The sequence below is a fragment of the Rhinichthys klamathensis genome, unplaced genomic scaffold (genome assembly GCF_029890125.1).
Source record: "Rhinichthys klamathensis goyatoka isolate OS25496 unplaced genomic scaffold, OSU_Roscu_1.1 h1tg000263l_1, whole genome shotgun sequence".
Lineage (NCBI taxonomy): Eukaryota > Metazoa > Chordata > Actinopteri > Cypriniformes > Leuciscidae > Rhinichthys > Rhinichthys klamathensis.
This window is the reverse complement of record NW_026606784.1, coordinates 439,432-509,076: the sequence shown is the minus strand read 5'-3', so window position 1 is coordinate 509,076 and position 69,645 is coordinate 439,432. Positions and strand designations below refer to the sequence as shown.

At 40.5% G+C, this 69,645-nt stretch overlaps 2 protein-coding genes across 2 annotated transcripts; both read left to right on the top strand.

Moving 5' to 3' along the window:
• The first annotated feature begins 15,108 nt into the window (after positions 1 to 15,108).
• On the top strand, positions 15,109 to 30,198 carry gabrg2 (gamma-aminobutyric acid type A receptor subunit gamma2). The gene is made up of 4 exons (XM_056267839.1): positions 15,109 to 15,201; positions 21,572 to 21,913; positions 23,929 to 23,952; positions 29,794 to 30,198. The coding sequence occupies exons 1-4, from the start codon at positions 15,109 to 15,111 to the stop codon at positions 30,073 to 30,075; spliced, it is 741 nt and encodes a 246-aa protein (XP_056123814.1). The 3' UTR covers positions 30,076 to 30,198.
• A 13,717-nt stretch (positions 30,199 to 43,915) lies between these two features.
• endou2 (endonuclease, polyU-specific 2) lies at positions 43,916 to 56,396 on the top strand. The gene is made up of 7 exons (XM_056267843.1): positions 43,916 to 44,045; positions 44,318 to 44,450; positions 45,024 to 45,129; positions 53,799 to 53,920; positions 54,144 to 54,256; positions 55,436 to 55,589; positions 56,047 to 56,396. The coding sequence occupies exons 2-7, from the start codon at positions 44,349 to 44,351 to the stop codon at positions 56,296 to 56,298; spliced, it is 849 nt and encodes a 282-aa protein (XP_056123818.1). The 5' UTR covers positions 43,916 to 44,045; positions 44,318 to 44,348; the 3' UTR covers positions 56,299 to 56,396.
• The last annotated feature ends 13,249 nt before the right edge of the window (positions 56,397 to 69,645 follow it).

The following is a 69,645-nucleotide window of genomic DNA, read 5'->3' as shown; positions in this document are numbered from 1 at the left end:
GGTCTCTTTTATTTTACAAAAAAATATTTTCCTTCATATACAAATATTACAATCTAAAATAATTTTTTTTTTATTATTATTATTATTATTATTCTTTTTTGTATTTTTTTTTTCTTCATAAAAACAGAAATATCAATATTCCATAGACATAAATAACAATATAGCATAGGCAAAAAAACAACAACAATTTTTTCATCTTAAACATTAACTTGCAGATTACCATCAATGTCAACTTCACACACACATTGATTAATTCCCCATTTACCTTTAAAAGTCTCAAGATTGTCAACTAGCTTGTAATAGGCAAACTCTATTTTAACACGTGTTTTTATCAATCCTTTCAAAATTGATAAAACATCAGTTGACCCTGTGTCATTTAATTTTCCTTTTCGTGACAACCATATTGCCATTTTTACCTGTCCAAATAAAAAATTTATTAAAACAAGTGCTTCTTTTTTGCTTCTACTATATCTTGGCCCATAAATAAAGACCATTGGGGTAAAAACGATGCCCAACGTTTGGCACCACCTCTCTAATTCAGCAAAAAGCATCTGCAATCTCCCACAATTAAAAAACAAATGGAAAACGGTTTCCTGTACCCCGCAAAAAGGGCAACCATCCCCTACCTCTGGATCAAGATGTGCTCTGTGTCTGTTTGTCAAGTCAAGTCAAGTCACCTTTATTTATATAGCGCTTTTTACAATACAGATTGTATCAAAGCGCTTCACAGTGATAACATGAAAACAATATAACAAAAAACAATATAACAATATAACAAAGTTTGTTTCTAAAAGAAATTGCGTCAACGTCCACCTTAAGTAAGGCAGATCAATAATATTATTGAATATTAAATGTTAAATGTCCCCAACTAAGCAAGCCAAAAGCCAAGGCAACAGTGGCAAGGAACCAAAACTCCATCAGATGACAGAATGGAGAAAAAAACCTTGGGAGAAACCAGACTCAGTCGGGGGGCCAGTTTCTCCTCTGGCCAACGGAAGAACAGTGCATGATTCGGGCAGCATTACAAGTCAGATTGGATCGGAACATTTAGAGTATTTTTTGGAAGTCCAAGTATGCACGCCGGTTTTAAGACGAGTTGTTGAGGATCAGTGCCGTCCACCATAGAGAGTCCCATATCGCCCGTGTTGAGTCGTCACTTCATAGGCTTTGTGATTGGAGCATCTGAAGTCTCCGTGAGAGGCTGGATACAAACTGGAGCTGACGAACGCCATTTTCTCGGACTCGCGTCCCGAGATAACAGCAGAAAAGCAAAGGGGAAAATAATTAGCGTAGCTGCTGTTCATAATGATGATTTCATAACACAGGCGTAAAAGACAAAACATGAAGACAGTGACTCTTGCGTCCCAAAATCACCCCCCCTCCGTCCCCCACTCAACTCAGCCCAGCTTACTGACCTCTACGTCCCTCCTGCTGCTGAGACCTAACCACAATCTCACAATCTCTCCGCAACCCAACCATACGCGCCAACCCGTTGACTAAGGCTGTCGAGCCCCACTTAGTGCTGCGTTTGACACTATCGATCATAAAATACTCTTGGATCGACTACAAAACTACACTGGTGTTCAGGGACAGGCATTAAGCTGGTTCAGATCGTATTTATCAGACCGTTACCATTTTGTTTGTTTAAATGGGGAAAAATCGAAGATAACGTCAGTAGACTATGGAGTGCTGCTAGGATCGGTGTTAGGCCCTCTGCTATTCTCAATATATATGCTGCCACTTGGTAATATTATAAGAAAACATGGAATTAATTTCCACTGTTATGCTGATGACACTCAATTATATATTTCATCACGGCCAGATGAAAACACTAACTCATCAAAATTGACAGAGTGTCTTAAAGATATAAAATGCTGGATGACGCATAATTTCCTGCTACTAAATCCAGATAAAACCGAGGTATTACTTGTTGGTCCAAAAAACTATCCACAAAACCACTTACAATACAACTTTAATATAGAAGGATGTCCTGTTACTTTATCCTCTACGGTAAAAGACCTGGGAGTTATACTAGACCACAACTTGTCTTTCGAAAATCATATTTCATATGTTACAAGAACGGCCTTTTTCCATCTTAGAAACATTGCTAAATTACGTAACATGCTATCTGTTTCCGATGCAGAAAAGTTAGTTCATGCATTCATGACCTCGAGACTAGATTACTGTAATGCTTTATTAGCCGGTTGTCCTGCATCCTCAATAAACAAGCTACAGTTAGTGCAAAATGCAGCCGCTAGAGTTCTTACTAGGTCAAGAAAATATGATCATATAACACCGATTCTATCATCTCTGCACTGGTTACCTATCAAGTTCCGTATCAATTACAAAGTACTATTACTGACCTATAAAGCCCTAAATGGTTTAGCTCCTGTGTATTTAATGGACCTTCTATCGCCCTACAATCCATCGCGTTCTTTAAGATCACTAAATTCGAGGCTTCTAGTCATTCCTAGGATATCTAAGTCCACTAAAGGAGGGAGGGCGTTCTCACATTTAGCTCCTAAACTCTGGAATAGCCTTCCTGATATTGTTCGAGGCTCTGACTCGCTGTCCCAGTTTAAAACTAGATTAAAGACGCATCTTTTTAGCCAAGCATTTACATAATGCTTACCTTTTATTATACTGCTGAATCAGATCAAATGCATTTAATACTATAAAACTTGAAGAGACTGTAGGTTATCTGTATAGGTTGCATAGTATTTGCAGTCATTACGTTCCTGTGTATATTGCGTGAATGACGGGTGGTTGGGCAGATATTGTGTTGCGATAGGTAGTATGCCATACGGAACCGTTGTCCACTGTTTGTAGCTATTATACCATGCACAGTCCTCCACTGAAGATCTCCAGTCCTCTTCTCAGTAGGAGGCTTGTACAGGGACCTCCAGCTACCTTTAGGGGAAGAGTCCACTCCAAACACCTCCTGCCATTTAGACTCCTTTACACCGTCCAACGTTTGAAGGTATAAGACTTTCACACACAGTACATACAGAGCTTTTTTCCCAACATTACTTAAAAATCCAAGTTGGGGTGTCTCAAAAGACAGCAGTTCACCCTCCGATTCAGTCCATAATCCAGTCTCTGCAGAAATAGACAACTCTGGGAAGGAAAAAACTTCTTCATCATCATGCGTTTCTAGAGACAGTCTGTAATCCACAGGTAGAGCTTTACTTAACTGAGTCAGTATGTTCTGGGCGAGCCGAGTTGATCTTATGCCCAGTTTTCCAGCCAAAACGTCCGCAGATATCCATCCTTCCTCAGATAAAAATTGTCCAACTTTTAAAAAAAGTGCAGTCTTTAGAGTATTTCTTAGAGATATTGACTTTAAAATATTCAAGTCCAATGCAGGATTGAAAAGAATCGGTTCTTCTTTCAGCCACATTCTCTGCACACCATTTTGTTCTCGAGAAACTCTGCAAACTGTCCAAGATGTTAAAATGGACCTGTAGAAAACTGTTAATCCAGACAGGTCTATCTTGTTAATGTCCATGAGGAATAAATGGCGGTCTAGTCCCATGTTACCGGCTTTCCTCAATAGGGTACAGGCGACTTCAGCCCAGCTCACATCTTCCCCATACAGGAGTTTTTTCACGGTCTGGAGTCTGAAGGCTTTGATTCTGGATCTTATGTCTACTAGTCCTTGTCCTCCTTCTTGTATAGGTAGATACAGCACCGATGCCTTCAACCAGTGTTGCCCCGACCAGAAGAAATCTACTAGGCACCTTTGTAGTCTTCGTACTAAATCTTCTGGAGGTTCCAGAATCCTCATTCTGTGCCACAAAGATGCTGCAGCCAAATTGTTACAGACAAGCACTCTTCCCCTGTAGGACAACTGGGGCAGCACCCATTTCCAGTGAGACAACCTCGCACACACTTTTTCCACTAAACCCTCCCAATTTTTCTCCCTAAATTCTTCTGTCCCTAAAAAGACCCCTAAATATTTAAAACCTGCCCTCCCCCATTTTAATTCACCCGGGAGTAATGGACTTTGAGGTTCTTGACCACACCACAGAGCATCGCTTTTGCCCCAATTGACCTTAGCCACGCCTTTTCTAACAATTTGACATCATTTTGATCTCTAATTAAAACCGTGACATCATCTGCATAAGCAGAAAGTTTAATAGGTTGCTGAAAAAAGGAAGCATTAACATTCAACCCTTTTAACTCTCTTCTCAGTCTGCACAACAGAGGCTCTATTGCTATACTATAAAGAAGACCAGACAGAGGACAACCTTGCCTAATTCCCCTCTGTACTTTTATCGGAAAACTGAGGCCACCAGCCATTTTTACCATACATTTTGCTTCAGTGTATAACATTTTTACTGTAGAAATAAAATTGTCCCCAAAACCAAAAGCTTTTAATGTCTTAAAAAGATAAATGTGATCAACCCTATCAAAGGCCTTTTCCTGATCTAAGGACAAAAAACCAACATTAGTTCCATTTTGGACAGCAAAATCTATAACGTCCCGCACTAAATGTAGATTATCAGATATACATCTATTTTTGATACAATAAGACTGATCTTTGTGGACAATTCCATGCAATACACCATTTAACCTATTTGCTAAAACTTTAGAGAAAATTTTATAATCCGAGCACAAAATTGCCACCGGCCTCCAGTTCCCTTTCGAGGGAACTCTCGATGCGTCACTTGACGCCTTGGGAACGCCCCCAGCGTGCATGCGTCTGAGCATCAATGTCAACTAGTCCAATGGAAAGAATGAGCGTCACGGGCGGGTGACGTCATGACCAGGAAGGGATAAAGGCTCACCCGGTGAAACGCGGCATTAGCTTCTGCGTCTCAGCAAGCGATCTGTGTCATTTTGTCTCTGTCTATTTACTGTTGTCTGTTGCGGAAAAGGATGGAAACTAAACAAGTGTACAAACAGTGTGCTTCTCCCTGCCCGCGTTATTTAACGGGTGGGGATACACACGAGCTTTGTGTCGTTTGTTTGGGAGTGGAGCATGCGGTCTCAGCCTTCGAGGGGGCTGAGTGCCAGCATTGTGAGATGTTACCGCTTCGCATGCTCCGCTCTCGCCTGTCACTCTTTGATAAAGAGAGTGGGCAGGCTCGCGATCCACAGGGATCAGGACCCGCGTCTGCTGAGGCAGCGCGGAGAATGCATTCCTGGGGATCGCAAAAGGATCTTTCGGAGGGGTTGGAGACGGGTCCGAGGGCTCTTTCTCCTTCCTTACCCGAGAGATCCAGTGCTCTCTCCCCGGTGTCGGAAGCACGCTCTGCGGTTTCTTCTGCCCGGGGAGAGAGCCCTCCATTACTTTATTGCTCTTCCTCCGAGGAGGTTGATGCGATGAGTGTGGAGAGTGTAAGCACACACATGGGGGAAAGAGATTCACAATTTATTTCCCCAGCATATGATGAGCTGGTGGATGTTATGTCGCGGGCTGTAGAGAAATTAAATATTGAATGGCCATCTGAGAAGAAGGGCGCTCGTCCTAAAAGCAAATTAGATGAGCGCTTTTTATCTTCCACCACATTATCTCCACCACGAGGGCTTCCATTTTTTCCCGATTTGCACAATGAAATTTCTAAATCGTGGAATAAACCATATTCATCACGTCTTTTCAGCCCTCATGTTAACACTTATTCGAGAATAAGAGGGCTGAAAGAGTATGGTTATGAGGCGATGCCCCAGGCGGAAGAGAATTTAGCCAGTTATCTTTCCCCTGGTCCCGCATCGTCTCTGAAAGCCTCGGCTTTGCCCACTAGACCGCTTAAAGCCACTTCGGTGTTAGTGGGCAAAGCTTATACGGCAGCAGGTCAAGCTGGAGCATGTCTGCATACTATGGCAGTGCTCCAGGCTTATCAAGCTGACCTGCTGGGGGATCTGGATAGTAGTGAGGGAGTCAGTCATGACGATATTCGTGAACTTCGTCGGGCTACCGATCTTTCTCTCAGGGCTACTAAGGAGACCGCCAGAGCAATTGGGCGGTCTATGGCAGCCTTGGTAGCTACTGAGAGACATTTATGGTTAAATCTGTCTGAAATTAAAGAAAAAGATCGAGCTTTTTTATTAGATGCTCCGCTTGAACCTTCTGGTCTCTTCGGCGACGCAGTCCACGCGGTCGTCGAGAGATTTCAGGAGTCAAAGAAACAAGCGGACGTTTTTAAAAAGTTTATCCCTCGCCGGGTCCAGCCCCCTGGGACTGCTGGGCGTGAGCAGCCCCAGCCGTCGAGCTCATCATATCGTGTGCATCAGAAAGAGAGTGTTGCGTCTCGTGCACCTCCACGTAGAGACTGGAGACGGACGCAACCCTCTCAACCGAAGTCTTCTAAGTCGAAGCCGGATCTGAGGACCGTTCTTCAGGCGAAGAAGACATCAAAAAAAAAAAAAAAAAAGGTCCTGATGTTCAGGCATCAGGCCTGTGAGGACAGCCCCGACCGAAGTGGAGCGGTGTACACCTCATTATACGGTGCCCGTTCCATTTCGGGGTCCTCACGAGACCGTTCTGCCAACCCTGCCACCCTTGGTGCTTCAGGGCGCAGCGGTCTCCAGCGAGTCGCTGATGCTATGCTGCGGCACAGCATCGGTTTCGCGCCCTCTGAGGGGGGCCTTAGAGCGGCCAGTTCAGGTAGTTCCTGCCATTATGTTTCAGGCTCCGGAATTGGCTGTCTCGATAACACCAGAGACCAGCCTCGAGAGGCTGGTTCCCTTAGTAAATTTTCTGGCAGCGTGGAAGCTTCTGCCGAATATTTCTCATTGGGTCCTGCAGATTGTAGAGAAAGGATACAGAATCCAGTTTGGTTCTCGTCCTCCTCGTTACAACGGGGTGCTGCCCACAGTGGTGCATCCCGAGCAGGCTCTGGTAATGGAGCAAGAGGTAAAGGCCCTGTTAGCAAAGGAAGCTATAGAACAGGTGTACTCACCCGACAGAGAGTCGGGTTTTTACAGCCGTTATTTCATTGTTCCAAAAAAGGATGGGGGGTTGCGTCCCATTTTAGATCTTCGTCTGTTGAATCGTTCAGTACAGAAACTCAAGTTCAAGATGCTGACACTCAAACAGATCGTGACTCAAATCAGATCCGAGGACTGGTTTGTCACGATAGATCTGAAGGACGCCTACTTCCATATCTCCATCCTCCCTCAGCACAGGAAGTTCCTAAGGTTTTCTTTCGGGGGCAAAGAATACCAATATCGGGTTCTTCCTTTCGGTCTAGCTTTATCACCCCGCACGTTCACGAAATGCGTGGATGCAGCTCTAGCCCCTCTCAGGCTTCAGGGCATACGTATTCTGAACTACATCGACGACTGGCTGATTCTGGCGGAATCAGAGCAGTTGGCGGTTCGGCACCGAGGTGTCGTTCTCGCCCATATGCAGATGTTGGGGTTGAGGCTCAACGCCAAGAAGAGTGTTCTTTCTCCAGTACAGAGAACCACTTTCCTTGGTGTGGTATGGGATTCAGTGACGATGCGGGCCACTCTATCGCCCGTTCGTGTAGCTGCTATCCTGACAGCCACCAAAGAGCTAAAGCTAGGCCAGTCACGCACTGTGAAACAGTTCGAGAGACTGTTGGGTCTCTTGGCGGCAGCGTCCAACGTGATTCCTTTTGGCCTGCTGTACATGAGACCTTTACAGTGGTGGCTAAGGACCAGAGGGTTCTCCCCGAGGGGAAACCCACTTCGTATGATCAAGGTCACGCGGCGGTGCCTTCGTGCCTTAATTATATGGAGGAAACATTGGTTCTTAACCCAGGGTCCGGTATTGGGAGCTCTTTGCCATCGTGTTACGATCTCGACAGATGCTTCCCTCACCGGCTGGGGAGCGGTAATGGAAGGCCGCTCGGTTCAGGGTCTGTGGAAAAGTCATCATCTTTCGTGGCACATCAATTGCCTGGAGATGATGGCTGTCTTCAATGCGTTGAGACAGTTTCTCCCAGACCTGAGGGGCCATCATGTGCTTGTACGAACAGACAACACATCAGTGGTCTCTTATCTGAACCGTCAGGGGGGTCTGCGGTCGCGTCCGCTCTGCAAACTGGCGCACCAGATCCTCCTGTGGTCTCTGGGGAAGGTACTCTCCCTGAGGGCAGTGTATATTCCTGGGGACCAGAATGTGGGGGCAGACATCCTGTCGAGGCAGGAGCTGAGGCCAGGGGACTGGAGACTCCACCCCGAGGCGGTGGAGAAAATTTGGGAGTTTTACGGCCAAGCAGAGGTGGATCTGTTTGCGTCTCAGCACACGACGCACTGTCCACTTTGGTTCTCCCTTACTCACCCAGCCCCCCTGGGGCTGGATGCTATGGTGCAGACGTGGCCGAGGCTACGTCTGTACGCATTTCCCCTTGTTGCTCTGCTCCCAGGAGTTCTGGAACGAGTCCGCCAGTACGGAATAAGCCTACTGCTTGTAGCACCACGCTGGCCGAGTCGGATCTGGTTTGCGGACCTGATCCATCTCTTAGACGGTCCTCCCTTGGAGATCCCGATCAGGAGAGACCTTCTGTCTCAGGCCGGGGGCACAATATTTCACCCTCGACCAGAGATTTGGAACCTGTGGGTTTGGCCTCTGAGGGGGCCCAACTCATAGGGAGTGGTCTCTCAGCTGAGGCTGCTGAGACCATCCTAAGCTCCAGAGCTCCAGCTACTAGGAAACTATATGCGCTGAAATGGAAAGTTTTTTCTGTATGGTGTCACCGACATCAGTGGGATCCGGTTAACTGTTCTGTGAACACAGTACTCGAGTTCTTGCAGGAGCGCTTTACGTCAGGTTTATGTCCTTCCACACTTAAGGTTTACGTGGCGGCCATTGCGGCTTACCACGCCCTGGTTGGGGGTACATCGTTGGGTCGAGACCCCCTGATTACACGTTTCCTTCGTGGCACATTGAGGCTGAGGCCTGCAACTCGCACTAGGGTGCCAGCTTGGGATTTGGCAATAGTACTAGAAGGCCTGTCTAGGGCTCCATTCGAGCCCTTAGATTCGGTTTCAGAGAAATTTCTTACCCTTAAGACTATCTTTCTGCTAGCTATTTCATCCCTTAAGAGAGTTGTAGACCTACAGGCCCTTTCGGTTTCCCCCCTTGCCTTGAGTTTGCACCGGGGATGGTCAAGGCATTCTTATATCCAAAACAGGGATACGTCCCTAAGGTGCCGACCTTGATTCCGAGGCCTATCGTGCTGCAGGCTTTCTGTCCTCCTCCTTTTACATCTGCGGACCAGGAAAGGCTGAACCTCTTGTGTCCAGTGCGAGCACTGGATACTTATGTTCATCGGACATCTTCTATGAGGAAGTCCGACCAGTTATTTATTTGCTTTGGATCACCTAAGAAGGGTCTTCCTGCTTCTAAACAGACGGTTAGTAAGTGGATAGTCGAGGCTATTTCACTTGCATACGAGTACTCTGACCATCCGTGTCCCTTGGTGGTCAGAGCTCACTCAACGAGGGGTATGGCGGCCTCTAAAGCCTTGTTATTTGGGGTTTCCCTCCAAGACGTTTGTGATGCGGCAGGCTGGTCCTCACCGCTCACATTCGTCAGGTTTTACAGCTTAGACCTGGATGTTGCCCCAGGTTCTCAGGTGCTTAGTGCTTAGTTTCAACAGACTGACACTCAGGTACTTGGAATTCTGGCGTTTTGGGTATTCTCGTTCCCAAGGCGTCAAGTGACGCATCGAGAGTTCCCTCGAAAGGGAACGTCTCAGGTTACGACTGTAACCGTAGTTCCCTGAGAAAGGGAACGAGACGATGCGTCACCCTGCCATACTTCCTGCTTCCCTGTGATCGGCTTGCTTCGACTTTTTGAAGCTAATGCCGCGTTTCACCGGGTGAGCCTTTATCCCTTCCTGGTCATGACGTCACCCGCCCGTGACGCTCATTCTTTCCATTGGACTAGTTGACATTGATGCTCAGACGCATGCACGCTGGGGGCGTTCCCAAGGCGTCAAGTGACGCATCGTCTCGTTCCCTTTCTCAGGGAACTACGGTTACAGTCGTAACCTGAGACGTTCTTCAACAGTGTCAAATCTCCTTTTTTGGGGAGCAGCGTTAAAACTGCACGCTGACAACTTGTAGGAAGGATTCCCTTACTTAGACAATTTTGAAGTACTTCAAAAAAATCTTTCCCAATAATGTTCCAAAAAGTCTTATAAAAATCAGCAGGTAATCCATCCAGTCCTGGCGCACGGCCTGAGTTGAGCCCCATGACAGCGGTGGTAACTTCCTCAAAATTAAGTTCAGTTTCTAGAGAAAGTTTGTCTCCTTGAGTTATCTTAGGAAGATCATGCAACAGTTCATTCCTGCATTGTTCATCTGTATTTTCAGCAGCATACAGTTCAGAATAAAAATCAACCGTAATTCCTCTCATATCCACTGGATCTGAAGTGTCATGTCCATTAGTGTCTTTTAAACAGAACATTCGTTTTTCTTGCCCAGCTTTACGCTCCAAATTAAAGAAGAAAGTTGTAGGACCATCCACATCTCTTATTGCAGTGAACCTGCTCCTCACAAGCGCTCCTTTGACCTTTTCATTAAGAATTGAACTCAGTTCTTTTTTTTTCCCCTCCCACAATTCTTTCAAAATTATTGGTTCACTTTCAATCATGTCTTTTTCAATCTCCATAATTTCTTTTTCTAGCCCATCTATTGTATTCTTTAAAACTAACGAGGAATGAGATGTATATTGCTGACAAAAATTTCTTATATGCACCTTTCCAACTTCCCACCACTGAGTAATATCTTCATAATAATTCTTCTCTCTTTTCCAGGTCTCCCAAAAACCTATAAAATATTCACAGAACTTTGTATCTTCTAATAATTTGACTTGAAAATGCCAGTAGCAGCTTTTACGATTTGTTCTTTCTAATGAGCTTTCAACTGTGATGAGTTTATGATCAGAAATCGTTGTTGGTATTATAGCAGTTTTTAAAATTCTATTTCTCATATTTTGTGATACATAAATCCTATCTAACCCTGCAGCAGAAACTCTATTATTGGTGACTTTCACCCATGTGTACTGCCGAGTTATTGGGTTGTATTCTCTCCACACATCTGAGAAATGCAAACTTTCAATTATACGGTCTAAACAGAAAGATGATTGTGCATGATGTTCTTCCCCATTTCTGTCTAGAGTAAAATTTAAGGTACAATTCCAATCACCCATAATAATAAAATCATCATCTTGCTGCTGTTTTAGAAAGTGATCTAATTTTTTAAAAATCTGTACTCTATCTGCTCCTATATTTGGTGCATAAATATTGACAAACAGAAAATGGAGATTACTAATTTCAGCCCTTACAATTAAACATCTTCCTGGTTGCAACTCTTTTTTTGAAATTATTTTTGCTTTTATCACAGGAGAAAATAACACTGCCACTCCAGCACTTACACTAGTACCATGACTAAGAGCTTTCTCTCCTTTCCACCATAAATCCCAGTCAACTTCATTACTTTGGTCACTGTGAGTTTCTTGCAAAAATACAACACTTACATTTTTTGTAAAAATTAATTCTGATAATACATTATTTTTCCTCCCATCCCTCATTCCATTCACATTTAGGGATCCCACCTGCATGCCCTTCATGAGAAAAATAAAGAGAAAAGGAAAACAGGAAAGGTAAAAGAGAGCATTGTTAAACAACATGATTTCTTATGTGTTTCCCCTCGTTAGTCCTCCCTTTCCTTTCTTTTTGCTTTGTCTTACCGAGGTTAAATGTTTTTTAAGCCTCTTTTGCTGTGAGAGCTCCTCATAACTGCTCACTTTCCTGGCCTTCATCACAGAAACAACAAATTTATCAGTGTCAGGGAAAAAATCACCTATTTCTACTCCTGATTTTCCTTTTGTTGCATTAAGAAAAGAATTAATTTGCTCAACAGTATACAAGTCTCTTTCATCCATTCTTTTTAACCACTCCTCGCTATCCTTCATTCCATCCTCAGTACACTGAGACAAGTTATCCACCTCCTCATCCATTTTTTCCTCTGAGCCTCCAACCTGCGATTCATCGTTAATCTCACGTACATTTTCAACACTACTCTGTTCCCCATTGTCATCAATAACATCAGTAGTTTCATTCTCAGTTCTATCTGGAGCAGCACTGCATCCAGGTTGCACGTTCTCGTTATTAACATTATTCTCAATCACCTCGTTCTGCTCGTTCACCTCTTCTGTTACCCCTCCATCCTTCTCCTCATTTCCTTGTCTATCATTCCTCTGATGATCAGCTTTTTTTATTTCATCTTGAGCCGCGGGAATTATCTGTTCGTTTTTTTTAGGGCATACGCCGCGTTTGTGCCCAATTTCTCCGCATTCAAAACATTTCCAGTTCTCCGCGCTTGCATAAACCATGTATGAATTTTCTCCATGGTTTACACGAAAAGACACGTCTAAGTTACGTTCCGGCGAACTCAAAAACATATAAACCTGTCTTCTGAAGGAAAGCACATGTTTTAACGCAGCGTTTTTACAGCCCAGTGAAATAAGTTTCACAGGGCTTGCCATTTTTCCGAATCGCTGCAATTCCTTCATTATCACATCATTAGAGATAAACGTCGGGATGTTTGAGATTATAATTTTCGTCGCCGGGGCAGATAGAGGGGTTACTGTAACAAAAGTTCCTTTTACCCATACTCCGCTCACGGTCAATTTATTGATCAATATTTCCGTTTTTAAAAACACAACCACAGCTTTGTTCATACGTGAAGCCGAGATGATATTCTCAAACCCTACCTGCTCTCCGACGACTAGGAGCAGTTCCTCCACTGTCACCCCAGGTTCTGGTACACACCTGCACCCGTTCCGAAGCGACAGGCCTTGCGTTCCTTGAATAGGAACAGACGCCATACCGGCATCTTAAAAATGACGAACAAACAACTTTTATTTATTTTTATTTATTTTTTTATCTCTCAACTTTATTATTATTTTGTCTCTTTAACTACCGAGGGGAAAGAAAATTAAGAAACCATTTGTATCACAAAGAGAAACCACTTTTTCCACACTCACTCTGAGCAGCGTGCTTAGCTCTCACACACACACTCCCAACACTCACACCGGAAGCGAGAGAGAGAGAGAGAGAGAGAGAGAGGAGAGAGGGAGAGAGAGAGAGAGAGAGAGAGAGTGAGAGAGAGAGAGAGAGAGAGAGAGAGAGAGAGAGAGAGAGAGAGAGAGAGAGAGAGAGAGAGAGAGAGAGAGAGAGAGAGAGAGAGAGAGAGAGAGAGAGAGCGCGCGGGCGCGATCGAACTGTGTGTGTGAGAGAGAGAGAGAGGCGCGAGATCGAACAGTGGAAACATAATAAACCTACTCCGTCATTTTGTTCATACAGATCATTAAACCTGCAAAGTGTTAACTTATATTTGTGTACACTCGCAATAAAACACAACATTGTGCTTTTGTCACACTGTAAACTCTTGTCAAACTGTAACCTACAACTGTCACCCAACCAAAATCACACACACACACACACACACACTGTTTTAAAAGCAAAACATATTTATCCAACTCCATTTCAAAACAGTCAGTGGGTCCCATCTTTTGGACATTCGTCATATTGCATTGGTTTTCATTTCTTGTCCTCGGAGCACTAATCTTACACATTCTACATTGATTAAAAAAAGAAAATTGAATGTTTTTAATGGTAGTATTATTTTATACATGCAGAAATCAATTATTTATAATTCAGATGAGAATAATGTTACATTGTCAATTCATAATGTTAATTAAAATTAAGGAAAACAAATATATTGATCTGAAATATAGCAAAATAATTTTAAATTAATTCACGTACAATTACCAAACATATCGCAAGGTCTTTTTGTCTTTTTATTAATTTAATTAATAAACTAATTATATAAAACTATTGTCAGTGCATAAACTGGTTCTATGCCTTTATTAATAAAACTTATTTAAAAAATACAATGCCTTCTGCATTTTTGTTTTGCTTTTCCCTCCATTGTACCGAAATCGTACCGAACCGTGATGTCTGAACCGAGGTATGAACCGAACCGTGACTTCTGTGTACCGTTCCACCCCTACAACACTGAACTGATTTCAAATGAATAATGACTGTTTACTCTTGTCTTTTTAGAGCTACTTTACAGCAGAATTAAATTCTATTTGCACCATTGAATCATTATTTTACTGTTTATCACTGTAAACCTGCTTTGAAAGAAATCTGCATTGTATAGTGCTATATAAATAAATGTGACTTGACTAGATTTTTTAAAGAAAAAAAAGAGGCATAGAGGAGGTGTCTCCTCCTCAAAGTCAAACTAACTTTTGCCAGTACTTTCTGGTTACGATAAAGATAGAAGGTCTGCATCCTATTCTGGATTTGCGTCCTCTGAATTTCATGCTCAGTGTGTTCAGTTTCAGAAGACAGCGTTCAGACACAGAAAGTTTCGGTAACGCTTCCTTTTACAGTACAGTACTTACGTGTACTTACAGTGTACTTACCTAGAAAGTACTGGCTAATATATGGTAAGTACATGGGTTAGGGGTAGGTTTAGGGGTAGGTTCAGGGTTAGTACCTAGTTATTACCCAGTAATTATAATTACTATAATAAGTACATAGTAAGTACATGGGTAACAGGACTGTAAAAGGAAGCGTTACCAAAGTTTCTATGGTTTGCTTTAGGGCGTACCAGTTTCGTGTTCTTTTTTTGGCCTGGCCTTGTCTTCCCAGATGTTTACAAAATAAATGGACATGGTTCTTGCCCCGTTTTGGCCCCGGGTTGTGCATATTTAGCAAGATTGAAGATGTGGGAAGTAGAAGTCAGGGCCGACGAGAGAATTTTCATTTGCTTAATTTACAGACGAAAAGAAAAATGTGCATAGCACAATAAAATCAGCGTTTCAGTATTATTATTATTTTTGAGTCAGGCTTGTCTATCTTTCCCCATACCAAATAGGCAGTCAGCTTAAATTCTCTCTCCCTGTCTGTTCCTGAGAGAGGAAACACTTAGTTATCAGAGAGTTGACCCATTTTCTTACTGCTCTGCTCCTAAACTCGCTCTCCCGTTGCTAACTTCACTCCACTTCCTTCTGCCACAGTTCTAAATTACCTTGGCAATTAGCTAATTTTAGTACAATCACAGGAATTGGTGGGTCGGCGTCAGGACTTAGTTCTCTGTCATTTGCTAAGGATGGGTTTGAGGTTAAACAGCCAGAAGAGTGTGTTATTGCAGAGGCAGCAAAAGACCTTTCTAGGAGTGATCCTGGTTTCTTGCACGATGCAGGTATGATTGTCTCCTCCATGTGTTCAGTCTTTTTGCCTCTGCTTGGCTCAACACAGGGTGCGTTGTCTAGGTCAGTCTCTGCATTCTGCTTTGGTCGCAAGGCAAGTTCCCTTTTCTCTTAGGGCAGTTCACATTTCAGGAAGTCTGAATGAGGGGGGCAGACCTGCTGTCGAGACATGGGCTGAGGCCCGGGAAGTGGAGGCTTCATTCATGTGGGCCTGATTTGGCAGACATTCAGAGTCTCAGAGATCCCTTTGGTTTTCTCTGACTCCTCCAGCAACACTGGGTCTAGATCAAGTTCTGTCATGACAAATCTCAGAGTGTTTAATGGATATGACAATGTTGATATGTTTGGTCTTGGTGGAATAGATCTGCTACACTGCTGCTGATTTTATCGCTGTTGTAGGTTATTGCTGTTGCCAATACATACACAGACACGCTGCTGTGAGCAAGTAATTCGTGCTGCTGCTGTAAAATATAGCATACATGAATTACCCGTAGCAGATCTATACAGGTGGAGCTGGGGAAGGTGGAGGGTTTCTGAAAGCACGCTGCAACTCTAAGGCAAATGCTACCCTTGTATTTGAAGGTTGAGCAAGTGAGCTCCTTGGCTACTGATACAGCGGGAACCAATCAGCTGTGCCCTATAGATAATGATGTGATTACGAGCAGGTTGAGTTAGGACCATCTAGAGTTTTATGACAGAACTTTATATTTCACTGGCCTGTAGGTTCAGTGCTGGAGACTTTTGAGAATTTTCTGCCTGGTAAGCATTCTGTTTTGGCATATATCTGTGGTGTTGGAGGCTTTGACAAACCCTCATTTTTAGCCATTGGATTTAGCTTCAGATAAGCTTCTGACTTTTAAGTCTGTATTGCTATTGGCCTTGTCATCTCTTAAATGGCTTGGAGATTTGCAGGCACTGTATGTCTTTTGTTTTTCCTTCAATTGTGCTCCCTTACAGAAAAACCACATGAGTTTCACATGTGCAAAAACACATGTGATCCCATGTGACAACGTGGACATGTGATTTTGCACATGTGAAATTTAACATGTGAAATATGTGGAACACATGTGCTTTGCACATGTTAAAGGTAATTTGCACATGGGAAACGTGTGGTTTTGGAACATTTTCATGTGAAACCCATGTATATTCCCATGTGAAACCCATGGGATTGCATGTGAAACCCATGTGATTACATGTGAAACCCATGGGATTGCATGTGAAACCCATGTGATTACATGTGAAACCCATGGGATGTGAAACCCATGTGAAACCCATGTGATTACATGTGAAACCCATGTGATTACATGTGAAACCCATGGGATTGCATGTGAAACCCATGTGATTACATGTGAAACCCATGGGATTGCATGTGAAACCCATGTGATTGCATGTGAAACCCATGTGATTACATGTGAAACCCATGGGATTGCATGTGAAACCCAAAATTCCCATGTGAAATCCATGAGCTTACATGTGAAACGTAAAATTCCCATGTGAAACATTTAATCACATGTGAAACCCATGAGATATCATGTGAAATGTAAAATATCTCATGTGAAACCCATAGAATGACATTTGAAACCCATCAACAATCCATGTTAAAGCTACACACCATGTAAACCTGTAACTTCATGTGAAATCCATGTAAAAATCATTAAGCAATATACCACAGAAAACGGTAGGCCTACCATGTTCTTGTGTAGGCTCTATAGCCTAATGTTTCCCAACATTAAAACAAATAATTCAAAAAAAAATTTTTTTCACTTTTTATTTCATTTCAAAATATGCAATACAAATTGAATGTTTAAAACAAACAAAGCAAAACCAAATTAAAATTATACATAAAAAGCCGCAAAAAACGCAGGTATACGCGCATGTGTGTGTGTGTGGTGTGCGTTTGTGAAAGTGTGTTGTCTCAGTCCTTTGTGTCTCCTGCAGCAGGCATCCTGTTTTGGGATAGAAAAAGATCAAAGATTAGGGCAGTGCAAACCATAGACTGTAAAAAAAAATATGGACGTAGTGTCCGTGACGTCACCCCGTAGGTTTCTGAAAAGCATTTTTATGGGGCTTAATAATTAATTATTATTCATTTGTAATGTTATTATGTCATTAAACGTTTTACGTAAATATGCTATGGAAATACATCTTGCTTAAACAACTGTATAAGACGAGTGGTGCGTCTCATTTATAAAAAAAACTATTGACAGTTTGTGATTAGATCACAATGTAGACTGAGGAATAAACTGAGTCATCAGTCCTCGCGCATGTCGGTTTCGCAAATGTGAACAGACCACATGGGGATCACACTTGGATGTTGGATCGTCTGAATATTACCTTTCTGCTCGTCTCCTCAGATCTTTTAACTTTTGTGCCATGCAGACCTTGATCTCAGTGCCTCCGATGCCTGGGTGCCTCTTTTTGACATGGTCTGTAAGAAATGAGATTGATTACATTAAAATTTGAAAACAAGTTTGACATGAAGTGACATAACTGTCAGATTCAAACTGTGCTTTCCGCGCTATGGCTGGCGCTGACGGACGCGCTCAGCGCTTGTCATATATAATAACTATTGATAAAAGATATTCAGACATGCTTACCAATTATTAGCTGCACCTTTTGTAGGTCAAGGCTCTTTTTTCACCAACAACCCCTTTTTTTCCGTTCATGCTGCCATCTCTTCGAAAGAGAAGATGGAGTCCATAAGAGTTCTGGTTAACTTTTTGTAGCCCTTACATCTTTGAGCATGATCCAAAGCAACTGGGTTCATTAAGTCAGTCACAGACTTGTTCTGCAAAGCAAAAAATAAAATAAAAAATAGAACATTTTCGTCAGGACAGAAACCGTGATCTTTTCAACGTTATTGCATATTAGGTGAGGTTTTCACTTTGGAGCTGTGAGTGTAAATTTTAGCATACAAGTATTTATTGTTCATGCTCGAGTCTTGATACTCTTTTACCTTCATATTCCAGAGTTTAGGGGTAAAATGCGAGAAATCTCCTTTAGTGGACTTGGATATGCTGGGCACTACTCACTGATCTATATAAATGACTTGATTGCTCATGACGTCATGTAAATTGAAGTCACCATATTCTATTGAATTAATAGGAAATCATCTGACTTTAATGAGTAAACATGACCTAACGAGTCAGTGTTTTTTATATTTGAATTCTATACATTCTTACCATGTAAACATCCAAAACATTTCTGATTATTATCAATGTTGAAAACAGTTGTGCTGATTAATGTGTTTGTGTAAACCATTGTAACAGTTTAAACCATTTTTTCCCCTCCAGGATTCATTGTTAAATAGACCACAAACATATGAAGGGTAGTTTACACTAATGTTCAAACATTTGGGGTCAATGATAGATTTAAAAATGAACAGAAAAAAAAGAAGAAATTCATATTTTTACTCAGCAAGGATGCATTAAATTGATCAAAAGAGAGAGTAAGGATTTCTGTTTCAAATAAATGCTGTTATTTTAACCTTTCTATTCATCAAATAATCCTGAAAAACACAAAAATATGAAGCAGCACAACTGTTTTCAACACTGATAATAATCATAAATGTTTTTTTGAGCATCAAATCGTCATATTAGAATAATTTATGAAGGATGATGTGAAGCTGTGATGCTGAAAATTCAGCTTTGATCATAGGAAGTAATTGCATTTTACAATATATTCACATAGAAAACAGTTTTTATTTATTTATATTATTTCACAATATTATTGTTTTTAATGTTTTTTGGTGAACATAAGAGAAAGAGACATAAACATTTGTACCAAGACAATTAGTGTATGTTTGACATTAGTGTATGTTTGGCGTTTTACTTACTAATCATATGGTTCATCAATAGTGCTTTAGAGATGAAGATCAGCTCCACTCCGCTCCGTTGAAGGGCATCAGCACTGAAGGATCTAAGAACACAACAAGCCATTTGTCACTGAGCCAACAATGCAATGCCAGGTTTATTGAAAGGAAAGAAGCTACAGCAGAGGTGAAATGCAGAAAAGAGAAAGAATTTAAAGAATATACAGAATATAATTTCTTAACTAGGATAACAGAATTTGTTTTTGGGTTTACTTATTCATTTAATTTTGCTCATACGGTGTAACTTCGTTTGGATGTCAAAACCTTCTTAAAATAAACAATTTAAAAAAACAAGTTGAGAAATAAAATGAGGTTATTTAATGAGCTTCCTCGGCTCACCTGTGTCCTAACGTTACTTCTCCGGCAGCAGCTTTCTCCAGAAATGTTGAAGTCGTGGAGCTTTCTCTCTGTTATGGGTTATTTTGTTACTACTGAAATCACAGAACATTTTTTAATCAAAATGTGTTTAACGTTACCATTGAGCTAACGTTAGTTTCAGCCAATTTTCTTGCTCCTGAAAGTAACATCACCGATACGTTATGTTTACGTTTGTGTTAAATAAATTAGCTCACTTCCAAGTAAAACCTTTACAAAACCTCTCATCTACACATAAGAGGTGATTAAAAGCCCAAACTTTAATAAATAAAAGTTCAACCGAGTTAACATTACGTTAGCCTAGCTAGCTGCTACCTCTTCAGAAAACGGTTGAGATCCTAACGGACTTTTTCCGAAGACACTACACCATGTAAATTTTTAACAGAATCGTGTCAATTACAAGTAAGAGAAATGTCAAAAACAGTTGTGAGTATTATTCGTGTGATTTTAGAGACTAATCTCACCTGGAAAAAGCCGTGAAAAGTTTAAACAACATCGAGAGAGGGAGTTTTGTTGCTTACCAGTAGCAGTGGTCCCGCGCCGTTTCCATGGCAACTCTGCGCGCCGGCCGCTCCAGTGTTTGAAATACTCGAAAGTTCACGCGCACGGCATTGATTAAACCACGTCAAAATCATGCAGCACTTAAAATGAAAAGTTTAATATCCACTTTATTTTATTTGAAAACGTGCTTGCAGTAGCCTATTGATTATATCAAATATAATATACTGTTGATTATGTAAAATATATTTACAATATAGCTTTAGAAATGGTAAACAGTGTTGAAATAAAAGTATTGCAAAAACTCATTAAAAACTATACGTGTATATAAGTGTTAGTATATACACATGCATTATAAGCTTTATGTTCTATGCATTTTGTGTGAAAAAGGCTATTGAAGCTAAAAATGTACAGTATTTGTGACGTGGTAACATAATTCACATGTTAAAACCTATTACAACGTGCAAATATATTTCACATGAGCTCCACATTATTACCTATAACATGTTTTCCACATGTGCCACGTGTTCCATTAAGTTCACATGTGGTGACATGTTGTTCACATGTGGTCGAACATTACTGCATGTGGTGACATGTTGTTCACATGTGGTCGAACATTACTGCATGTGGTGACATGTTGTTCACATGTGGTGAAACATTGTTCACATGTGATGACATGTTGTTCATATGTGGTCACATGTGGGCATATGTGGTCACATGTGGTCACATGTGGGCACATGTGGAAAACATGTGATAACATGTGAAATTCATGTGTTTTTTCTGTAAGGGCTATAAAAGAGCATCCTTGAATGAGCAAGGATCTAGCGTGTTTACTTAAACTGCTCAGGTGTTGTCAGTGGTTTTAAAAAATACAATTTAAAATCACATTAAAGATTCATGTTACAAGTAGGCTGCTTTCTAAAACCCCTCTACATCTTGTTTTCTCATCTTTCAGTGGGGATCAAACTTCACTTCAAGTCAGTCATTTGCACATTTTAGTTTAGATTGTGTAGAATTAATAAAGCATTTTTTCCCTTAAGGGCTTCCAACATACAATCTGAAAAAAATGGAGGGGTCTGAATACTTTCTTAATACCCTGTATCTTCTGTAAGTGTAGTTTGTAATTAGGGTTGCCAACTTCCGAAAAGAAAAATGCGGGACATATTACTATATGGGGGGGGGGGGGGGGTGGGGGGGGGGGTGTATCTCACAGGCAAGGTCTCTCGCTCTCTCCCTCTCTATCCGCGCTACACGGTTTGGCGCTGACGCACATACAGTAGGCTATGTTCTGTCTCGAATGCGCAGCTCTAGATTCTAGGAGATTAGAACTAATTTACGTGTCTAATTACGAACTAATTTACCCCAAAATCTCTTCAAAAAGGAGCTTTATGAAGAATCCAAATTAATATCTTGTGGGTTCTGACCAATTTAGTTGGTTACACTCATTAACATTTAAAATTCATTTAATTTAATTAATTAATAGTAAACATGCAGTATTTATACATTCACATTATCTTATTATTTAATATTTTCAGAATAATAATATAAAAATGTTTTTTAAATGTAATAACTTGTTTTACGTTGTCTCTTAAATGAGTGGTTGAATTGTTGTCCAGTAGGAATTAAAATCCAAACCACAAGCGTGGACCAGCCGTGTGAAAGATAAATACCACAGATGTAACCTCAGTAATCCACATGCAACAGATGTTGAAATGTCCATGCTCTTATTTCAGTGTTATTTACTTTGTTCCCCAGGAATCACAACTGTGCTTACCATGACCACTTTGAGTACCATTGCTCGGAAGTCCTTACCCAAAGTGTCGTACGTCACAGCTATGGACCTCTTCGTGTCTGTGTGCTTCATCTTTGTTTTCGCCGCTCTAATTGAGTACGGAATGCTCCACTACTTTGTGAGCAACCGCAAGCCCAGCGCAAAAAAAGACAAGAAGAAGAAAAATCCTGTGAGTACACTTCCAATTCACATTATCACCTACAGTGCAGCAAGATTATAAAGTGTATTTACTACCAGTGTTGTAAGTATTTTAGATTAACCTATTTGAGAACTGCAATTGTTAGTATTTTAGGGTCAAGGATTGAGTACGCCAAATCATAGCACTCTTCCACAAGTTAGTGAGCTGCTTAGACTGTGTGAGGTTAAGGTACTTAAATGCGTATAACTAGTTTTATAGCACAGCCAAAAAGTATCCAGCAATGTGAATTCCTTCAGTACTGTTTAAATAGAATCACATTATATACCTTTAGTTGGTTGGGAATATTGATTGTAAAGAGCTGGAATCATAAGTCTCTGTTCCACCGTTGGGCCAAACCGTTCTAAGAACGCTAAGGTTATAGTTATATTTCCACTTGAGCTTGGTTCAGCACTGCACAATGACAAAGTGTTCTCTGACCGAAATTCTTAGCACGGTTTTTTGGTTTGCTTTTATTCACAGTAAGCATAATTTACATTTCTAGGACTATACAATTTGGATTTACAAATCTTGTAACGCAGTCTCTGTATAACCCATTACATCAAAATTACCTGCCATTGACAATAATTCATATTTTGGGTTTTACAACTTTTTTTTAAATTCAAATAAATGATTAAATAAGCCTAGTATCTTTCTTTTTCAACAACAAGGTGCATTATATAGACTAACCGGCTGGACCGGATCGGCATGTAATGGAACGGTTAAGCAACTCGAACGGTTTGGCCTGACAGTGGACGGTTATATTCTTGAGGATTCAAATGTCGAAAATAGAAATAATAACGTAATTGTGTCCAAACCTTTGACTGGAAGAGTATATTCTGTAGTTTACTGAGAATTGGTCAAATTGAAAAACTAGTCCCGGCTGGACTGTTAAAAGTGTTTATGTGTGCTGTGTATTGTAATCGGCATGTGATATTGTAGTCTGTATGTATTGTAATCTATGTATGTGATCCTTCTTAGTACAGCTTTGTGTTGTTAGCTTCCCAACTTGTTAAGGCTTTATTGTTAACTCTGTAGGAATCATCTTTAAGTGCTAGATGAGTCTCTCGTGTACTTTGTGTGAAGAAAGCTATTTGTGATGCACCTAAGATCATTAGTTGCTGTCCATAAGGTTCCGACATGCCTATATAGGTGATACACAATGAGAAAGCTCACTAGGTTTTGGAACGTAGCTATAGTGTGCACGCTAGAAACTTGCTCCAGATGTGGTCAGCTTTGCCAGCCTCTGGTAAACAGTGTCGCTGAGCAGCGATGTCCTTGATCCGAATCATTTCGCCAGCAGGTTTGAAGAGCAGTCTTAGATTTTCATCTCAGCGTGGTGCTCATTTCTGTAGCTTGAGGAGGGCTGATCTCAGAAAACGGGGTCGTTCCACTTTCAGATGATTAAAGGGCTGCCAGAAATGTCTTATTTGATTTTGGGGTTTAAAATGTTAGGCGGATTTTCAAACCACATTCGACAGATTGGTTACCAGTCAAAGGCACACTCTGAAGAAAAACTCATCAAATAAAATGACAACAAGTTTTTGCTGAAGAAGTGTTTTGATCTATGCAGAGTGGAAGAGTGTCGGTCTCCTCCTCGGATGATCATGTTCTTCTTTTGTTGTTTGGTATTTAATGTTTGCCGATTTGCACTTTACGTTTATAAGAAATGTCTGTTTCCAAAGCTGTAAAATCTGATCGGATGAGCCATGCCAAATATACTGTACTTAATTGTATTTTTGATAGTATTTTTAAATTCATCCTTGCACTTTGCAAATGTGTTCTTAAAAACGAGCATTTTTATTCTGTATTTTAACAACATGCAGTGAACCTGTTAAGATATACTGTCTTGCACCCCTTCCTTCCTCTATGTCTATGTATATCTCAGAGCCTTCTTTATATTATATTGTATGTCTATTTTTATGTTGTTGTTGTTGGTTTGTTCGTGTTTGTTTTCTTCTTTTCAATTTCTAATTTTTTTTGTTGTTTGTTTCCTGTGTGGACAAAAGCTCCTGCGGCTCTTTTCCTCAAAGGTATATTGCTCATGTAAACTTCACTAATCATGCATGTTTCTGCATTCTGCGCAACCACACTGCTCTTGTGTCCGGCCTTTAGATTCACTGCACTAACATCTAGTAAGTTTAGTACTGAACCTCCTGTGCTGTGAAAGGCAGTGGGACTCTTAGTTTACATGAATAGAACAGCAATGGCTGAAATATTTGCATCTTTCATTTAATTAAAAATAGGCCGCTTTCCTCCCTCTCTGTGTGCTTGTATATATGAGGCTTTAAACCTGACAGAAATAGTCAGCAGAGCCTTAACAGCTTGAAATAGACAACCACGCTGGTTACCTTAATCCCAATTAAAGAGCATAAGCTTGATGGCTTTGGCAGATTTAGCCATAGTAATCTTTTAAAAGTCAATGTGCATGGGGCACAGACCGATATTTGTAACTTCCACTTAGTATTAGAAGAAAGTTTGCCAGAATTTGGAGGAAATTGAATTATATCAGTGTGTAACCAGACTAAACCAGTGGTTCTCAACTAGTTTTTCTTTAGGACCTAATTTGACTGGACAACAAACACTGGGTCTGATTCATAAGTAATTCAGAAGAAAGGACACACAGGACAATTCTTCCAAAAAATGTCAGCAGATTCACAACGTGTGCATACTAGGGGTTGAACGAAATAAAAAAAGTCCACTTTTAAGTGTTTGATATCAATATCAACTATTCAGATGGTATAAACAAATATAACTAGTGAAGCGCTCTCAGAGTATGCTTTTATTTGTCATTTGAACTAACGGTAACTGAGCGTTAGAGTGGACTTTAAAGATTAATTATCCTGTGGCCCCCTATAGGACAGCATTAGTATTACAGTCAGTGTTTTTGTACAGTCAGTCAGATTTGATCGTAATTTATATGAAAATCTTAACTCTGATCAGTTAGAAAAGATATAGCGTTCGTGTCAAAATAACGTGATCAGCGACTAGTCAACGTCAAACAACGTCAAGCTTGAAGTTTCATGGCAGAGAATTAAAATCGACATGTTGACTAGTCTGAGCAACCCCTAGTGCATACACACAAGAATTTGATATTAACCTTAAGGGCCGTACACACCGGGACGAATATCGGCACGCGTTATTCGCCAGCGTTTTTTAACGCGTTTTTGTGTTCACACCCAAGCGATTTTCGCTGACGATGAGCCGAGGGAACATGCAAATTCATTCCCTGACATTAGATGGCGCTTAATGTAAAACAGAAATACCCCGGTACACAAGGTGGCGCTGCGCAACTTTACGCTTCTGACACTCGCTTGTCACTTGTCACAAGTATTTACGGTATTTACGCACTTGTCAAAATCATAGTCGCTGTCGCGTTTGTCATATAGTTCTTTATGTTCCGACACCAGCGAGACCAGCAGCTCTACATTCATCTTGCCTCGCATCTTCCTCGTCTTATTTCTCCCCGGCAGTGTAGACGCTACTTGGCGTATATCTTCTTCGCCGCTACGTATGTGTGCTCGGCAAGACCGTTTTGTGTTTGAGCGCCCCCAAGTTGTGTTTTACTGTAACTTCAGAAGCCCCAGACACGTGAGCAAAAGCGCCAATCTCATTGGTTGGATAGTTTTTGACGCGCGCGTCAAACCAGAAAAACGAACCCGAGGCGTTTTTTAAAAAACGACACTTTTACGCGTGGCGCTTTTCGTGCGGCGCCCTTTGTTCAGTCACGAGGCGTTAAACGTCGGCGAATATCGCACGCGAAATTCGTCCCGGTGTGAACAGGCCTTTATTCTATTGTTAATAAATTTGTAGTAGGCTATTCTAAATGACTGACCACAAACCCAAGGTTAGTCATTTGCATAAAACACACCCAAAGCATCTCCATATAAGGGCTTTCCGCACAACCTTCGCTTAACAGCAGGGTGGGCAAAGAGTTTAGCTCCAATTCTAATCAAACACACCTCACAAATCTAAACAAAGTCTTCAGGATTACTTCAGGTAGGTATGTTTTTGTTTAGGGTTGGAGCTAAATTCTGATTGTGTGTTATTAGGTTTTGTTGTTTTTTTCTTGGGACTACTTACAACCTATTTTTGTGTCATAGCCAACCAGTTGAGAACCACAGTTAGAAGAAAAGCACTTTGAATTAATCTCTCACACACACACACACACCTGGACAGGCAGACAGGCACTTTGTCTTTGGTAGGTTGTCGTATTTCATCCAGTTAAAGCTGCCAATTCCACTGTATTTGTTTCTATTCGCTTGGCAGACTCTTTGTGCTCGTTGCTTTCCACACGCTTCGGTGAAACCCTTTGAGAAGCGATTCACATGACCCCGTTTTAACACAGCCTCAGGTGGCTCTGTCCTAAAAGCTACACAATGTACACTCGGAGAAGCCAGCATGAACATCTGGTTGTGCTTCGTTTTTCAAAGGGATTTGAAGCACCCTTCCAATGCTGGGCAAAATGATTGTGAGTCCAGAAATGTGGATATGTCCCAATGAGCCTGTTTCACTTGGCTTTGTTGGGAAATATTGACAATCAGGTCTTGTAACATTTGTGTGTTTCAAATGTATATTTAAACATAGATTTCAGTACTGTTGCTGGCAAAGATACAAGATTGAATGGATATTAATAATTAATTATTTAGCTGTTCTTCTGCATTTTGACACACAGTGCCCTGTTTGAAAAAGCCATGTATAGTCTATGCTCTAGTAACATTTATCTTTTTATCCTGCATCGTTCTGATGACATTTTTGCCAAATAAATGATGCACTTATGTTTTATTATTTTTGCAGAACACATAAACTAGTGCAGTGGTTCCCAAACAGGGGTACGCGAGGTGACAGAACGGGGTACGCGAACAAAATGCTGAGTTTTGCCATTCGTTTAATTCGACACCACCTTAAAATAACATTAAAACCGAGCATGTATTTCTAACGGGCAAAATGCTGCATCTAGTGTAAACGGGGAAATGGTAGTGCCGTTAAAGGTCATCCAATCAAATTACCTCATCTTTTGCGGTCAAAACTGAGTGCATCCACGCAAGCAATATGAATACAGGTATGATAGATTGCATGCAGAGGATGCTGCCTTAAAAAATCGCTCGATATTACTGCCGTTCTCAAGAAAAAAAAGTGTGGTTTTAGCACTTACTTGCATAAAGACCAAATATAGAAACAGAGAGTGCATAGAGATCGATTCAAGACTCAAACTCTCTTTAAATACAGAAACATACCTTGTGTGAGTTCTTGTTTTTAATGTTGATCATATATTATACAAGCAATAAGGAAATATTTTTCTGAATAACCACACGATTATGCGCAAATGCGACTGATTTTATACAACAGTTCAACAAACAAAAAGGTAATGTTCAGTGACATACATATTTAACAATATTTTCAATATCGTTTGTCCTATTTTTCTACATAATAATAGTTCTAATGAATAGTTCTAATGTGTCTTCAACACACAGCGGTGTTTCGTTAGTGAATGATTTAATAGTTATGTCTCCATCCACCCATTTCTATGCGCATTTTGGGATATTGCATCAAAAACGTCTGGATAGAAAACACAAGATGCACATAAATTCTTAAAAATGCGTATAAAAAAGGTATGCGCTTGATTGAGTCGGATGAATTTTTCCTCTGACAAGAAAACATGCGATGGAAACCAATTTACCAAATAAATTCCATGATCCACATAAAAACAAAATCATGTGACTTAATCATGCAAATTTGCACGGTGGGACGACATAACTACTAAATGCTGTTTTGGTCATTCTGAAATCACGGAGCAAGTCTATCGTCAAAGTGATTCGGTCCCAGAACTCTCTTACACGACTGCTTTCTCAAACAGCAAGATAACACGTTTACTGCATTTCATCTGAAAGCTCTGAGAGTCATTTATTATATCCAAAAATGATTATGTAGCTACAGTTGCTTCTCCTTCTTTTCTTAGTGATATTTAGTGCCGGTTAATCAGGAAGTGACATTTTTGTTCTCTTCGACTCACTGGATGGAAACGGTGCTTTATTTGCAATTGTTTTATGCGATATTCCAATTTTGCGCATAAGTTAAATTCGCAACTTTGGATGGAAACGCAGCTAATGACTCATTCTTAAAAACAGCCATTTGCTTTGTTACTGAATGAATGAACGGCTGGATGACTCACTCAGTAAGACAGTGACTTATTTCGTTATAAGTCACTAACTTGTTATAAGTCCAGAATATTTCGTTTTTATGAATATCTGAACATGCAGCATATCCAAAGAAAGAACAGAGCCCCTGCTCTTAAACAAAAACACGTTTTATTCTAGCTCAACACTTGAATCTGGGTAAGTTTCATTAAAAAAAAGCTGAGAAAATCAAGTGTTTGTCAAAGACTACATCCAGATCAGATTCAGGACGATGATCGAAACACAGATGGAGTAGATCGAGTCCATCAACACTCCCAAAGCTTCACAGTCCTAAAGCTCGTCCTGGTCGACATTTCATTCAGCAACAGTTTTGATGATGTTGTTTAATGTCGTGATCGTGTTATTTTACATATGCATATGATTACACATGATATCGCTTGTTTCTGCGTCGTCTTTTCATGTGTTTTGATCTGGAGATTTAGTAATCTTTCAGAAGATGTGTAATAGCGCCCCCTAGCGTATAACAGTGAAAACACGGAAAGCTGGAAGTGTCCGTCAACGGAAGTGTCCATTGTCTCATAAATGACGGAAAATTGGATGGCTTTAGTAGATACCAATTTCATTTGATTGAAACGATTGATTTACTTGAATGTATTGCTTTATTTATTATATTAATGAAATATTCAAAATTTGACATGACACATTAAATAGGGTTTGAAAAACTTTGCCTTTTGGTAAAGCCAGAGAATGTCCAATTGAAGAGAATTGGCACTGTCTGGTTACTTCCGGTTTCTGGACTGGCTGCAGTAACACGTCTCTGTCCATGCGGGGGGCGCTCGCGGGCGAGTGCAGAATGAATGGGAGTCTATGGGGTTTCACCCCCAGAAATCCACTTTTCTCAGGATGTAATTTTTTGTCAAGTAATTTTTTGAAAGTTGCATTCAAAAGGGAGGGCTAAGATAATACACTCAGCTGAAAATTGCATTTTTAAGTTCACTTATCTGTTCTAAAAATCCGTTCAAAAATGTGATGATGACGTCACATAATAGCAGAATGCTAGCGTGTTCCGGCCAACAACGGCCCAACCGGTAAGAAATCGAAAGGACATAAGTACTCGTTCATTCGACTTTTGGCCTATAATCTATATTGAACTTGCGGAATCGACAATAAAATCTATGTTGATTCAACGACAAGCAGGAGAAAGAGATACATTTAGCCGTTTAGCTCCATAGACTCCCATTCATTCTGCACTCGCCCGCGATCACCTCCAGTGGAATTATAATGGAACTGCAACCAATATGAGACACAATTGGGCCAATAGGAAGTGCCAAGGCTCTCCGTTAGACGGGCTCTGGTAAAGCAAAAATGCACCTGAAAATCAATTGAAGGGGCAAATATTGTCGATTTAATGGAAAATCGACAGTGGACAAGAGAGGATGTGAAATGCCTCCGGGGATAAAACGTCTGGGAACCACTCCTAGTGTACTATAATAATTGAACAACAGTATAAAACAAATTCAAAGACAGATAAATGTACATTGAACAGCCATAATATTAATTTAGTATTCATTCAAGTAGTAAATTCTTTTACAGCCAAATATCGCAGTTACATATCATTTAATACATTCCATTTAATACACTCTGTATTGACAGAGCTTTAAACGCAGACCCTGGCGGCTGGCGGACATGTCCCGCGTGTTTGATGTGACCCGTGCTGATTGTGTTTCCTTCTAAAAGCAGGCCCCCACCGTGGACATCCGCCCGCGCTCAGCCACCGCCATCCAGATGAACAACGCCACCCACATGCAGGAGCGGGACGAGGAGTACGGCTACGAGTGTCTGGACGGGAAGGACTGCACCAGCTTCTTCTGCTGCTTTGAGGACTGTCGCTCAGGAGCCTGGCGGCACGGCCGTTTGCACATCCGTGTCGCTAAGATAGACTCTTACGCCCGCATTTTCTTTCCTACTGCATTTGGTCTATTCAATGTAGTTTACTGGTTTTCATATCTCTATCTTTAAAAAATACATATATAGGCCTATATACAAAGGCTGGCCTTATTTTATGTTACAGATTCCAGCAAGACCCTTTCTTGGAAACGGGAACCCATTGAAAACATTTAGTTGCAGTGTGTTGTTGTTGTTGTTTTTCCAGTCTATGTTATGTGCAATTTTTACTATTTATTTATTTATTTATTATTTTATTTGAAAGTTTACGATTTTTGTGCACTAATGTAACATGTGAATTGTTGGTTTGTCTATGTTTACATCTTTTTTTTCTCGAAAGTATATCTTGTGCATAAAGCAAAAGTTGTAGCAAAAAAAAAAAAAAAAAAAAAACACACACACACAAGCAGAAGGGGCAAACAGTGCATCTGTAAGATTATTCATTCAGAATTGGTTGGGCGAAAGGCAGAACATGTGAGTACTGCATGCCTACATGTTCTTTTAGGCCCCTAGAGAGCAAGCACTAAAGAGATTTGGAGAAACTTGATCCAAATGCATGGCTGTCAGGCCTATATGAGGTAAAAGCAATCAATCAAATATGAACAAATATGTCCTAGCATTTTATTATTTGTGCATTCTACAGATCAAATGTAAGTGTTTGAAAAGAGTTTTTCATGTGTGGTCGCGGCTGGTTTAACGTTTGGTCACCTGTACAAATGTTGTAAATAATGAATACTGTATAATGCATGCACCTTTTAGGCCAGCCAAAATTAGCAAACGTCTTACTGGCAAAAAAAAAAAAAAAAGGGGGTCAGGAAAGCTTAACTTCAACAATCCAGCTACATTTGACATCATTTATGGCCACTTCTAGATGTCTGTCATTTATAAATGCACAATGATATTGTTATATGTAAAAGTACTGTTTTCAATTTTTGCATCCTTTTGGGTATCAGTATGAGCCTCCTATCCATCCTCGGATAGGTGTGGTATATACCCACTAAATAAATATTAACCCAAAGTTAGTCCAGCTCATCTTTCAGTTGATGGGGTGAGTATTCTGTAGTCTACTATAGTCATATTCTTCCCCCATTATTATTATTATTTTATTTAGTTTACAAAAGAGGTTTTCCTTTACTAGCACTGTCATTTCCAAACACATGTAACAGAATGTTGTCAAACAAACTGCAAAATGTCTACATGCTTTTTTTTTTTTCCACGTATTAATTTATATTGTAAATGAATAAATCGGGCTTAAACATAGGATGACATTTCAGTTAACAAAAAAAAACTTATTTCAATGAATTTAGTAGATAATCTGTAGATTGATACGTTACTGTGTGTGTTATTTGTTGCAGTTAGCAAATGACATGCATGCATGTATTAAATAGTATCTTTATAACATTAACATGCATACATGGGAAACAAATAAATTACAGCATCATTAATAAAATGTAACATATGCAAGCACAACCCACTTTCTATTTTAATAAATCATTAAGTTCAGAAATCGTACCCCAGGTAGATAACTATGATTCTGAGTCCATAAATATGTTTGGTGTTGAGCACCGCCGCTCAAGTGTTATCACGAAGAATAGAGGTAGTATAGTATTACAAAAACTGGGTAATAACTAGGTACTAACCCAGAACCTAACCTTAACCCATGTAGTTACCCAGTACTTTCTTAAAGGGATACTCCACTTTTTTTGGAAATAGGCTCATTTTACAACTCCCCCAGAGTTAAACTGTTGAGTTTTACCGTTTTTGAACCCATTCAGCCGATCTCCGGTTCTGGCGGTACCACTTTTAGCATAGCTTAGCATACATCATTGAAGTGGACAAGACCATTAGCATTTTCAGGCGCTGCGTCATATCATTACGCCTGCTGCACTCATGGTACGGTAGTGAAGTTTCTTGATTATTACGCAGGAATGAGAGTATAGTTCCTAGCCATATCAGCCTAGAAAATCGCAACTTTACATTTTTCGTCGGTCTTAGTGCACAATGTGACTACAGAAGAGTCAAGTTTTAAATAGGAAAGATATCGAAACTCTTTGGTCATTTTTTTTTTGAGAAATGCTAATGGTCTTGTCCACTTCAATGATGTATGCTAAGCTATGCTAAAAGTGGTACCGCCAGAACCGGAGATCGGCTGAATGGATTCAAAAACGGTAAAACTCAACAGTTTAACTCTGGGGGAGTTGTAAAATGAGCCTATTTCCAAAAAAAGTGGAGTATCCCTTTAAGTACACATACTGTAAAATATAGTGCATAAAAAACACCAAAACAAATGCAACTAAAAACACTGTGTGCTAAAATCTCAGAATTGCCAAAGTGTTGCGGCATAATCAGATGTTTAGATCATTTTGTTTTTCACTGCTGCATTAAAAATTAACATTTTGTTTTTCTTCCAAATGACTGAACGGGTGCAACTGTTCGGTAGCAAAAATGACAGAAAAGCAAACATTTCTGGTTACATACAGTAAAACATCATTTACAGTTAAGAGAAAGATACACTGTTTGATTTCTAACCCTATTGCATTAACCATCCAGCTGAGCAAAGCACCGGTTTTGTATATTTTTGGATATATGCATCTTGATAGTTTTGCATTATACACGTGGGCATGTTTAATTTCTGATTCGTTTATACTCATTAAAATTAGGTGTCATATGAGTATCTTGAAAATTATTTTATGAGAATATGAACACTATTATCAGCACAGAATCGGTTTGCTGTTTGTGTGCCGTCTACATTCATATCAGAAAATCGAATCACTTTGCTCCTAATATTTTTCCCAGAGATATCACCTAGCCGTGAGAAATGTGCCGTTGATTATTTCCTGTAGAATGACATGGATGTGGTTGTGTAAGAGTGGCTGTGAAACAGAGGAGGACTGTCTCTCGTAGATGTGTTGTAGATAATACTGCAGGCATACGTGGAGATACTGCATGAAGCTTTATTGACTTTTATTTGTCAGAGCTCATGCGGTTAGGAACACCATGCATTACAGTTTGCTTCACACACGTCGCTCTTGTTAACACACTCTCTACTGCTCATAACTACACGTGTCCGCGCTCCAACTCCCCATCCTTATAATAGAGTCAGTTACATCACCCGTGAACAGTAACCAAATTACCCAAATTACATAAACACAAAATTATCATGCACAAATAAATCTCCCCCCTTAGAAAAAGAACTGTCCTCATTTCATATATACAGACAACAAAATCACATTTCAAAATGTCACAGAGTTAACAGGACATATAAGGGATATAACATGCCATGACAGGCAATATCAAACAGTTTGTAACCGTTGTACAAAATAAACATGTTTTCATCACCTCGTGTGTTTTCGGTTTGTTTTTTTCTCTAACACATCATAACATAAAACCATCACAGATTTTGTGCAGAAAACAAATACACCATGTTAAAATACATGTTCTTACAGTGTAAAACCTTGAAACCAATCACAAAAGTGCAATATATACTATTCATCAACACGAAAGCATTCTAGGTCGTGTCTTGAACGAGTTAGCGCATCCTCAGACGCGTGCTCCCCAACTTCTGAGGAGGCCCAACCTGGGGGCCTATTCTTACCAACCAGCGGCCCTGATACTGGTCTCAACTCCTGGACACTTCTGTCTACATCTTGACCAGCACCTTGGGAAGTTAGTGCTGGTTCCTTCCACCTGGACCTGTAAGGCTTTAAGCGTTCATAACAACTTTAGGTTCTGCATTAATATTTCTCAGGTCCAATACACTGTATAAATGATACCCGGATACCCGTGGTATACACTCACCTAAAGGATTATTAGGAACACCATACTAATACTGTGTTTGACCCCCCCTTCGCCTTCAGAGCTGCCTTAATTCTACGTGGCATTGATTCAACAAGGTGCTGAAAGCATTCTTTAGAAATGTTGGCCCATATTGATAGGATAGCATCTTGCTGTTGATGGAGATTTGTGGGATGCACATCCAGGGCACGAAGCTCCCGTTCCACCACATCCCAAAGATGCTCTATTGGGTTGAGATCTGGTGACTGTGGGGGCCATTTTAGTACAGTGAACTCATTGTCATGTTCAAGAAACCAATTTGAAATGATTCCAGCTTTGTGACATGGGGCATTATCCTGCTGGAAGTAGCCATCAGAGGTTGTGGTTTCACAAATGCTTTGCTGCATACCTCGGTTGTTTCAGTCAAAGTTGCTCTTCTATCAGCTTGAATCAGTCGGCCCATTCTCCTCTGACCTCTAGCATCAACAAGGCATTTTCACCCACAGGACTGCCGCATACTGGATGTTTTTCCCTTTTCACACCATTCTTTGTAAACCCTAGAAATGGTTGTGCGTGAAAATCCCAGTAACTGAGCAGATTGTGAAATACTCAGACCGGCCCGTCTGGCACCAACAACCATGCCACGCTCAAAATTGCTTAAATCACATTTCTTTCCCATTCTGACATTCAGTTTGGAGTTCAGGAGATTGTCTTGACCAGGACCACACCCCTAAATGCATTGAAGCAACTGCCATGTGATTGGTTGATTAGATAATTGCATTAATGAGAAATTGAACAGGTGTTCCTAATAATCCTTTAGGTGAGTGTAGTCCTGTCCATTTTGGCTCAAGTTTCTTTATTTCTGTGGTTGGATCATTCATCCACATCTGGTCACCAACTTTGAAAGGGCTGAATTTCTCCTAGTATTAACCCTCTGGGGTCTGAGGGGGTTTGGGGCCCTGACATTTAGGCCCTGTCCACACGGACACGGGTATTTTTATAACCGTGACTTTTTTTACGCGGTTCGGCCGTTCGTCCACACGAAAACGCACTGAAACCGAACATTTTTGAAAACCCCTGCCAGGGTGAGGATTTTCAGAAACGCCGGTTACAGTGTTGTCGTGTAGACAGTGAAACCGGGGTTTTTGCCTTGCGACGTCAGAGTGTGCGCCGTTATCCGCTGTGTTTGACGTCAGATTTGCGCTTCTGATTGGCCAACGTGGCTTTATGGTTAAGGGTTATATCGCCGCCTGCTGGCGTGTCATGCTCTTGACCGCGCTTGATAGCGTGTTTTTGCGTTTTCATGTAGACGGAGACCGAGCATGTGTGGACGGGATTTTTTTTTTAAACGCTGTAGGAAAAACTCCGGTTATAAAAATACCCGTGTCCGTGTGGACAAGGCCTTAATCATAAAAATGGCTAAAGTCTCATTGCGATGTATTCAGCACATAGTGTCCTACAATAAAATATAAGCAGCATGTACAATTTTGTATTCTTGAGAAAATTAAATTTATGTGTGTTTAGTGAATTATTATTATTTTTTAAGTCACTGAAATAAGACCATAAAGCACGTACTGAACATTTGTTCAGAGGATATTTAAATACTGGGCTGGAATAGAGTATTCACTACAAAGTTATGTGAAAATCATAATTCCCATTAATTCACATAAAACAATATAATGATTTACCTTTTGTGAGGCTTTGTGTTAGAAAGGCTGTATGCGAGGGAGTGACAATGGCCATGAATATTGATGTATTTCACACACGGGAAGACAAACACACTCCCCTAATGGGCCTATCAAGGTGAACGGGCTGAGGGAAACAAAAGAAAGAATGTGAGGAGATTAAAAGCACACTGATCTAAACAAAGACTTGAACAGCCACACACCTTTGTGCCATTCCTGAAACAGTTCCTGTTCAACTGTAGACACAAGCAAATCATACTTGGCATTTCCAAGGTGTTTGCTGCTGCTTTTGCCATGGACTGGGGGAAAAAACACGGGTGTCCAATCCTGTTCCTGGAGATCTACCTACCTGCAGACTTCAGATGAACCCTGATCCAGCACACCTGACTGTACTTATCAATCTTAATTAGCTAGTTCAGCTGCAACTTTGCAGGAAGGCAGATCTCCAGGAACAGGATAGGTCACCCCGGATGTAGAGTATCAGTCCAGTGTAGTTGAACGCATAGATATCCATAATAATGGCTAGATGTCTCGTCCGCGCTGCTGCGCAATGGAGGTCGACGTCCGCACCTGGCGGCCATCTTGTCACAGGCAGCTCGCTCACTCGTAACATTGTGCTTTAATGGTGCATGTACTTTTTAAATAACCATAACTTGGTCAATTTTCTACCGATTTTCAAATGGTTTGGTTTGTTATGAACGTCAGAGATGTAGTTATGACACTGCATACTTATGAATAATGTATGTATAAATAAATAATCATCCAGAATTATAGCCACGTTAATAACGTTTGTAAGAAAATGAACCGTTTGTAAATCCGTCAAGATTTCAACGAGATAAGAGTATTTGTGTTCGTGCTGATCACTCATCTCACAACAGGCACCACAGAGCCCGCCAGAAAGCTTGCCTGTGACAAGATGGCCGCCGGTGATGACGATAGAGATCATAGACATCTTGCCTTTATTATGGATATCTATGGTTGAACGCAGGTGGGAGTTTTACTTACTCAAAAATGCTCTAAGGGCATGAAGGAAAATGATTGGTTTACAGATTCAACTAATGGAACTGAAGCAGAGGCGGGGTCGAGACATTTGTTAATGTGGAGGGAATACTTCAGACAGATGTTATTGACTGTTCTTGGGGGAATGCAGTTATTGCAAGGTAAGTGAAATTACTATATATGTTGTTAAAAATCCAGTAACCTCTAACGTTTACTAAGATAATTAGCGAACATTAAAATGCACAACTAATAATCATCGTCTAAATATCCGATATATACATGTCCGATATGTGTGACCAGAGAATTTGTTCAAATCTCTGCAACAATTCATCAGCCAAAATTATACATCTCCCAACCTAACACTGCTCTCAGGGCAGGAGTACTTAATAGGTTCATATCACTTTGTTAGTGTTGTAACAGTTGTTCAGATAGTTTTGTTTTCATCTATCACATGTGTTTCTTTGTCTTAGTTTCCCGCCAGTCCTCAGTTGTCATGGACACTCATCTAATCATCACACCTGTTTGTTTACCTTCCTTCAGTTGTTGGTTATTATTTGTGTTAGTGCACGCTGCTTCACCGGCTGCCTTCTAGTTTAATAAACCTTGTTGATATTTTTATAATCCTTATTCATTGTCTGACCCCGTGTGACAAGTGTACTAAGAGTACTCAAAAGGTTTATATCAGTGTGGTGTAAGTTAACCTCGCTAAACACAGATTTTCTTTTGGTGAATCATGATTTGTTCGGGAAAACCCACAGATTTCAGGCAAAAATTTGTTCGTTCGCATGCTTAGTGAATGAGACCGGGTCTTCCTAGCCTTGTTTGGGAAGCAGACACACTGTCAGTTTAAATCTAGACTGAAAACACGTCTCTTTAACCCTTCAGAGTCTTGGGCTATTTTGGCCCTTTTTGAGTACTTTTGAATTTTTTATTTTGTGACATAAACAAATGTTTACCATACTACTTTTTGTTATAATTTTTTTCAGCACATCATCACCTATATGACCAGACAATTAGTTTTTCACTTTGGTGTACTGTATCAACATACTGGACCCAAAATCACACAAAAAACACAAAATCCGAATAGAAAAATTATACCTTTTCTACTACAAAAAACACAAACATGCTCAATGAAGCATTTTAAAAGGTTTAAAATGTAGACACAAGTTGTAAATGTCAACAAATACAGGTACAATTCAGATACAATCAAGCTATATACAAAAAAAAATATGATTTACAACAAAAAACGGGTGTAGCCATAGGCTTTTTTCTTTCTTTTTAGCTTTGCCACTTTAAAAAAAAAGTGCACACAATTCTACAGAGAGCTATATGGGCTCTATGCACGGCGGTATTTCCGGTGAAGGTCTAAGGATGCTGGATTACTTCCGCCGATCGTAGAGTCCAATGCTATACCGAGAATTTATATTGGTTTTTATACTCTATTGCTATACTAAAGAAACGTTAGTCACAAAAACAGACAAAACAGACACTCCTCATTTTGTTTATGCTTCTGTGTTTATTATATTAAATAAACATAACTATATATAAAATTACATCTAAACGTATTTAAAGTTTCGTTTCAAAGACGAGAGGACAGTAAATTTTGAAGACTCTGCCATAATACCGTTTTCCTCGGTTTTCCTCCGCTTTAAATCTCCCCAACCGGAAACGCACGAGCATCCTTGCGTCAAACGCGGAAGTTATGCGTGTATTTAGCCCATTTAAGGCCTTGCATTCCCAGAGTATGAGGGCTCCCAAATAGTGCTAATACAACATAAAAAAAAGGTAAAATTTAGATAAAATCAAACTATATACAGCAAAAAGCAGGTGTGGCAATAGGCATTTTTTCTTTTCTTTTTTGCTTAGAAACTCTACAAAACACTTAATGTAGCCTACAATTACACAGACAGCTACATTACAGGGCTTTCATTCCTTGAGTAAGAGGGGTTCCTCAATAGTGCAAATATACCATACTAAAGGTAAAATGAACACAAAATCAAACTATACATACAACAAATATCAGGTGTGTTTTTTGTTGTTGTTGTTTTTTTTTTCATCTGTGCCACTCCTCAAAACAGTTTATCTAAATCTACTCCTAAACTACTCCTAAACGATCTACACTATTCCCAAACTACTCTCAAAATCTACTCAAACTAGCAATAATATCTCTCTCTATATATATAACGTATATATGTCTCTCTTTATCTACTCCGTAAATCTCCTGGCTTTCAATTTCGCGTCTTTGCTCAGTTGGCTCCTCCTCCATTCCGTAAAATGTGCAGCCTGAAGAGCAGAGTCAGCAGATTCACACGTTTTTCTCCGTTTTGTTTTATGACAAAAATCGACAAAGTTATTAGAATAAATGCCACGTCTGTCACATCCCATCTTGCGTTCTTTTACGAACGCGTCAATATACACGTAAATTTTTTTATATTAAGTTTAAATTATCATATCTCCGTTTTTACGTGGTCTATCAACACAAAACAAAAAGTAAAATAGAATTTCAAGCCAGCACTTTCGACAGAAGTGGACGGCAGCGCTCAACGTGACATTGTTTTTATGCTTCGACGTCTTAAAGGGATACTCCACCAGTTTTTCTTATTAAACTATGTTATTCCCTTAACTAAGACGAGTTGATACATACCTCTCTCGTCTCAGTGCGTGCACTATATCGCTCTGTATTGCCGCAAAACTATGTTAGCACTTAGCTTAGCCCATGCATTAAATGTGGGCCAAGCAGAGAAGCGACCAAACACTTCCACGTTTTCCCTATGTAAACACAGTTACTCGAGTAGTGTAACTTGACCTGGGCTGGTGACACAAAATAAACCGTTGCGCTTTTCTAAGCGTTTAAAATTGATGACTATATTGTATGGCGGAATACCATAACAAGTGCTTTTGAGCACTTCGACTTGGCGCAATAATATCTTCACTCGTGAAAAGTCCTCTTACCGGCTCCCGCTTCCTCTCCCCCTCCCTCTGACATTTCCGTCAATACAACCAACGTGACTTTTACTACCTGTGCTATTAGCAAACTGCAGATCATTTGCAATGGCGGACTTTGTAGATGATTATGACTTCTTTGTAGAAGACCCAGAGCCATATCTGTTTGAACCCGAGTACACGGAGGAGGAATTAGCTCTTATGGACCGTGAGAGGCAAGAAAGATAATGATCCAGAACAGACCGGAGCTGGCGAAAGACCACGGGCAAACAGCAATTGGTGGTGCAAGTGTGACTGTTGCGAACAGATGCCGACCGAAATTGAGAGCCTGTGCTGTTTAGAATGCTAACTAAGCTAACTAGCTTCCAACAACCTGTTACTTCGTCAACTCCGCTCGAACTACTACTACCGGCGCATGTCACGTTGGTTGTATTGACGGAAATGTCAGAGGGAGGGGGAGAGGAAGCGGGAGCCGGTAAGAGGACTTTTCACGAGTGAAGATATTATTGCGCCAAGTCGAAGTGCTCAAAAGCACTTGTTATGGTATTCCGCCATACAATATAGTCATCAATTTTAAACGCTTAGAAAAGCGCAACGGTTTATTTTGTGTCACCAGCCTAGGTCAAGTTACAGTACTCGAGTAACTGTGTTTACATAGGGAAAACGTGGAAGTGTTTGGTCGCTTCTCTGCTTGGCCCATATTTAATGCATGGGCTAAGCTAAGTGCTAACATAGTTTTGCGGCAATACAGAGCGATATAGTGCACGCACTGAGACGAGAGAGGTATGTATCAACTCGTCTTAGTTAAGGGAATAACATAGTTTAATAAGAAAAACTGGTGGAGTATCCCTTTAAACTGGACATGTGATTTGATCACGCCGGCGTGATCAGCGACCCCGAAGAGTTAACCTGGCATACACATCCGTTAAAGGATTGTTAGGCTGCAACCGGGAACACTTCCCATGACACCCGATGTACTCTTTACATCGTAAGAAGAATGGCATCAAAGCTAATATTAGTCTTTCTATTTATCCCGCGGTTACCGTAGTCAGCCATATCCGGTCCGTATCCAGATCATAAGTGGACCTGCACCTAGACACAACCACATCGTAGCCATGAATGTCAGCAGAAATTCTCAACTAGGTAACACTTTATATTAAGGTGCTTGTAATAAGCAGTAATTAACAGTTAGTAAGACACTTTTAAGACCTTATAAGATGCATATAAGATGCATATAAGCATTAACTAATTATAATAAAATAAATAAAATAAAAAAATAAATTTCTCAAGTATCAATACATTGCACTTTTAGAACAGCCGAACAAACGTAAATGGTAACACAAACTCCCAGGCCCTTAAAAATTGACCTTCCCAAGAGGGAGTAGTTTCCCTGATCTCTTCAGGGCCTGGACCTTTAATTAACCTTTATATGAAGTAGTTAATGCTTATATGCATCTTATATGCATCTTATAAGGTCTTAATAGTGTCTTATTAACTGTTAATTACTGCTTATTACAAGCACCTTAAAATAAAGTGTTACCCAAGACAGGTCTTCCTCGCAGACCCTATGGCCAGCTTCGGCTCCATACCGGCATGACGAATCCGATCTTCAGGCAAAAGGAACTGGATGAAACATTTGAATGTTACCAATCTACAATCTGATGTCTGACTTGTAATGAAGCCTGAATCATAATCACACCATGTTTGTTCATTGGCCAGAGGAGAACTGTAGCCTGGTAATACCAAACTCTGCTACTTCGCTTTGCTTCGCTGCGCTTGTCTGAAGTATAAAATCATTGGTTACCCGTAAGCCAATCACATAACGTTTGGTTATGATGTGTGTTATTCGCCAGCTCAGCCGCATCGAACTTCCACTGTAAACACATGTATGATGCGAAAACGAAACCATCGAGCGAAAAACCGGAGTGAACATGGCTGACCGAGTTTTGCTGCCTCCTTAACCTGATCCTCCACGAGTGCACCCAAGGGGGACACAATCACAACTATCGCCTTGCCGATCTTTGCCCTCCCCAGTTTCTTGCTGACGATCGGTAATATTTGATAAATTAAACTTTTACCAAAACCTGTTGGGAGTAGGGCCACGAGATCACCTCCATTCAAAATGTTTAACAAACACTCTTCTTGTTCGGGCTTCAGTTTGCTAATGCCGGGAATATTCTCCACAACAGAGCGAATTGCATCCCGTGTCTCCATATCCGCGATCGTTTTCGATTTCCCCAATCTTAAACTCGGCGCTTAGCGTCTACGTCACGGCTCTCAGCCCGCCCTCTGTTCGTTGATTGGCCGGCTGTTTTCAGGCCGAAGGAAAACTGAGAGACATGTCGATATCTCAGACTAAGTACAGAAGCGAAATGAAATTGAGCGGAAGTCTGACGTAGTCAGGCTAGGAGAACTGGCCCACTGACTGAGATTTTTTTTCTCCCTTCTGTCACCTGATGGAGTTTGGGTTCCTTGCAACTGTCGCCTCTGGCTTGCTTAGTTGGGGACACTTAATATTCAACAATATTATTGATCAAACTGCACTGACGCTGTTGTATGAGAACTAGGGATGCACCGAATCCAGGATTCGGATTCGGATTCTGCCGAATATTGGGCTTTTTAACGGGGTTCGGTTTCTGCCGAACCTCAGAATTTTTTTTTTCCACCGAACCGAACCCTAGGCTTGCACTACGCGCGCTATGTCGAAGTCACCGATCAGTGAATGACATCAAAGTACCGCGTGAACGAATAGAGAGCAGGCGGCTCCTTATGCTTTTGAATTGCTCTCGCGGTACTTTGATGTCATAAACTGATCTGTCTGTGCAGCGCCGGTTCGAGTCGAACAAGCCTGTAGTGTAACGCGTTGAGTCAGGAAGAAAAATAGGGATAGCTCACAGCTAAAGTTATTGCAGAGGCCAGACAGACTCACGGAGACGATTGGCATCTCACAACTAGCACTTTATTCCACAATCGAACTTGTGTAACTGTCTGTCACGTTCTACCGTCCACAGCGTTACTTAACAAAATAAGATAAAAATGAGCATCAAACAGAAAAAAACCCGCATACATGGGCATGTGTTCGAGGCGCACGGCACATACAATACGGACTGCAGACAGTTCAACAGGGAGCGCGCAGCTCTTAAAGGGGCCACACCTTATTTCCACTCGTTACAGTAGGTGGACCGTTCGAATGCATTAGGCTGTGAGAAAGTGAAAATAGAACTCGTGAGCAGAAAAAGTGTTGTTTGGCAGTTCTTTCAGTCAAAAGAAGGCAATTAAAGTGGAGCTACATGTTTAATTTGCAATGCTGATTTGTCTCATGGTGGCAAGGAGTCAAGGACTCTAAACAATAGGCTACACAATATCGCCGCTGTTCAAATGCATAATGTTGCTTATTCTTTTTTTTTCTTTTTTTTCTTTTTTTTTTACAGTTATAAAAGTAAAGTAGTGTTTATTAATTACAGTAATAAAATAAAATGAAAAATCCACTTTGTTTACTTCATTAATGTGTTTACTGTGTTGATGGACTGAGGATGAGAGTAGGATTCGGTATTCGGTTTCGGATTCGGCAGAATCTTAACCAGTGGATTCGGTATTCGGCCGAACCCCACAAATCTGGATTCGGTGCATCCCTAATGAGAACTGAACTGAGCTGGGTTGGCTTTCCCAAAAGCATCGTAAGCTTAAGTTGATCGTAGAACAATTGCCACCAATGGTCTCTACGATCAACTTAGGCTTACGATGCTTTTGGGCAACGCAGTCCAGGACGAGTGATGACATCACTGTTTTCTGCAGAACTGCTTTATAGATTAAATAAACCAATTTAATAATTGATGATCTTTACAACCGAAATGAATCAACTACAGCGGAACAATGACGCTATTTTCTTTTAGAGCTGCTGTACAGCAGAAATGAACTATGTTTGCTTCATTGAATCATTTTCCTGTTATCACTGTAAAGTTGCTTTAAACAATCTGTATAAAGCTCTATATAAATAAAGGTGCCTTGGCTTGACTTGACAACAAAGATTTTGAGTTTGTATGCTCAAGTAGTTTCCTGATCCTGTTGTCCAATGTTCTCCCAATAGTTTCCCCCAATAACTTTTGCTAAGTAATAAACGTGACCAAAATAAATAAAAGGGGGAAAACATAATGAATTAAAATAAAAGTGACACTAACTTTGTGGAATTGTGAAGTTGAAACAGTATGTTAATATCACCCAAAATCTAAAAACTAACCCTGTAAGATTGAAGAGTAAATTTGGAGATTTTGTTCCTTTCATATGAAATGAAGAAAAGTAAATGTCTGCCCACTCTGAGTGTATTGGGGATTGAGTCAGGCTTTAGAAGAAGGTACACAATGTCAGGTAAAGGGTCAGAACCTCACGAAAACAAATACAAAGCACTTGCCCTCACTGTCGAGGGACATTCAAAAGCTGCTCTAATCCCTTTGGCTAGAGTTGCTGACACTGGCTAACCCTTTAGAATGGGCCCTCTGTCATAGTGTGGGAAGCTTGCGGCATCTTACCCAACCAGTCCATGTGCGGGAACACCACTGGCCTAAGCTGTTTTGGCATACCTGCCCTCACTGTTTTTAAGAAGACAATCAGACTCTACCACTAACCCACATCGGTGAGAGGAACCAGGTCAGTGGATGCATTTATTTTGTATATATAGTATTGTTTTCAGGTGTCAGTTCAGAACATAGTGTTTAAAAAATGTAATAGTCTTTTACATACCATAATAATAATTACACTCTGAAAAAAACGACTACAGCAAATGTTTCATTAAATACATTTTTCCATTGGTAAATTGGTCACTTACTAATTTTTTAGTTTTTTTTTATATCAAAATCTGCTTTTTTAAATGAAATTTGAAGTCAATTCATTTCACATGAAGTATATTTTAACACCTGTAGTGAATCCTTGGGAATTCAAAAAGAAAGAAAGATGATTGAAGGTGATCGAGAACTTTCAGCTATGATTCAGGAGCTCTGGGACAATGACATCAATCGTCTGAGACCTGGGATAGACTATCGCATATCTCTACGGGTAATTCTGAAATCTTTTCTGTGTGAAGTTTACAAGTTCTCTAGAAATAGAAATTATAATAATAATAATAATATAAATAATAATTCTGAATAATATTTGACATCTGCTTTCTGTTGCAGCCTTTACAATTTACACTAAAAAGTGGCATGCATTTTCTATTTTATGTTTGTTGACATAAGGTCATAAGGTCAGAGAGCTCCTATTTAACACATACAAACTGAGACAAGCATTGTTCTTTAGTGCTGTGTTTAGAAAACCATTCACTGTGACACTTTTGGACATGGCTGCACAACATTAATTTGGATGCTTATTAGGATTGATATATAGTAATTATATGATTTAATCACATCTAATTGATTGCATTAATAATTCTGAAATTCTGAATTTTATTCTGAAATTTACACACTAACCAGCAATTGAAACATTCCTGTCTTCAGATATAATAATAATCTGGTTAATAATAATTTAGGTTTACCCAGTAATAAATTCCCTGTCTAAAGTTATGCCAGCCATGCATGAAAAAAAAAGTGCAAATGCTTTTGGAAGTTCCTCAAACTTTGCTTTATCTCACAGGGCAAAGCGGGTGATCTGGCAAGTATTGACGATTGCAATGATGGAGCAGGGTTGCCTTTGTTCACTTTTGTTGACGAAAACATTTTCAAAAAGGAGACTTTCTTGGGTAGGAAATCAGCTAATATGTATGATTTTGTTCATTTTAAAGTGTGATGGAAATATTCTATGTAATGGCCTCTTGGTTTCTACAGGGAATGTGCAGACTAAGGATGCTCAGATCAAAGACCATGTATATCTATATGCATCACATGATCAAAGAATCTAGACCTACCTAGAAAGTGCTTAACATAGTAGAACTCACTGTCATGATTAGCCTCATTAAAATAGATCATTAAATATCAATCACCAGGTCAGTATAAGCAATCTTTCACATGTCGAATCTGTTTTGTTCTCTGTGACCCAGTTTTCCTATGTTCTGATTAGTTCATTTGGTTCCACCTGTGTTCTGTTAATTACCTCATCGGCTTCTTTGTTTGGTTCCTGCTTGTAAGTCCTCAGACAGTTCACCCTCAACGTTTGTCGGTTCTCGCTTATGTTAGCGTGTGTATTATTCCTGTTTTCACGATAATTATAATTAGGCCTACAGTAATGGGTAACACTTTGCTTGAAGGGGTGTGCATAAGACTGACATGACACTTTCATAATCATGACATGACACATATCCAATAAATATCCAACAAATATCCATAAACCACTACATCATAACCTGTCAGTGTCTTTGTCATGACAACTTGACATTACTAAAACAACACAACCTGTCATAAATATGTCATAAACATGACATAGCAGATTCATTATCAAACTTGAGAAACCACTTAGCTTTAAGGGTTAACATTACGTTAAACTGTCATGTGGTTGGTTTTGACATTGGCTGTCATGAGGCCATTATAACTGTGTCATGAATATTTTTCTTGACCTCAACTACAGTGGTACAAATTGAATTTGTCATTAAAATGTTATAATGGCCTCATGACAGCCAATGCCAAAACCAGATTATGATGTATTGGTTTATGTCAAGTTGTTTAGGGCAGGGGTTCTCAAACATTTTGGAGCCAGGGACCCCTTACAGGGGAAAAACATTTCCAAGGACCCCCTCATATTTATAACAGTGACTGAGCCTAAAGTTAATGTGGGAGTGGTTAATGAAATATTTTGACACAAATAGTCTCCACCCAGGGTCATATGCAGGAATTTCTAAATAGCCTACTGAGGTCCCAAAAGTGAACTTGCTAGGGGGGTTGGGGGGCATGCCCCCCCGAGGAATTTTAGATTTTCTTGATCTACACGTGCATTTTAAGGTGTTTTTAAGGCCAAAAATTGTACTTTTTTCTTGATATACCCAGAAAGAATGGAAGTGCAATGTGACAACATGTCCCATAGGTGGGGCACATTGTAACATGACCATATGACAGATTAAAATGTTATCTGATCTAATCAAACAAATATACAAGACAAACAAAAATATTTTCTCAATAAAATACAATTATTAACTTTTTCATATAAAATAATGGCATTTTAAAACAATTAAAAATAAACTAATTTTTGAGTTTGACAACGAACACACAGCTATACAACATAGTTCAAAACATATTCATTGTAACGCAGTGTGACAACATGACCCACTTGCACAACTGGGATTTACGTTGTGCCCCGCTATCCCCTATATTTCCTTTCCCGGTTGATACTTTGCAAACTGATTGTTTCTGTCGTTTGTTTAAAACTTCTATCTAAAACAGCTGTTTAGTTTAGCGATTTACATCTCATCTCGCACTTTATGACCGAATAACTGAAGCGTCATGCGGAAATTCGCGCTCGGCTTGCAGCTTCTGTGAACATAAACCCGCCTACTTTGATTTAATCTCCGACTCAAACATTGACATTGACGAGCGCTGTTAGTCTGCTGAAACCGCTCAGATGAGAAGGTCAGTTATCATCGCAATGTTTAATATCCTTGCAGCACCAAATTAGAGTTAATATTAGGCAATTATTTCACAACTTTCATTATAGGCTACACATAGAAAAATTACAGAGGCCCGGACCTCAGGGACCTCAATTGTGGGTATACGACCCTGTCCCTATGCACAAATTTATAATTTACTGTATTCTCCAGAAAATAAGTTGGACCTGAGTGTGTAATACTTTGTTGCGTTCTTGAGGCGTAGTAGGCCTACTTCCCCTCACTCCACAGCAAATCCTTAAATTAATGGTATTCAGAACAAAACAAGAATGAAAAATAATACTATTAATAGATAATAATACAAATAATAATAGTATACAGACAACATTTATTTAAAACATCAAGTCTAAACGAATTAAGTTGAATCGAAACTGAAACTGCAGACGTTGGGCTCGTGCATCTCTCATTCGGTCCAAAGTTTCCATATTTGCGATGTAGCCTAACATTTGGAAGCTTAACTATTTATGTAAAGAAAGCTTCATGCTTCAGTCCCAATATAGGCCTACACGTATCAGCATCTTCACATTTGGAGAAATGAGATTGGAACAACAGCAAGTCGACAGTATATGATTGACCGTCTCTGCCTTCATAGTGTACAACAGACAAATTAAATTAAGCAGAACTTTTTATAAGTTCGGTGAGTATTTTATTTTGATAATGAACAGGTTTTGATGTCAAATTAGCAGTGCTAGAACTGACATATTAATACACATGCACATGAGACGCCGGCGCGAACACTTGGATTTTTCCTCAGCAGTGGTGTGGTCATACAGATAAGAGTACATCATTCAAAACGGCAAAGTGTCTATTTTTTATTTGTGTATACATTAAAAATGACTACAAAATGTCATGCCTTTTAAAAATAAAGAACACAACAGGATGCGCGTTCTGCCGTCTCTGTCTCCTTTCTGGCGCACGTGCCCAAAAATCGACCAAAATACAGCGAATACTTGACGCACAGACATAAGAAATATAGATAGAATATCTATCTATATAAACCTTTAAGAGCCTACTTTTTTATTATTTGACATTAAATGCATTATATAAGTCACTTTGGAATAAATAGCAAGTTTTCAGATGCTAAAGAAAAGATGACTTATAGTCGGGAAAAACGGTAGGCTGTTATAAATTATTTCGCGGACCCCCTGGCTATAGTTCACGGACCACCAGGGGTCCGCGGACCCCACTTTGAGAACCACTGGTTTAGGGTACCCTTAAACGTCGGTTAGATGACGTTATCGGATCCTAACTCTACCCCAGACCTAAACCTACCCCTAAACCTACCCCGTCACCTAACTGACGTTAAAGGTAAAGCGTCAGTTGTATGACGTCCCAGGATCGTCATAAACCGACGTTTAAGGGTACCCTAAAAAGGCGGATATTGACGTATGGTCAAAAGACGTCCCAAGACGTCAGTTATATGACTTCTTGGGATGAGACTGTGTTACTCAAACAATGTCATATTTGCAAAAACAAAATGTCATAATTGAGCGAATGACACTTAATGACAGTTGTCATAAACATGCATGAACCCTCCTTCATATTCATGACATGTGTCATGTCAGGATTATGAAGGTGTCATGCCAGTCTTATGCACACCCCTTCAAGCAAAGTGTTACCAAGTAATTTTTCCTAACGTTTATCTTTGTCTTTGTGAGTGTGGTTACACGTACTGTGACACAATCACAGTGAGGAAGACTTGAGAACAAGGCTTACTGTCTGTAAGGTGTTATTGTCTGTCGTTTAACATTTCTATCATGAAACAGTTGACCTGTATTAAATGTTTAGCTATTTACATCTTACCTCATTCTCTTTCAACGTTAAACTGACGCTTCACTCTGGAATTCACGCTCTGCTTCTGTGAACAGTAAGTTTCACCTTTGATTTGATTGGCCATCTTGATCATTTTGACATTGACAAGTGTGCTGTTAGATCGCTGAGGCAGACCAGGCTAAAAATTTAACTTTTACAATTTGCCAATTTCTAATCTATGTCTATGGTGGTTACGACCCTGCTTGAGTAACATTGATTTTTACTCAACTGCAAGATATAAATGCACATGTATCTTTCTGTTCAGGGAGTGTCTCTTGGTTGTGAGCTCCCAGCCGTGAATAAACTCTTATTCCTGCAAAGAGCAGTGGAAGTCTTGTCTGGTATGTGCTGTGCAGCTGAAGAGTAGAAGTACTGGAGATTCTACGCTCTGATGTCCACAACAGGGGCAGTGATGGTGTTGGAAGACTATAGACACGCTCTCTCTGTGAGGCTGTAATACTCAGAGTTAGTATTAATGATCCTGTGTTGGACCAGCATGCACCTAAGAAGGGCAGTGATATAGTGTATAGATCAGGATTCCTCAAATCCGGTCCTAAAGGGCCACTGCCCCGCAGAGTTTAGCTCAAACCCTGATCAAACTCCCCTACCTGTGATTTCCTAGTGATCCTGAAGTCCTTGATTAGCTTGCTCAGGTGTGTTTGATCAGGGTTGCAGCTAAACTCTGCAGGGCATTGGCCCTCCAGGGCAAGATTTAAGGGAACCCCAGGTTTAGATGCTAAAGACCTGGTGCTCATGTGTGGTTTGAGGTAGTGATATTAGCTTCTTGAGGGGATGTCATCACAATACTTTAAGAGGGGAATTACCTTGAAGTATTGGATTATGTTGTATTATTCGGGACAGGAACTTCCCCGAGGTACAGTAGTATTGTTATTATATGGTATTGACAACCTGAGGTTGTCTGAATTGTCCGTGGTGGAGAAGTCAGGTTAGTTTCGTATTAAGTATGATGAATTCGTATTGAGAATTTCAGCATCAAAAGATACACTGTGGAAGACTTTACCTTTAAACTTTGAGAAAACAAAACCCCTACAAATAAATTCTGGGTTTAAAATTGTGTTCTTGCTCCAACCACACATATGCCACAATTCTAGGTGATAAAACAAACTCATCCTATTAATTTTTAAATGAGATCTTGAGACAGTGACGTCTGGTGAATAAGAATAAGAACAGTTCTGTTCATAATTTTTATGGACAAAATTTCTAGGCGCAGCCAGGGGCTGGAGGGTGTCCGGTTTGGGGACCACACAATTTCGTCTCTGCTCTTTGGCGAAGCTCTCGATTTACCGGTCGATCTACGTTCCTACTCTCACCTATGGTCATGAGCTTTGGCCCATGACCGAAAGGACAAGATCCCGGAAACAGGCAGCCGAAATGAGCTTTCTCCGCGGGATGGCTGGCCTTAGAGATAGGGTGAGAAGCTCGGTCACTCGGGAGGAGCTCAGTGTAGAGCCGCTGCTCCTCCACATCGAGAGGGGTCAGCTGAGGTGGCTCGGGCATCTGTTCCGGATGCCTCCTGGACGCCTTCCCGGGAATTTAATTTGTATTCACAAACGTATAGGACAAGCTAGATTATGCATTTATTTATTTATGACGAGAAAGTTGAACAGAGACTGTGCGTCAATTTTCAGGTTACATCATGAATGTTTGTCCAATAAATGGCAATAAGCTTTGTGCTTTGTTACTTTTGATATGAAACAAAGTCTCAGCTTTCAAATTCTATCTATTTTATCACAAAATTCAAACAATAAATACCGTTTTGGCGCTCTTTAATGTGCCGCGAGAGATCAGCGCATGAGTTCCAGCGGAGCGCGAGTGAACGCGATCAATTCCTTCCTCTTTACTATGTTACAGAATGAAATAAACATGAATGAACATCAAAAAATATGTTGAAAGATACAGTCCAATTTACCGAAATCCGTATCATGTCTCATGTAATCGCTCAATCAGTGTTTCAATTGCAGAAAGACGTCAATAAAACAGCTTGTAAACAATGTCACGTAACTCAGAAAAGCCATTCGTTGACCATTAACTTGATAGTCAGCAAGAGCACATTCACCACCAAGTGGACAAGGGGGAGAATTACAGTTACAAGTTACAATACATCACACTCAGTGTAATCTGTCAAAATGACGGACAGCTTTCAGATTTTTCTGTTACTGCTAAATGCTAAAAGAATTCTGTCAATGATGGAAAATTTTCTGTTAGTGTGCATACGATGGACACTTTATCCCATGAGGCCATGGGAGAGGATTTATGAATGATAGTGAAGTGACGCACGCTGTTAGGTCACATGATAATGACTGGTCGTGAAGTAATTATATATTCAAAATAAGTATCTATTGGGAGAGTATATGATTTCAGAAGCAGCCAAAGAAAGCTACAGATCGGTGAGTTTGATCATAGTTGGAGCTAAACTCAGCAGGAAAGTGGATCTTGAGGACCAGTTGCCCGAGATGGTTCTCAATGCAGAACATGAAATCCACGGGGAGGAGTCGGATCCAGATCCAACTCCTCCCACCTTACATATACCAAACCTACCCATCTCCGCCCCCTGATCCCTAAACCCACCCCTAATCCCTAAACCCACCCCTAATCCTACCCATCTCCACCCCTTGGATCTTGATCCGACTCCTCCCCGTGGATCTCATGTACTGCATTGAGGTGCTACTGAGTTGCCCAGCCATAATACAGATACTGGTTTATGGCTTAACTAAGATTTCCCTCTAGCAGCGAACCATTAAAATTGTGAAATGTTTCAGAATATATAGCAATTACAGGCAAACATGGGTAGGCCTGTATCTCAAACCATTAGATTTATCCACACAGATGTAAAACATAAATTAAAATAAAAACCTCTCTCCGTACGGGACTTAAAGGGACACTGTGTAGGAATTCCTCCCATCTAGCAGTGAAAATGTATTTTGCATTCAAACGAATTGTGCTCTCAAGCGCCTCGCTTTTTCAAATGCGCGTTGCATCTACGGTAGCCATTATGTACCAAAAAGCTATGACAGGATGTCTTCTAATAGCACTTCGTCGAGTGTTCCTTCGGGTGAACAGGTTTGTTATTTCACACAAAAAGCAACTTGACACCACGAACAAACGAATGTTACAGTATGAATTACAGACTGTGAAAAACATGAACTATTGTAATAAGTAGTTATGCCTTCTTTATTCATTATATTTTCTGAAGTACGTGCATTGTTAGATATCATCATCAACTTTTAACTATAAACGTTCATCTGTCTATAAAATAAAGTACACAACCAAACAATGAAATAAAGCTTGTAGTTAAGATTGTGACATTGTCCACTTACCTGTCGAGAAGAAAGCAGGACTTCAGCGTCTCTTTTAAAATCTTTCTCCTGCATTAACTCTATCCACCTGGAAAAAGCTATCCCGACATTAACTTGTGTTTTTTGTAATCTCCGGTCACGTTTCCTTTTACGATCTATTTTGGACTTTTCTGGCGACGAGGATTTGCAATGCAGCCTTTTAAACTTGCCGGGGCAGTGACAAGCGCCTCTCACTGCTCTCCTCTTCCGTTTCTGCTGCTTTACGTCACGCTGCCTCTGAACGAAAACGCGTTGTGGAAAGCGTTGGCCTAGTACTTTTTGTCCCTCTCTGCTGTTATAGTTTTTCAAGATGGCGGAACTACATGGAAGCCTCCGTGGACCTACTCGTCCCGTGTATATAAAGATAACAAATTCTTCGTTTATGAGGATAAGTCAGATAATTGGCAGAGGTATTTGTACACCATTGAGGACATATTTATGAATAAAAATTTAGATTTTAAATAATAAAATACATAAAAAAGTACACAATGTCCCTTTAAAGGTGCTCTATGTAACTTTTAGCGGCCTCTAGTGGTGATGTTTCGGATTGCAACCAAATTTTACAAGAGCGCTCGTGCTCGAACTCATAGACAATACCGTCTATTACGCAAATATCTCGGCGAATACTAGACGGATTCGGCGAGCACCAAGCTCGTTGGGACCATCTAGTCGAGCTGAAAAGAACCATATAAGTTCCATAGTTTTTGGTGGTGTTTTCGCCGAGATATTAGCAGAAAACCATCGGGCGCGCTGCTAAAATTGCGGACGCCGGTGACGTCACGATCTCAGAAGAAAATCGCTCGTATCTGGAACGCAAAGACCCAGAGAGCTCAAATTCGGGGGAGGAGGTCCCAGGGGAACCCTTGCCCGAACGCTAGAGTGGCGGGCCTCGGGGATGCCCCTTACCGGATCGCAGTTCGCTGGGACCTCCGATTTCGAACGGCTATAACTCGGGGAGCCGGGCGAGTTGGACCTCGGCGGTGGGCTCGTTCGAAAGGCCCCGTCCAGCACTACGAACGATTAGAGTCTTGGGAATATTGATCAAAGATTGACTGAGATATAAGCCGAAAAACGTGCGCCTTTAACCGGACGTAACTCTCTGACCGTCTACAATAGACTGTATATAAGGAGAGAGGCTCGGGAGCGCGCATGCACGTCACATCCGTTGGATTTCGCGGTAAATCCGACCCGGAGACTTCACATAGAAATAGGAATACTGGCCTTCAGAGGTAATAGCAAAACTCGACAAGTGGATCATTTTAATGTGTGATTACAACCCCTCCACACACAGGCAATAAAAAAAGGATTCATTTTAGTAGAAAAGTTACATAGAGCACCTTTAAGCCGGATGTAAATAGTGACCCCAGAATTCCATAGTGTACCTTCAAGAATCAGTAACAAAAGAAATGTAGGAAGACTCTATCATCATGTTTGATGGTTATTTTTTAATGTAAAAAGTACAACAAACTTGACAAACAAAAAAAGCAAATTATTGAATTAAAAATACATACTGTATATGCAGTGATCAATGGAATAATGACATTCTACTTGTCATGACATGATTGGAAATTAATATTGATCTAAACAAGTATTGGTACTAATTAAGAGATGAAATATTTTGTCTTCATAATGATATTTGTGTCATTTTAGCTTTCATCTCACTTCTGGACAACTATGAAAGTGCTACTGGTGAGCCAGAGATTGTCACACCAGAGGAAGAACTGGAAAATCACAAGTTCCTGGATTCAATCATAAAGACTCCCACTATGAAGGTAACAAATGGGTCACGGAAGTTATTCATTACTTGCGATGATAAATAATTCAGCTGTATTCTGTTTTTCAAAATAACAGTTTGAGATGTTTGTTTTATTTCTTGTGAAGTACCACGCACAGAGGTAAAACTAAAAAGAGAAATGAGTTTATTATACCTTACAATTTCCGTAAGATAGTGTACTGAATATTCATTTGCAACAATTGTGTATTTGCTAACATTAGATTGCCCACAAATATCTAGTGGAGAAGCATCTCTCTCCAGAGAACACCACAGACTTCAAGAAGCAGCTATATCACATTTGGTTTGAGCTGTATGCCAGGAGAGGATCCAGTAAGTAAGTATAGAGGATTCAAAAGAGTTTGCAGGAGATTATCTGGGGCCAGATACACAAAAATCTTTGTCTTAAAGGGATACTCCACCCGAAAATATAAATTCTCACATCATTTACGAACTATTTACTTTATAGTTAATACTAAATTAAGATTTTTAGAAAAATAATCCATCTCTTTGATGGATTATTTAAATAATCCATCTCTTTGATTTGATGGATTTGGTGAATGGGTGCCCAAAAGTTGATGCTTCAAAAACCATGCAAAAAGAACACGACAATATGACCCCAAGGGATGGTATAATGCAAGTGAATGGGTGCCCAAAAGTTGATGCTTCAAAAACCATGCAAAAAGAACACGACAATATGACCCCAGTGGATGATAGGTGTGTGTGAGAGAAAAATAGTGATAGCATACAGTGATACCATCACTTCTGGCCAGCTGTCATACATGAGAGCATCGTGAAGCGTTACGTGGTGCGTGACATAAGCACACTGTGAAGCTCGTGCAAGAAATAGTGCAGAAGAACAGAGGACCGTCATTTCTCGTATGAGCTTCACAATGAGCTTGCATCACCCTTCACAACATGCTGATATTTATGTCAACCTTGAACACTTGAATGTGCCTATAACAGCTGACTGGAAGTGATGGTTTAAGGTGAAAAATTAGAAATATTAGTATTTTTCTCCACTGGGGTTGTATTCGTTGCCGTCATGTGCATTTTCATTTTCATTTTTGGGGGGAGTATCCCTTTAAGAACAAGTAAAAAAAAAATTCTCACGCCATTATGATTTATGTCATAACTCAATCTTCAGGTGAAACGAAAGATTTCCCTCTAGTGACTTATTCTGAACTTCTCCAATCATTTAGTCTCCATTAACCCTGCAAAAATGTCTTTCAATCGACTGCAAGCTTGCATTCAGAAATGCCTCCATCCAATCAACAACCGATGGATAGAATTTTTTTCTTCTTTAATAATCCGTTTCACTCGGGTGTAGGTCACAGCGTGGAGGAAAATATAGTTAGCTATTTCTGATACATCAAAACTTTAAGACCACTTTTATTCTTAAGAATGTGTGATGAATTCAGTCCCTGTTCACACAGACAGGTAACTTGATATTCATTTATGTAACATAAAGTCATTTTTAAAAGTTAGGTTTTGATTGTTTCTCTCTCCACACAAGACCGGACTCTTCTGGTTTTGAACATGTCTTTGTAGGAGAGACAAGAGGAGGCCATACCGTCATTGGTTTCCACAACTGGATTCAGTTGTACTTACAGGAGAAACTAGGACACATCGACTACAAAGGATATAGTGTGAATGGCAAATCGCCACAGGTATGCTTGTAATATCGCTGGAATGTTTAGATTCATTTAGTTTGTTCTTAGAAATAACAGTTACATTATAAAATGTATTAAATGTTTTCATGTTTTAATAAATGAATAGAGATATTTCTGTTGTAATAACTTAGTTTAGTAAGCAAAACCCAAAAAAAAAAAAAAAAAAAATCTTCTGCTTGACAGGTAAAAATATATGATGGTTATTAAAAGTGGCTGGGTTGTAGAATGAGGGGCTTTTAGTCCCGTAGAACTTGTGTTCGAAAGTACTTGGGTGAACATCAATTACAGCACCTTTAATTATACAAGTTCAAACCACTTTGCATGATATACTAACTAGAAAACTTGTAATCAACCAATTAATCAATTACACTCTCTACCTGTCTGTCTAATCACATTAATCTCTTTTTAATGCATGCTCATCATTTCTTTTTTCTTCTAATTTTCATATTCCCAGCCGGATGAGAACAAACACATGATGGCTCTCCAGTTCAGTTGGAAGAATGGAATTAAACCCAAAGGAAGCATCTTTGTTGGTGTGAGCCCAGAGTTTGAGTTTGCCCTGTACACACTGTGTTTCCTCACGTCCCCAAACGAGCGAGTGAAAGTCTCCTTTAACGCATATGAGGTGGAGATAGTCTGTCACCACTACAACCAGAAGCACATAGGCACTACCTATCCTGTCCTAGTGAAATACTTGAATGTATAACCACACAAAGTCATTCATAGTAAATTAATTCATTGTGGCAGGAAATAAGTATCGATTTTATGTTTTAATCTCAAAAACAATAAAACCTCAATGCCATATAGCCTTGTTTGTAGTGTCTGTCTACCATTTTCAGGGCAACATAAATGAATCTTGGCGACATGAATTCTGAAGGGCTTGTTATAATGCGTTTAACCCACCGTTCTAAATCATTGTTCGAACCCTCAGCAGGGCGATGCCAAACATGCAAACTTGTGTTGTTAGAATGTAATGCTTACACTGTAAAAAAAAATCTGTAGAAATTACAGTATTACTGGCAGCTGCTTGCCAGTAACTTACTGTAGTTTTAAATTGATGTTATTTACTGGCAACAGTTTGTTCAAAGTTAAATGAACATTAAAAATTAACAAGTCTTTATCTTTACAGAATAAAACTAAAATAACAGCCTCATGCAAAGCATTCTGGGAACCAAAATCTGAAGGAAAAAAAAACAGAAAAAGGTTGATGAAGATTTCTGGTTCCCAGAATGCTTTGCATTTGATTGTTATTTTATCATTTTATTCTGTAAAGACAAAGACTTGTTAATGTTTAATGTTCATTTAACTTTGAACAAACTGTTGCCAGTAAATATACATCAATTTAAATCTACAGTAAGTTACTGGCAAACAGCTGCATAAATACAGCAATTTTTTTACAGTGTAGCAAAAGGAATCATATAACAAATTGAACAGCACGCGCCTCTTATCACGTGCTTCGTACATTCACGGAAACTCTGCACTTTGTAAAACAGCCAAGGACGATTTACATGGCAACAAAAAAAAATTCCCACTGATGCAAAAGCATGAGAAAAGCTGGTATTTAAATCAATTGACAACACAATTATACAAACAAGAATGTGGGTTTAGGAATGTACAGTGTGAATCGTCAGATTATGAATGTCCAGGATTAATTGTTAACCCTGGTAAAGTATGAGTAGTGGGGAGCGTATCCTGTGATGTGTCGTTTGTGAATGAATCAGTGTTTTTAAAAGAATCTTTTAATTGAATTAGGAGTGTAGTGGTACACAGATGTCCCGGTTCGGTCCTCAGTTTTGGAGTCAAGGTTCGATACGAGTTTGGTACAACAGGAAAAAGCAACAAATCCCCAATGCTAGGTTTCTTTTCATTTATTTTGAACAGACAGTAGCGCAAATTACAGTTTGTTCCACCTACAGTAGCGGCATTTAGTCCCCTAGTTGGTACAGTACAGCGTCCTATAGAGTATTAAGCCGTAAACAATGCACTCTTGCATAGGTCATATTGTTTTGTAGGGCTGATAAAAGAAAAACAGATTTCTTGTTGTTGATTTGGACCTCTAAATGATAGATTGACCAATGATGCGCTGTAAAATGCAACGGCTGTTTTCAAACTTATTGGTTTGATTCACACGTGTTCATTTCAAACATATTGGTTTGATTTTTGATTCATTAATATGATGTGAGTAGCCTACGCTGTCATTTTCTTTGCGCGTGAGAGTCCATTAACATGCCGTGACCATGGTGGATGCACAAAGTTCAATGTTACGCTTTTTCAAGAAATCACTAAAAGGTGAGCCAGAAGGAGAAAAAGTGCCATCTACACCTGAGCCCAGGGGCGGACTTAACCATTAGGCAAAGGTCGGCAATTGCCTTGGGCCCCGAGCTACCTAGGGGCCCCCAAAATGCCCCATTAAATTATGCTTAAGTTTTTATTTATTTTTTACTTTTCGCAAATTATATATTTCTAAAAAACATTTGCGAAAAAAGGCATCAAATCATTAGTCGCAGACAGGAGGGGGCCCCCACCTCACTACATTGGACCATTCCAGTATATCACTTTCTGCGTGCGAAAGTGACAAGGCTGTAATGCGCCAAAAAACTGACGGAGAAAAATAAGTTATTGACAGACAGTGTAGGCTACAGAGTGACAGACAGAGAAGCTACCCAAGCGGTGCTGAAAAACCAGGAAGCGGGACGAAAGCAAAACGGTTTTAGCAAAATTGCAGAAGGTAACAAACTTTTTTGTGATGCCCGGTATGTGCTAACGATATGTTGCAAGTCCATTGCCGTGAGGTGACCGAGGTCCGGAACTCTGTCATATTTTACATTCAAAAATAAAATGTCAAGCTCTCTGAATGATTAATTAGCCGTTTAAACCACCTCATATGAGTGTTTGCAATGCGAGAAGCTAGCACAGTGAACGGGGCTTGAGAGCGCGCTGTGAGTGAGGGCGCGGATGCAGCCTCCGTGTTGCCAGATCCACTAATGGAAAGGTGGCAGTAGTCTTCTGGACCTGTTTTTCTGATTTAATGTGACACTTTAGGAAATTATTAAAGTGGAAAGTTGCATGTTAGGGTTAGTGATATATTAATCTTATTTCCAAAACACAAGCTTTGAATTTATTTCGGATTATTATTAATTTGTTTTCGTAGCAATATCTGGCAACATTTTACTGTCGGCATTAATAAAAAAAAGCTTATAGACAAACTGTAATTGCATAAAGCTACCACATTCGGTAAGACAAACGCAATGATCATCGTGATTATCTGTAAGAAATGTATAACACTATCAAAAACTATAGCATTATACAGATCTGTATGAATGAAATTTGCCAAATAACTTACCGGTACTGGCGAGCTGGAAGACGGCTCATGCTGCTCGGCTGATGCACAAAGTTCAATGTTACGCTTTTTCAAGAAATCACTAAAAGGTGAGCCAGAAGGAGAAAAAGTGCCATCTACACCTGAGCCCACTTCACCTTTCCACGACGAGACCGCGAGTGAAGCGGCACCTGAGGCTTCCCATTTCCAGGACACGCATTTCATCACTGGACTGTAGAGAGACTTCTACAACACAAACCGGCACAATGCCAAATGTGTTTGTCTCATTATAACAGCGGAAACCACGCTCATTTCTGGTCATACAGATAAGAGTAAGACGTCATTCCAAACTGTAAATGTCTATTTGTATTTGTGTACACTCACAATAAAAACAAAACATTGTGCTTTTGTAAAATATAGAAAGCGAACAGGATGCCGCTTTCTGCAGTCCCGGTTTCCTTTCCGTGAATTAGTGCGTCACAAAAATTGATCGAAACTAGGCTACTAGCAAGCTCTTGCGTACCATCTGAACTCTTGGGCTGAATCTGAAATCGCCGCCTATACGCTGATTTCACGCAGCCGCCATTTTGAAATGGAAAGCGAGGCTCCGGTGGGAAGAACCCCGGAAGTACAGATGGACAACAATGCCTTGGACTACCAACCTGAAGCTGCTGCCGCGATTTACACGGATGGATGTTAATATCCAATATAGGATAAGTCTATAGTTCGTTCCTGCTTCTTTTTTTACGTTCTGAATTATATATATAAAAAATTATGAATTTCACTGTATATAGTCTAAAGTATGAAAGAAATGTATGTACATTTTTAGAATAACTAATTTCTACATTAAACACAACAATACGCCATCGTATTCACAACTCTCCTATGATTAAAGGCGACACTTCCGGTTTTCTTCCCACCGGAGCGATTTCAAAATGGCGGCTGCGTGAAATCAGCGTATACCCTCAAATAGGGTGATATGAGAGGGGGCAGCCAATTGTAGTGGTGTCCGAAACCATAGTGGACCTTATAGAGTGCACTTATTCAATCCCACATTGCACTGCAATAACAAGTGTACAGCCGGTATACGCTCAACGGCTGTCTTGCTCACTCGTTTTCATTCACTCCTTCAAGTGAACTGTATTAGTGGACTAATGTAGGGAATAGTGATTGAGAGTTTAGGGGGGGATTTCGGATTCAGTCTTGTTTTTGGGGTGGTGCATAGATCGCCTCTTTTTCTTCTGCTCTTTTTCCTGTTGTGGCGGTTAGCAAACAGCGTTGCATTACCATGCGCGCCCCCTTCTGGATTGGAGTGTGGATCGCCTGTGACTGACTGTATTCATCGTCTGACTGTATGCACTGAAACATGACGTCCATACCGTGACGGTTCAGGGTGAATACATGTAGCGTTACACCCCTAAATTGAACGGATCAGTGTTGTTCATTTTCATACAGTACACTGACTCATATTTCTTATTCACTGAAGTCTCTCCCCTTTGAATCTCAATTTCAAGCGTGTGACTTCTTTGGTGGTTTCTCCTACCTGTAAATACCAGCTATTGTTGTAATGTCTGTCTGTGTTCCCCCTGTCTTTGTGCTTTTGGTTCAGTCCTGTTCACAGTGTTCCCGCTCCTCGTTTGTGTTTTTGTATACCATGCCCCCTTGTTATCTTGTTTAGCTTGTTTGGCCTTGTATTTAAGCCCTGTGTTTTAGTCCAGTCCTTGTGAGTTCTTGTGTTGTTACTGTCGATGTTGGATGCCCTCTTCCTCTTCCTTTTCCTCTTCCTGTTCCTCTTCCTCTTCCTGTTCCTCTTCCTGTTCCTGTTCCTCTTCCTGTTCCTCTTCCTGTTCCTATTCCTGTTCCTCTTCCTGTTCCTCTTCCTCTTCTTCTTCCTCTTCCTGTTCTTCTTCCTCTTCCTGTTCCTCTTCCGCTTCCTGTTCTTCTTCCTCTTCCTTTTCCTCTTCCTGTTCCTCTTCCTCTTCCTGTTCCTCTTCCTGTTCCTCTTCCTGTTCCTGTTCCTCTTCCTCTTCCTGTTCCTCTTCCTGTTCCGAGTCTTTGTGAAGTTTTAAGTTTATTGAATAAAGTGTGCTGCATCTGGATCCTGCTTCCTCCTTGCTTCAACCACATCGTGACAGCTATAGCATGAGCCAACCATTTTCAAGTGTGGACTGTACAGGTGCATTTCATTGGGTTGGACATACTGAACGAATATAACCACTATATCAGTCGTCACATTCTCAAAGTTATGATGCTCATCAACTTTTGCAACCTTGCAAATGCTTTGGCAATATGAATTTAAAAACATTGTTTTTTAGGAACTTAAGATTGAAAACTGAACGAGAAAGGGCAAGGCATTCATCTATTCAGTTTGTGAGTCAGTCTTGTTTAACGAGGAGGGAAAGCGGGTGCAATGCAAAGATAGCATGCACAAAACATAATCCTAAATATCTAAATATATAATCCTAAATATATGGAATTAAAATGTGTTTTGCTGTCATTTGTGGTGAAAACCTCTATGGTGCTTGGCGTTCTGTGTAGCAGCGTCATTACCTTGAATAGAATGTGACCCAATTGCACTTGTTCATGAACAAAATAAATGAATCAGACATCTTGTTTGTGAAATGTTGACTGACTGCACAAAAAGGGACATGTCCTTCACTAAAAATGAGTCATTCGTTTTGAACAAGGACAGAATAGATTCATTTAAATTTGTAAATGTGACTGATGATACTGACAATACATTAAAATGACAAAGATGCTACTGAATTTTATAGTGGAAAGAATAGATCCTGTGTTCCCAGAGTCAAGGGCACTTTTCTGAAATCACATCCTTTCATTATAATATTTATCACTGATTATCATGCGTCATGTTTCCATATTCTCCGCAGTGTACTATTGAGAGCCATATGTCCGGACCTAAATCTGGACATTATTGTTTCTTCTCTTCTGTTTCTTCATGTCATTCTAACTAAACCTTAAGTTCGTTGAATGTAATAAAACCATCTAGCAGTTCCTCCTCCAATTGTTTCCTCCCCATCTCTTTCTCCCACATTAGCTGGTACACTTAATCTCATCATCTGAATCCTTTATAACGTATACAATTTAATTCAACATGTCTGCTCTATTTTAGTGTATTCCAAGACCTATATTCATGGACACACTGAATGATATAAGCCTTGTTCAGACTGTCAGTCCAAATTAAATTTTTGCACATATACGATTGAAATTCGATCAGATTTAGTAATGAAATGAGATATTTACAAATCCATTTCGAGTTACATTCGTATGGGGTTTGAAATCCTATTCAATCGCATCTCTGGAAATCCGTTTCTGACTGCTCTGATTGGATATCGCATCGCATGGTTTTTGTGAATTTCTCACACCATGTGAAATGTCTTTTTTTCAAGTCATTTTGTTCATTTCAGCTGAATATAATTGAAATGTTACATGTTAATAGCCAAATTCCCCAACACATCAACTTACACAAACGATCACATTTAGAATAAGAAAAATGCTGGGTTGTTTTAACTAAATTTTGGGTCAAATATGGACAAACCCAGCCGTTGGGTTACATTTTTAAATTGCATTTTAATCCAATGTTTGGGTTTGTCCATATTTGACCCAAAATTGAGTTAAAACAACCCAGCATTTTTTAGAGTGTATAGAATAAGAAAAAACTATAATGCAGCCAAGGCCAAATTATGAGAAACAGAAACGAATAATTCATTGCTTATCTGGGTCTTCAGGCTATGGGGTCTGTTAGTTCACCTCACCTCCCAATCCGAGTCGTTCCTTCTTTTGTCACGTCACGTCCCCATAGGCTGAAGCTTTGCAGTCTGTACCGGAGTGAATTCGGACACTGAGTGCGCCGGAAGGGCTGCTGCTTTTGCAAAGTTTGTGTTTGGTGTTTGATAGTCATTTGAAACAGCAAACTGGCAGCTCCAGTAGCAATGAAAAGATTTAGGCCTATCTTGAAATATGTCATGGAAACTAGCATTCTTCATTCAGCACGTGACTCTCAACGTGCATTGGTTGTACACTCGTTATTGCGGTGCATTATGGGATTGAATGAGTGCACTCAATAACGTCCACTGTGGTTTCAGACACCACTACAAATGGCTGTCCCCTCAAATAGTGGTACAGGGGACGATTTTGGACACAGCCCACGAGTTATGGAAAAGAACCATCGTGACAGAAATTCATAATTTTATTTACTGTAAGAAATTTGAGACCAGAAATGCATCCCGTAACTTTAAGAGTAGTAAAAAAACTATACATGCTTGTTTGTAAGGAAGGTGTTCATGGGTTCATTCATTCATTAGTTATCGAACGCATCCATTAACTAACTTCTGTATCCAATACGGCTGCCATGTCACGTGACAAAACAACGAAAGACTCAGACTCAGAAGGTGAATGTAGCAATGTTCAGGGAAGAAGGAGGCGGGAACCGGCGGACAATCAAATTAAAACTTTATTTAAATGAAATAAACACAATACCTGCCAGCAGTCCCTCACGGAACTGCTGGCTACCCAAAATAAGTAACTACCTGCCAGCAGCCCCTCACGGACGACTGCTGGCTACCAAAATAAAACAAAACACAAACAAAAGCAGGCCTGTTCCTCTCTCCATCATCCACCCCGTCACTCCCCCTTTATGCTTCCGCTCCTCCGTGAGAGATGCGAGACCGGTGTGCTTCACAGGTGCTGCTCATTAGCAATCACACCACCGGCCTCGCGACGTTCTCTCACGTCCCTCGGCCGTCCTGCTCACCACATACCCCATCACCCCTCACAGGCCGGGGGGTACACCCGGGCTGTGCCTACTCCCTCCCCCCGGCGGCGATCCCTGGGGGATATGGACCGACGAGCCGAGGGAAACGGAGACGGAAGCACGAGGAGCGACGGACACGAGAGAGGGGAGAGAGGAAAGAAAAAAAAATTGGTCCGGCTCCCACAACGCGCTGCCATCTTGTCCCTCACCAGCTGGGCGATCTCCTCCGCGGTGCCCGGCGGCGACGCTGGATGGCCCTCGTTGGACGCCTCGACGCTGCCCCGCCCCCGGTGGACGGCGACGGCTCCTCGGGTGCCTTGGGCAGACGGCAGGAGTCCCCCGCTCCCTGCTCCTCCCCTTCACTGGCGGATGGCAGCAGGCTCCGGCCCATGGCAAGCGGCGGTGACTCCTCCTCTCCCTCCCGGAAGGCAGCCGCCCCTCCATTCCCAGGCGGTCGGCGGCGAGCTCGGGCGTCCCACCGGCAACTCACCCCAGCGCCCCGCCTCGAGCGTCCATGGCCGCGAGTCCCCCGCTCCCTGCTCCTCCCCTCGGCAGCAATCTCCGGCCCACGGCGAGCGGCGGCGACTCGCGCACCATGCTTGATGGCACCGCGGATTCACCACAACGGCGAGGACCCTCGGACAGCGCGTTCCTCCCTCTTCCCGGGTTTCGGCACCAGTGTAGCAATGTTCAGGGAAGAAGGAGGCGGGAACCGGCGGACAATCAAATTAAAACTTTATTTAAATGAAATAAACACAATACCTGCCAGCAGTCCCTCACGGAACTGCTGGCTACCCAAAATAAATAACTACCTGCCAGCAGCCCCTCACGGACGACTGCTGGCTACCAAAATAAAACAAAACACAAACAAAAGCAGGCCTGTTCCTCTCTCTATCATCCACTCCGTCGCTCCCCCTTTGTGCTTCCGCTCCTCCGTGAGAGATGCGAGACCGGTGTGCTTCCCAGGTGCTGCTCATTAGCAATCGCACCACCGGCCTCGCGACGTTCTCTCACGTCCCTCGGCCGTCCTGCTCACCACAGTGAACTAATCATTTCTGTTTCCAGTACAAATCCATGGGATGCTGCGCATGCCGGTCAACACAAAATGAACGAATCACTCTCTGATGGTGCGTTCACACCGGACGCGAATAGCGCGTCAGGCGCGAGTGATTTCATTGTTAAGTCAATGCAAAGACGCGCTACGCGCGTAAAAAATTCCTGCGGCGCGAATGAGGCGTAGAGCGCGGCGCGGTAGACGTGAATACTCCTCAATGGCGCGAATTGAAGCTTCTGGCGCGGAAGCGCGAATGATTTAGTTAGTGCTATTTGTGCATTCACGCGTTTGACACGAATTCGCGTCTGCCGCCCGAGTTGAAAAATTTGAACTTCTGCGTCAATTCGCGCCGCGTTAACCAATCAGGAGCCTGTTTGCTGCTGTCACGTGGTGAAGTGAAAGTTTATGTTATTTTAATCATTTTTTTTGTAATATTACTAAAATGTCTGGTGTGGTTCTAATGCACAACAAAGCAAATCTTTCACATAAAAACTCGATTTTAATATATGAGAGATATAGCGCGGGCTCGACAGGCATAGACCACTCGAGGCCGAGGCTTTACACGGCCTACGCTGTCCTCATCAGCGTCCTCGCCGTTAGGTCCACCAAACCTAGCTCCTGGAACAAATGGTGAAACTCCTGAAACCCTCCGGAGGGTCTGGTGGATCCGAGTACAGTGGCGATGTCCCCTACGCAGCTGTTTCTGCTCTCCAGAGCAAATACGAGCGGTGACTCTCTCGATTAATGCTAATACTAATGCTCGATAAACATCTAAAAAAGATGGCCGCCTCCGGATTTCGCTTCTGACGCGCGTAAATTTCGCTTCAAACTTTTGTTTTGACGCGCTATTCGCGTCCGGTGTGAACGCACAGTAAGACAACTTGTTCATAATTGACTCATCACTACTGCAGGTTGTGTTGTTCGAAAAGTGCCAGACGAGCAGAAAATGACAATATAACAGAGACATGTTTTGAAACCGGTGGAGACGACAGCACTGAATAAAGCCGCTCATACCATACCAAACTCATACCAGCCTCCTCCGTTTCTGCCGTTGCCTCAGGAGACGCAGTAGTCCAGGCCAGCGGCTACACATTGTCATGTTTTAAATAAGAAAACCTCTGTATTGCAAAACCCTCCATGATGCGGTTGTTGTTGTTTTTGGCGTGCCTTCCGCCGTCGGTGTATGAATGAGTGAGTGAATGGGTGAATGTGAGGCAATATGTAAAGCGCTTTGGTGGCCATTGGGTCTGTGAAAGCGCATTATAAATGCAGTCCATTTACCATTTACCAGTGCAACATCATTGCCATGAAACATTTGAATTACATTTGAATACTATCTCATGCATTATTAGACAACTATGTTCCTTTTTAGAAAGAAATTGTATCTGCGAGGATTTCCAGTCAGGATTTAGACCGTACCATAGCACTGAGACTGCTCTCATTAGAGTCACTTATGATGTGCTCTTATCATCTGATCGTGGTTGTATCTCTCTATTAGTGTTACTTGATCTTAGTGCTGCATTTGATACCATCGACCACAATATTCTTTTAAATAGACTCAAAAATTATGTTGGCATTAGTGGAATTGCATTAGCATGATTTAAATCATACTTATCTGACCGTCATCAGTTTGTAGCAATAAATGAAGAAATGTCTTATCGATCACAAGTTCAGTATGGCGTACCACAAGGCTCAGTACTAGGACCGTTGCTGTTCACTTGGTGAGATATAATTAGGAAGCATGGCATTAGTTTTCACTGTTATGCTGATGATACTCAGCTCTTTATTTCTTCACGCCCGGCGAAACTTATCTATTCACAAAATTAACGGAATGCATAGCTGATATAAAAAACTGGATGACTGGTAATTTCCTACTACTTAATTCTGAAAAAAAAAACAGAGATTCTAATTATTAAACAAAAAACTTCATGTAATAATAATAAAATGGCAATGAAATTGTTGATATATTAGCTAAACAAGCTTTATGACTCCCACTTTTTGACATTACTCATCTTAATATAGGCCATTCAGGTCTTGTTCATTCACTATTTATTATAATAGGAAAACAGTAAAAAAGGACAATAAATGTAGGGGTGAATTCAGGGTAATTGGGGCACTTTTGTCACTGAGATGATTTGGAAAAACGTGTCCCAAACAACCTGAATTCACCCTGCAACCAGACAATAACGGAGTGCTTCTTCAGCGTGTGAAAACCCCCCAGAAAAGCTAGGCTACTTGCAATGGGTTTGTAATTCACATCAAAATGCAAAATATTTTTATGTCTGGTCCAGGTCCAAGACAGGAGAAAGTATACCTACACCCAGGGACGGATTAAGGCGATGATGTGCCCTGGGCACGGATGTCTCAAAGGCCCCCTTCACCAATTTTTTGGACAACAGTGGGCAGGCAAGCCAGGCATTTTGAGGGGACCCCCGAGGGCTGGTCATTTAAACAATCAGAAATGTTAATAATAACAGACGCAGCAACATCTCTGCATCCCCCAGTGTGGGGCCTCTCGCTCGTTACGCTCGTTATGCTTTTACCTTTTTCAAACTGGTGCAGCGCTTACTCGCGGTAGGTAGAAAATGCATGATTTGATTTGTTAAACATGAAAATAACTTATCCGTCTGGCATGGCAGCTCGCTCTAACTTTAACCTAGATAAATGCATATCCAAGTGCGTGTGCGGAGTGTGCAGCGCGCACTGCATGGCAGGCGTCGGCGCCAACACTTGCATTTTCCTATCAACAGTGGAAACAACTTGAAATAGGCCTACTCAATCTTTTCTGGTCATAGGCCTGTACAGAAAAGAATAATGCATCAGTCGCAAGTAGCTACTTTTATTTTTGTAAACTCACAATAACAAGAAAACGTTGTGCTTTTGTAAAATAAAATAAAACAAACAGGGCGCGCTTTCATGGTCTCCGTGGCGTGAACTGGAGCGCGTCTCAAAAATGAACTGAAACACAGTGTATAGCCTCACATACATGATGAATATTTCTATATAAAGCTTGAAATGTCCACTTTTAAACGAAAAAATTCGAATCGAAAGCAAATACCGGCTGATTAGGCTGATATGATATGAAAGGTGCATTTCTCTCTAAAGGCGCATCCACTTTACAGCGGAGATATAGATATGATTGCAGCCGAGCCTACACTGATTTAATTAATTTATTTATTATTATTATTAAACAATAAAAATGCCTAGTTTTTTTCCAGACATATATTATCATTAGCCTGCTTTTGCCGGTGCTTTGAGGCAATATTTATGCATGCGCTTGCTTGAGCGTGGAATAGGCTATATGCCTCCACTCAGTATTTAAGCAGAAATTAATATTAACTTGAGATTAGTCGACTAATTGCTTAAAGGAATGACTACTAGTCGTTGACTAGAAAATCTTTAGTCAATGGCAATTCTAATCAATGCATTTAGGCTAGTTGACATTTATTTAGTTTTATTTAGTAGCCTCTAGTATCCAGGTCTTTACGTTAAATTAGTTGAGTTAACAATTAGTTAATGAACTAAAATAATAAAACAAAGATTAAATTAAGATGCTATATAGCATTGCTTGTTCCACCACAAAAGACACTTTTTAAGGTGACAATCCGTTACACATTTGAAGATTTACTCTTGAAGATTGTTGTATTGTATTATATCTTCTGTTATAAAGATGAAGATTGACATTTCGTTAAAAAAATAAGCCCATAGGCTACTATTGTAAAACATAAACAACTTAGCCTATGTTCTGCCTTGGTTGTGGTTTTAAACTCATTTTTGTTTTGGTTTTTGAGTAACCGTCTTCTACGCGTGACTTTTATATTACGCAATGCTTTTCACTCGCCTCTAGATGTCCTTCTCAACAGCGCAGCAATACATTAAAATTATTTATTTGATTTATTTACTAGTTAATACTTTGCAACTGCAAAAAAAATCACATTATTCCTCAATATTTAACACAATTTTACTGAAAATAAAAATAAAATAAAAATAATTATTTGAAAAAAATAGACAGTACATTTTACAGGGCCCCCTGCTGGCCCAGTGCCCTGGGCAAGTGCCCAGTAGGCCCGTGCGTTAATCCGTGCCTGCCTACACCACACCACAGTCTTAAATTATCTAAGATTAACAGGCTTGTTTAACATGACGGGTGTCAAATATCATTATTATAATTCGGTTCACAGAAAACGTATCTTAATACAAGGTGGAAACAGGGCTTTCTCTCTAGCTCGCTCGATTTCTGGGATATTGTATATAATTTACGTGCATCAGGGAGCCGGTTTCAATAAGGGGAAGACTCCGGACCTGTTCCGAGAGAGGTGGGATGGGAGATCTTTTCGAAACTCTGAATCAATTGAACCGATTGCTTCGCAAAATGATTCACTGTTTCGAAGCGCTCGAAACACGGCGCGCTGGTGACGCCTGCTGGTCAAACAGTGTAAATGCAAACAAATGTCACCCTAACTAAAACACCTTTTAAAAACAAATCGCAAATGTTTTATTGAAAGTTTGATCTATTGAATCTACAAATCATCAAAAACAATTAAATATAAGTGTCTGAATAATATGTGTTATTTTATATGGACATTACATGGACACAGTCACTCACGAGTGATAACAGATCACTACATTTTCTGTAAAGCTGCTTTGAAACTATTATGTACTGTGAAAAGCCCTACACAAATAAATGCGAATTGAATTTTATTCTTTTCTAGGGCTTGTTTGTGTGTTTTATGGTGGACGTGGCTAGTCAGAATGCTTTTCCTTTTTTATTATACAAATGTGTAATTACAAATGTCTACAACATTATGAAACTGATCCGAGATCAGGTAAAAAGAAAAACATTCACAGAGGTCACGGGCCTCTCTCTCTCTCTATATATATATATATATATATATGGTTTATATGGTAC

Coding starts and splice junctions, on each gene's coding strand:
- endou2 (XM_056267843.1), top strand. CDS start 44,349: ATGATTGAAGGTGATCGAGAACTTTCAGCTATGATTCAGGAGCTCTGG. Junction 44,451..45,023: donor ACTATCGCATATCTCTACGG/GTAATTCTGAAA, acceptor TTTATCTCACAG/GGCAAAGCGGGTGATCTGGC. Junction 54,257..55,435: donor GCCAGGAGAGGATCCAGTAA/GTAAGTATAGAG, acceptor TCTCCACACAAG/ACCGGACTCTTCTGGTTTTG.
- gabrg2 (XM_056267839.1), top strand. CDS start 15,109: ATGGGTTTGAGGTTAAACAGCCAGAAGAGTGTGTTATTGCAGAGGCAG. Junction 21,914..23,928: donor ACAAGAAGAAGAAAAATCCT/GTGAGTACACTT, acceptor TGTGGACAAAAG/CTCCTGCGGCTCTTTTCCTC. Junction 23,953..29,793: donor TGCGGCTCTTTTCCTCAAAG/GTATATTGCTCA, acceptor TCCTTCTAAAAG/CAGGCCCCCACCGTGGACAT.